General features: G+C 40.4%; 1 protein-coding gene across 2 annotated transcripts; it reads right to left on the minus strand.

Annotated features, from left to right (window-relative positions):
- Positions 1 to 2,294: 2,294 nt before the first annotated feature.
- On the minus strand, positions 2,295 to 43,285 carry vcana (versican a; the record flags this gene model as incomplete). 2 transcript variants are annotated; one of them, XM_079815819.1, is made up of 11 exons in its annotated part: positions 2,295 to 3,901; positions 5,061 to 5,243; positions 6,197 to 6,341; positions 8,201 to 8,283; positions 8,441 to 8,599; positions 11,039 to 11,152; positions 11,373 to 11,486; positions 40,271 to 40,564; positions 41,502 to 41,629; positions 41,994 to 42,168; positions 42,934 to 43,285. In XM_079815819.1, 11 exons carry the CDS (start codon positions 43,283 to 43,285, stop codon positions 3,756 to 3,758), a joined length of 1,893 nt encoding a protein of 630 aa, XP_079671945.1. In that variant the 3' UTR covers positions 2,295 to 3,755. The 2 variants fall into 2 exon arrangements, with proteins under 2 accessions (XP_079671945.1, XP_079671944.1); XM_079815818.1 differs by lacking the exons at positions 40,271 to 40,564; positions 41,502 to 41,629; positions 41,994 to 42,168; positions 42,934 to 43,285 and adding an exon at positions 11,953 to 13,822.
- Positions 43,286 to 72,089: the final 28,804 nt, after the last annotated feature.

Genomic DNA, 72,089 nt, shown 5'->3' on the forward strand with positions numbered 1-72,089 from the left:
AATTAAGATTTTCTGCAAAATGCAATAGCTTACAACATTTATAAATGTTGTAATTAAGAACAAGAAGGCAAACATGACCCCTTCACATTCATCAAGACCATTTAGAAACTGTCTAACAATAAATAATAATAAATATAAGGATGGAGGATTTAAACTATGGAAAACTAAAGGTATTCAGACTATTAAAGACTTGTATATGGTATACTTCTTACATTTCAAGAATTGTGTGATAAACACCAGATTCCCTCAAAACATTTAAAAAAAAAATATTCACAGCTTAAAAGTTTTATGTCTTCCAGGTCTACAGATATTATGTACATTCCCAAACTGTCATTAATTAAGGAAATAATTGAAAAAAGAGGTGAAAAGGGCCAATTGTCAAAATATTATAATTTAATAATGTCTAGTCTAACTATATAGAGTCTGCTGTAGACAAATTAAACGCATGGAGGAAAGCCATTCAAGAATAAATAGAGGAATTTGAATGGACTGAAGCATGTTTAAAAGCGCAAAAACAAATCATAAACACGCGGCTTAAATTATTACAGTATAAATGGTTGACAAGGGTTTATATAACACCTGAAAAACTCAATCATATGTCTAGCAATATTCCTGATATATGTACAAAATGCCAAAATTATAAAGGAACTCTAATTCACTGTCTATGGGAATGTTCTGATATACAGAAGTTCTGGAAGGATGTCATAAACTGTTTGTCAGAACGGTTTAATCTTAAAATACCACATTGTGCCAAACTTTGTGTTCTGGGAATATATCCTACAGGTTTCTCACAAACAAAGAAACACACTAGACTATTGGACTTTGTTACATGCCAGAAGAGCCATTGCTGAACTGGAAGAGCATGGAAGCACCTTCTATAAAACAATGGATAAAAGAACTTTCAGAGTGCATTGGACTGGAAAGGCTGACTTATATCTCCAAGAGTAAAATAAAGGACTTTGTACAATTATGGGAGCCATACATGATTATTATATCATATGTAAAGTAGGGCCATGCCATTATTCTTTTAATGATTTATTTCTTTTTTTACATTTGTTTTTATCTTTTATTATCATTTTGAATTAGATTTTCTTGTAACTTAATGCTGCGTTCCGCGCGAAACGCGCCTTCCGCGCCGCGGGACCTCCAGACGCGCGTAAACGCGCCTTTCCATTGACTTAACATTGAAATCACTCGCGCCAGACGCTCTATTCGCGTTTGGTGTGAACGCAGCATAAAACTTGACACGGAAATGTTGTTTTACTTATTTTCCGCCGCATCTTCCACCGCGTCTTCGGGCCGTGTCTCCGGGCATGGCTCGGCCTTTGGCTCTGCTGACTCGAGCAGGTTCACAGCTGCCCGACAGAAACTTCTATAAAGCCCCCCGCTGTCTCTTCTTTTGTTCCTCTTCATTTTTTTCTTTTTACGTTTTGCCGCACCGAAAGCATCTTGAATGTTAGCCTACTCAAAACACCTGCCTGCTAGCTTTGTTGTCCCGCTCTGACCTGATTATAATAAATACAGTCATGGGCTGGCGTTAATGTGACGTAATGTAACAGTCTATGGTTAAGATAAACATCGTCACTATTTTTAGTTAATTAATAAATATTGAAATAAATTGCAGATAGGACATTTGTACATTTTTATTTTATTTTTTTTGTCCCTCTGTCTGGGCCCCATCCCGCCAATCGGGCCCTAGGCACGTGCCTAGTTTGCCTTTGCGTTAATCCGGCTCTGTCCATATGACTCGTGGTTCAACCTTAATTTTATGAAGTGCTGAGAATACTTTTTGAGCGCAAAAACAAACAACAATAATGACTTTATTCAACAATTTCGTTCTAGCCTGTGTCAGTCTCTTACACAGTTTACGTTGCAAATAGTGCAGCACTTTCGAGTTCTACGGCCCGATGCTGTTCACGTGAGCACCACGACGCGTGCGTGTGATGAAGACGCAGGAGTTGCACTGTATTTACAAAGTAAACTGCATAGGAGACACCGGCTAGAACAAAATTGTTGAATAAAGTCTTTATTTTGTTTTTGCACACAAAAAGTATTCTCGTCGCTTCATAAAATTAAGGTTGAACCACTGGAGTCACATGGACTATTCTCTGATTTCATCAAAAATATATTAATTTGTGTTACAAAGATGAACAAAGGTCTTACGGGTTTGGAATGACATGAGGGTGAGTAATTAATGACAGAATTTTCATTTTTGGGTGAACTGACCCTTTAAGCCCTTCCCTTTTGACAAAACTCGCTCTATATCAGAATGGAAAAAGACCAAGAACACAAGTAGAATATAATAAACTTTGTTTACATAGAAGGCATAAAAACGTTCCTTACAATTTTTGCATTTCACAAACATTCTTGACAATCACATTTGACAATGAACAAGTTATACTATAAATATAAAAAGATATGTGCACTTAAAAAAAAAAAAAAAAAAACTGACAACAAGTAAACACCCAAAAGAAAATCAAAGAAAAAATGCTTGGGAATAAACGAATGGATGACCAGTTCAACAAACTGCTGTTAAAGCTGTTACTATGAATCCTCTTATTTTGGTCCATTGATACACCCCAAATGTCATAACGAAATCCATCTAAATTCTGTGAGTTGCAAATGTCGTCTATTAGTCACATCAATGCCAGCTATTGACACACTGTCCTTTACACTAATATACTGAATTCTGTCAATGTGCAGTTTGGCCAAGTTAAATCCTCAGTGTGTTGTATTTTATTACAACAATGAGAAGACGAGGAGCAGCTCAAGAAATAAATTATAGGCATCTTGTTAAAAAGACATTTGTTCAAGTGTTTTAAGCAACTCACAAAGTACATTCTTTTTAAAGTAGTTTTGTCCAAGAAAAAAAAACAAAAAAACATGAAAGTTGAAATGATGTGAAATACATATACAGTCCGTTTCTTTGGTTTATAGATGTAAAAATAATGGAATTAAATGTATGTGGAACAGGATTTGCATTGTAAACACTTGAAAGAGACATCAAACAGAGGAATATAAATAATCTAAAATCTACATGGCTTTTCAATATTAAATACCTTAAAGTCAAAGTATTAAACATATTGTGTTGACTTTCAGATATCAAAACCATCCACTGCATTGTGCATAGTTTTTTTTTTAGGTTTTTTTTATATTATTGACCTTTTTCTATCACAACAAACACTAACTCAATGTGAGCCATTGCTCACTCTCTCTACTGTATATAAATATATTCTTTCACATTCATTTGTATGATTTCTCATTTGTTCAGTAAGCAGCAGGATGTCTGCATACAACTGTGGTTCTTGTAAACTTGAAGGAAGACTGAAATGAATCATACAGCAATTTTTTGTGTGTTAGAAATGTACAATTATTTTAGCAGGCTAAAATATCATGAACTTTCTGGTTGCGCTATTATAGCTCACTATCTGGATTGTGAGTTATAATTTAAGAAGGCACTGCGTATTCCCAAAAAGAAGTAGAACAGATGGAGGGCAGGTCAGATAATCTTTTTGTGTTTTCAGAGGCCAGCTGAATGTGTCCTTTATATAGTTTTTAAAAACCATCTCTCTTAAAAGAAAAAAAAAAAGCACTGTTTCATTCCAGTGATATTCCACTCTATGTTGACCCTTTTTCTGGTCCTTTTCATTATCGCTTCTTTTAATTTATTTTCTTTCAGCCAGCAGGCAGGTCCGTCACATGTTATCAAAATACATTAAAAGGCCCCTTACATTATGGTTGTGTCATCATAACAACTATTGTTGTGTCCTGCTGTGTTTTACACCATGGCGATGGTGTTGTCGTGGTACATCAACAGAATTTTCTGCTGATCTCTTCCAAGGACGAGAAACTCCTCTGTATGTCTGTCGCCGTCTTGTGTGTATCATTTGAAAGTTGGAGGCTGTAAAGTAAATACCAATACATTTCATTAGTTTTCTTTTTTTTAAAGAAATTACAAAACATATTAAAGAAGAAAATAAAATGTATTCTGCAAGGCTACTTTAAACTGATCAAAATAAACAGCAAAGACTGTGACAAAAGATTTCTATTTCAAATAAATGCTGTTCTTTTGAACTTTCTATTTCATCAAAGAATCCTAATACTATTAAGCAGCACAACTGTATTTAACACTGATGATAATACGCTTTTAAATTGATTTATTTTTCGACCACTAGTTGAATGAGTTCTGAAGGATCATGTGACGCTGAAGCAATGGCTGCTGAAAATTAATCTTTGCATTTTAGAAATAAATTACATTTAAAAATGTATTCAAAGTGAAACTTCACAATATGGTTTCATTAGTTAACATTAGCTAACTCCTTTAGTTAACATGAACTAAGAATAAACAATATTTCCACCATCTATTCATCTTAGTTCATGTTAATTTCAACATTTACTAATACATCATTAAAATCAAAAGTCATATTTGTTAATATTAGTTAATGCTTTGTGAACTAACATGAACAGACAATGAGCAGTTGTATTTTTATTAACTAACATTAACAAAGATTAATAAATACTGTAACAAATGTATTGTTCATTGGTAGGTCATGTTAATTGATACATTAACTAGGCTACAGTTAACAAATGTGACCCTGGACCACAAAACCAGTCATAAGTCGCATGGGTATATTTGTGGCAATAGCCAACAATACATTGTATGGTTCAAAATTATCGATTTTTCTTTTATGCCAAAGATCATTAGGATATTAAGTAAAGATCATGTTCCATGAAGATATTTTGTAAATTTCCTACAGTAAATAAATATTAGTAATATGCTTTGCTAAGGACTAGCCTTATAATATTTATAATTTTATAATATTTAGATTTGCACCCTTGTTGTATCTCGGCCAAATATTGTCCTCCTAACAAACCATACATCAATGGAAAGCTTATTTATTCAGCTTTCAGATTATGTATACATCTCAATTTAAAAAAATGTGACCCTTATGACTGGTTTTGTGGTCCAGGGTTACAAATGAGACCTTATTGTAAAGTGTTATCGAACACTCATTTTTTTAACTATATTTTTGATTAGATAAATGTGGCCGAATACTTACGACTCATGCAGGAAATCCTAGGCAAATCCCATGATCCGTCTCCTCTGCAGCGAATGGTGGGAACATGTCTCTGGATGAAACCATTCGCGCACTGGTACCTGATCAGGGAGTTGATCTCATAGCGTGGGCGCAGCTGGCCAAATGTGCGGGCGTTATGGACAAGAGGAGGCTGACTGCAGGACACTATTGACAGAGTAACCATTAGTGGAGCACCAAATCTTTAAAGGCTTTAATCTTTACAATTTTAGCTGCATTAAACCACAATATTCATGACTGTAAGATGAGAGTAGTTGTTTTAGATTTTTCTGAAAACAACCACAGATATACAGTACCAGTCAAAAGTTTGGAAACATTACTATTTGTAATGTTTTTGACAGAAGTCTCTTTTGCTCATCAAGCCTGCATTTTTTTGATCAAAACAGGAAAAAAGCTATTAAAAAGAGTATAATTATAACAATAATTTTAAATTATTGCTTTCTGTTTTAATACACTTTGAAATATAATTTATTTATGTGAAATCGTTTGTAACAATATACATACACAATAAAGTTTGGGGTCAGTAATTTTTGTTTCTTTCTTTTTTTGAAAGAAATTAATACCTTTATTCAGCAAGGGTGCGTTAAATTGATAAAAGTGATTTATTAAATTGATTTATTTTTAATGAAAGTTCTTTTTAACTTTTTATTCATCAATGAGTTCTAAAAAATAAAACTAAGCAGCAAGACAAGTATCAAATCAGTATATTAGAATTATTTCTGAAGGATCACATGACACAGAAGGCTGGAGTAATGGCTGATGAAAATTCACTTTTTAAAGTGTATTAAAATAAAAAACACTATTTTATATTACAGTTTTTTCCTGTATTTTTGATCAAATAAATGCATGCATTGATGAGCATAAGAGACTTCTTTCAAAAACATTAAAAACAGTAATGTTTACAAACTTTTGACAAGTACTGACACTGTACATTGGGGTATAGCAGTCATCCAAAGCTTCACACATTCCCTAATATACTTCTGGTTATAAATATTGTTTTGATGAAATACCACAGATGGATTTTAGACTGAATATAAACATTCATCTGTACATGCCCTATTAATCAGTAAATGCTCCTCATCTAGATGTTGAAACCTCACCTGTGCCTTTCTTGCAGGTGAAGGTGAGATGGTAGTTGCAGGGAACATCATTCCACTGGCCGTCCTCATGCCAGATCATTACCACACAATCTTCCCCTGAGGAGAAGAAACTGTCCGGCTGGTTCGGTCTCCAGTTTTCATATTGCTGTAGGGGAAGCATACAGATAGAGATGAGAATGGCAATGTGAGGGAGACAACAAATAGAAATACGTTTCATATTGTATTGATTGTATGATGTACACTGTCATGTTTAGACAATAATTTGACTGTTACAGCTGCACCACTTCAAATACAATCTGGCTAGAAAACGCAGCAATATACTGTTACATTAAAGTCACTGAACCGTGTGAAAGCAATCAAAGGCTTTCAAGCAGAGTATGTTCATACTGGAACACAGAAAGTCATTAAAATGACAATGACAGAGACACATCAGTAGGGGGCGCTGAGTACATACATTCACTAAACTTCAATACGGAGCTGCAGAAAGAGATGAAATGCATTTGGAAGGTAAAATGAAACTTCACAAAACACAAGCAAAACTACTTCTCTTCTTGGAAGGATTTGATTCAGTGGCCACAAGAGGTCTACTATACAGAAAAGACAAGTGTCAAAGGAAGGATTAATCAAAGTCATACCAGCATCAGCTGTATGTACACATTTGCCCTTGAACAAATAGCAGAAGCAGACATCTAACTGCTCCTGAATGTTACAGAGACTTTTTAAAATCAGCCAGCAGTCACACTAAGAGTAATTTTCAATCATGGACAAACTTTATTCACTATATTTATCCACGTCCTCTTTCTATATTTTCCCCCTGCACACAACACATGCTGCAGGTATGACGTCATTAGTCATCTTTCTCAGAAGTGGATGAATGCACTGTGGACAATATACATATGTATTTCAATGTATATTGACACTCTTCTATATCTAGGGTATCACATTTTTTAGCTTAAATGAAAACTGCAAAGTGTGTACATACGGTATAAAACAGCGTAATTGTATCTGATCGAGACAGGTTGGAGCTACGATCTTTCAGCAAGTCTGTGAATATTACCTTCTTCAAACACGATTCGCCTAACATGTCCTGTTATTATCCTCTTACAAAAAGGAATGTGCACTTCCTTCTTGGCTTGACGTAATGCAATTTTTGACCATCTGGATAACTCCAATGGCACATACTTAAATGCATGAAGAAACAAACTCTTTAAAGAGTAACTTGTCTGTAAACAGAATAGAATAAGAGCGCTAGCAAACGCCAGCGGATATGTTTAGCACCTCACTGATACCAACTGGATTGAAATGTCACCCACTTACATTTTAGGTCTGGATTATCTCTAGGGCAGCCTGTTCCAGGTGCTGCTCATCCTTCACACCTTCATTACCTGTCCACACCTGTAAGCTTCCTCTCCACTCATTTTATTTTTATCCTCCAGTCCTGAGAGGGCTTCCACAGATGACAACTCCTATCTCCTGCCCTCCAGGGCTTTTTGGCCCTTCCCCACAAAATGCTGCCATTATCTTTGAAGTGAGAGCCCAGTCAGGCCTAAATGACTGTAATTAGCCACTTTCATGTTCAATGGAGGAACACCTCTAGAACCAGGGAACTGGTTGCATATGTCTTCTGGGTAACACTTTATTTTACAGTGTCGTTGTTATATGTTACTTGCAGTTACTACAGTAATAACTATAAATGATGCATAATTACATGCAACTAACCCTAAACCAAAACCCTAATCCTATAGTTACTTAATATTCCTCAGTACTAAAATGTATAATTACAGTGTAACAAAGACACCTTAAAATAAAGTGCAACCATCTTCTGTATTCCTTTTTCCCCCACATCTAAATATTATTGCTTAAAATCCCCATTCTCTTTATATTAATAGCTTTTTAAAGAGAAAAACTGTATTAATAAATATTATAAAATAAATGAATGCATCAACACCATCCTTTCAAAACATTTTTAGAAACTAATAAGTGAGTTTTGAAGAATGTTCTTACCACAACTCTACCGTCTGTCCACCGGAAATCATTCTCAAACATCTTATCATTCAGACCGATCCACTGGTAGTCATGGCCGAGGCCTACAAGAGGAGAGAGAGAAACATAAGTAAATTCACTAGAAAAGTATCCTTCCTCATACACAACCATAGTTAGTTTGCATGGAAATTTAACTGAAGGAGTAAATTAGAGCTGATAATATTATACAGAATGTCCATAACTTGTTTTATGTATACTCACGGTTGATGTACTGCTGCTCATCATGGGACAAAACACTAGCAAGGTGTGCCCCCTGGAGACGACATTCACGTTCTGCTGTGTCCCAGTTACGCCGATGAGGAAAGTATTTGTAGCAGTGGCCCTGGAACTTGTGCCAGCCATAGTTGCATGTTTCAGTGTCTGTGGAAAAGCATGTATGCATTACTGTTGATGTACTACACATAAGCTCGACATGTAGACCCTGAAACTGAGATAATCCTAGTGGGAAAAAAGTGCTTCATATTGTCTACTGTCAATTTATTTTATTAGTCCTTACCTTTGGGCTTACACTGTTCTTATCAGTACAATAAATCAAACCTTTTTTTTTCCAGTGGCATTCTTTTCAAGTGAGAATGATTTCCCACTCACACTGGACCCGAGGGAATATAACTCCCTTTCATCCTCATTTTAAATTACATGCCAGTTCAACAAGATCACTTAGAGCAAGAGTTAGTCCCATGTGTCTATCATATCAGGAAGCCAATTCATTTTTGCATAAGAATGTCTACAGTGCCATGGAGAAGATTGGATGCTTTGCTCTGAGGCCTTGTTTAAGAAAGATATTGTACCAAAGTGAATTCTGTAAAACAAATAGCAACTGTAAATGCTAGATCAGCATTTGATTGCATTAAATTTGCAAATAAAGTGTGTCCTATCAATAACAGTAAGTATGTTTATGTACGCCGTTACAGTCAAGCTGGTTTTTGAGCTACAGTCTCTTTTGGTACAACTTCAGTCAGACTAAAGAGTTCACATGATATTTTGAAAAGACAAATGATTGTTTAGCCCAAATTAAAGCAAACTTTTAAAGTGCATATAAACGCACTTACTGACTGTTTGTGGACCAGCCCTGGGCTGCTCTACATCAGGCTGATAGCTTTGATTGCTTGTATGAAATCACTGTGATTACAGCAGACTTGCCCTGACAGAACCACTAATTGGGGGAATATCTAAACTTTCAGCAAATTAACATACAGGAGAAAAAATGTCAGATCCTGATATGTCACTATTACACATACAACAAAGAATACACCTTTCCAAAGAATAAAATCATTAAAACTCGTATTAATAATTTATTAACCATTATATCATTCATAAATGTGACAATACACAAACCTTCATTGGCTTATGACTTGAACGACGTAATTACTTAAAGGTGCAGTGTGTAATATTTATGAGGATCTATTGACAGAAATGCAATATAATGTACGTACATACTATGTTTTCAGTGGTGTATAAAGACCTTACATAATGAACCATTATGTTTTTATTAGCTTACAATGAGCCATTTCTATCTACATACACTGCGGGTCAAAAGTCACCATTTTGCGCCACCATGTTTCTACAGTAGCCCTAAATGGACAAACCGCTCTACAGAGTGCTAGCTACACTCTGCTGTCTCAGACGATTACATCTTTGACCTGTGTCGGCCACCGTAGCTTCTCGATGTGCCTTGAAAGGGAGGGGTGAGCGGTTGCAGTTCGCAACCTCATCGCTAGATGCCGATGTCAGCAATTTTCTATATTTCTGCTTTCTCTGTAAACAGATGTCTCTGCACTTACACTCTGATGGGCCATTCACAGAGAATTCTTGTTTACAGTTTAAAACGAGAGACACAGGTCAGAGGAACATAAAACGCAAGGTCTAGAGGAAAGTTTACCTTGAGCGGTGTGTTTTTAGAATGCTGTCATGTGCGAGACATTGCAAAAGATGCCAGATGCAAGCACAATGGTCAAACATGTCAGTCTAGCATGTTTACATAGACAACAAAACAATGGAAAAGAAGCACAGAGGAATGCAAAAAAAATAAAAATCTGTGTGAAATGCTCCTGAAACTGAACTACTTGCATTCTGAGTCACTGCTGAATCACTGAGTAGAAACAGCACACAGTTTCTCTGCGAGAGACACTTCTTCATATCTGTAATGATGATGCAATCTCTAGTTTAAGATAAAGAGATTATTCATCGTACTCAAGAGGGTAATGCACTCATGACATCAGTTTAAATTTATGTTTTAATTCTGACAAAAGTCAGATGTGAGATTTTGATATTATTTTAGTTTATAAAGCATTTTAATGTGTCTAAGCACTTGTAATAGTTTGAAGGGGATACAACTCTCAAGAAGGTAATCTCTAAAATGTAAATCAACGTCTACAGTGTAATAAGGGAAAGAGTGATGGTCTAAACAGCTGTACTTAAATGAGTTGTGAGAAATGGTATCATCTTAAATAGTGGAAAGTACATCATTATGTCTGGTCTACTAACATAAAATGGTTTTGGAACACACCCAATTTCTTACATCAAATGAAAATATATCAGCTATCAGAATCCACCAATCTGTGAGTCAGACTCATATGTGTCATCTATAAATGACCTGAAAACAATGATATGAAACAATGATATGAAAATTTAGAGGTACACTTGTTACATCGCCACATACATTTCATTGGCTAGCGACACTCAATATCAGCAAGTTGAAAGATCTAGTATTGTGACTACAGTGATTACCTCTCTCAGGAATCTACAAATTGATATGTAAAGAAATCGGAAAAAGTGATTATATGATAAATATAACCTTACCTTGCTCACACAGTGCTCCTGCATAACTCGGAAGACACACACAGGTGAATGAGTTTAGGCCATCAATACATGTTCCTCCATTCAGACAAGGGTTTGTGTGACATTCATCAATGTCTAATAAATAAATAAAATAATAAGGTTATTAAATAATGTACTGTGCATAAAGATACGTTCAAAAAGTCAAATGATAAGTTAAAGGTGCACTACCAAAGTTTTTTTTGTGTAAAAATTTACAAGGTTGCAAGTAACCTGCAATTTCATGTTTTGGCCACAGGGGGCAACCGAGAGCTCCAAGTTATGTAGTGCACTTTTAATAAAAATGAATACAGCATACCCAATTCACAGTGTTCACCACTGTATCCAGGTGGACAGATGCAGATTCGAGCAACGCCTATTTTAACACAAGAACCGCCATTCAAGCAATCATCATTAGAACAGGAGTGAACATCTGTAGTAAGAGAGGGAGGATATGGGCATGTCATTGTGTACTTGAAAAACAAGTATATTGGTATAGGTATAAAAAGTACGGTAACACTTTACAATAAGGTTCAGTAGTTAACATTAGTTAATTACATTTGTTAGCATGAACTAATAATGAACTGCACTTTTAAAGCATTTATTTATCTTTGTTAATGTTAATTTCAACATTTACTAATGCATTATTAAAATCTTGTTAACATTAGTAAATGCACTGTGAACTAACATGAACAAACCATGAACAGCCGTATTTTTATAAACTAATGTTAACAAAGATAAACTAATGCTGAACAGAGGTGTTGTTCATGGTTAGTTCATGCTAACTAATGCATTAACTAATGTTAACTAATACAACCTTATTGTAAAGTGTTACCAAAAGTACAGTAGTATATATGAATTCTGTTAAATTTGTTTTTAAAACAGTGTTTACATCTTACCTGGAATATCTACTGTTTGCCCGATCATTGTGTATGCAAGGTCTGCTGCACTGCTTTCATTCTGCGAACTTGGAGATCTGCTTTCAACCAAAGTGGTCTCAGAAACCTTTTCATGAGAAGCAAATGGTGTTGCAGTCTCACTCTGAGTTGTAGGCACTGATGATGTCATCTGATCTTCTGTTACTTGAATAGGAATCTCAGTTGCAAGAGTTACAGCTTCCTCAGTCTGACCAGCTGCCTCTTGTTTCCTTGAGGCAGTTTCCTTACTGACAATCTTTACATCAGTCTCAGGTGTTAGAAGTAAAGGTGAGGTTGTTGCAGTGGACAGAATCACTTTCTGAACCTCATGATATGATGAGATATCCGTGATAACTGAATCCTCCTCTGAGCTGCTTTTCAAGCTACTGGAAGTTACAGAACCATCATATTGAGGTTGTGTGGTGGTCCTGAATTCTGTGTAATTTAGTTTGGGTTGGGTTGTATGTTCAACTCTTCCTTCTTCCAAGGATTTTTCTTCATTTGTGGAAGCAGATCTTGGTTCATCTGTGACATCAAAAAGTATTGTTGTGATGAGCTGTTTATTGGATGATATGGTGTTTAACTCCCCAGACATGCTTCTCTCTGAACCACTTGTTCCACTGGTTGGTGAGCTGGTGACTGAAGCATCACTCTCAGTTCTTGAGACACTCTCAATGTCTTGTTTCATGGTTATCTCAAAGCTTTTTTCAGTGTCAAGATGAGAGGTGGTCTCTGTATTTAAATCTTCTGTTTGTGTGTTTCCATCAATACTTGTTGCACTATCCTCCTCAGGTTTTGTGGAGGTCTCAATGCCAATGTCAATTTTTGATTCTGAGATGGTCTCAAAGCTAGTCTCAACTTCAGACTGTGAAGTGGACTCAAAACCAGTCTCAACATCAGGCTGTGAGGTGGTCTCAAGGCTTGTCTCAAAATTAGGATGTGATGTTGTCTCAAAATCTGTCTCAACATCAGGCTGTGAGGTGGTCTCAAAGCTTGTCTCAAAATTACGATGTGATGTTGTCTCAAAATCTGTCTCAACATCAGGCTGTGAGGTGGTCTCAAAGCTTGTCTCAAAATTAGGCTGTGATGTGGTCTCAAAATCTGTCTCAACATCAGGCTGTGAGGTGGTCTCAAAGCTTGTCTCAAAATTAGGCTGTGATGTGGTCTCAAAATCTGTCTCAACATCAGGCTGTGAGGTGGTCTCAAAGCTTGTCTCAAAATTAGGCTGTGATATGGTCTCAAAATCTGTCTCAACATCAGGCTGTGAGGTGGTGAAGCTCTTCTCCCCTTCAGGTTTAGTGATGTCAGCAATGCTTGTCACATCTTCTGAGCTAATGTCTGAGGCAGTCTCATTCTCAATGTCTGTTTTGTTCATGAAATCTGGTATGGACTCAACTTTGTACGTTTCAGTTTTTGTGTCATAATCTATTACATCGTCTTTCCCTTCCTCAGAGGAAAGCGGAGTTTCTGTTTTGTCAATAAGACCTGGTATGGATGTTGATGAAGGAGACCCCACTAATGTTAATATTCCCATAGTCATATTAATTATTGATGCAGATATAACGGGTGTTGGATTTGTTGTTGATGGAAAAGGCATATCTTCACTAGTCCTGATGTCTGTGTTGGGTTTATGTGTCACTGTCATCTCAGATAAAGCTTGCTGATATGGTTCCCCATCAGTTACTATGATTGCTTCAGGCAAGGGGGTTATTGCTAAGTGAAACACATTATCAGTATCCACAGATGAAACTGAATCATCTGCAGATGTTAAAGGGGAGTCTGTTGAATTAGGCAGTAATATAAACATTTCAGTTGTTTGATCACTTGAGCCATCATCTGTTAAAGAAAATAATGAACCTGTGGTTTCCTCTGAAATACCAGATGATATATCTGTGCTAGTTAATTCACTCCCCTGAATTACCTTATCAGAAGCGGGACTACTTAATACAATGTCATCAACACTTGTGATGTCTAATGTTTCCTCTGTTTTGGCTGTTAAATCATCAACATCTGTAACTGCTGTTCCAGTGTATGTACTTGCAGTGGTCTTGGCAGGTTCAGCCATGCTAAAACTTTCTAAATCCATAAGGACTGTAACTGAACCTGTGACAGACATTTGATCTGATTCATTATGGACGGATGTAGTGCTTTTAAAATCTGATACTGGAGAGACTGACAGTTCAGAGTCTGTGATCTCATCTGAATGTTGTGTAGAAACATTCACTTCAGAAATTGATGAGGCAGATGTTGCATCATTTTCAGTAAAGTAAATTGATTCTTCAGGTGAAACAGAATCAAAATATAGAGAACTGCTTGTAACAGCAATGGATGAAGTGAAACGGTGACTGGAGTTCACAGTTGTTTGAACTGGTTCATATTGGTCTGTTAGTTCACTTGAAGCGTCCACCTCTGAAGATATTGTATGAAGGGGTAAAGGTGTTGTCTTTCTTTCTAGGGCTGTTGGTGACATCGTTTCCTTTTTGGTCTTGGAAGCCTGTGTTGATAGGGTCTGAATGTTTAGAACATCCTCAGAATGGTCTTCTTCAGCTGAAACTATTTCTATGACTATGTCTGTGGACATTTGAGATGATTTGGGGGTTAAAGTCGATGTTTTTAGATTATAATCTTTAGTAGACACAGAGTCTCCTGAGAAGTCATCAGTCAGTGTCTCCGTTGTAACTTGTTTGGATTCTGTGGAGGTCTGACGATCTATTGTGTGTTCATTTACATCTGCATCAGTAGCCTCAGGAGTTTCTGTCTGTATTGCTTGTGTTTCCTCATCTACATATGTTGAACTGCTCTGCAGGATGTCTGGGATTGCTGTTGTTTGTTGAACTATTAACTCATCTGTGGAGGTTTCAAATGACACATGTAACTGAGGTAACTCGGTGCCATCCATTCCAGATCCCTCTGGTTCCTCTGTCATAATGCTTGATGCCATCATGACAATTGGGGTTACTCCTCCTGCTTCTTCTGTAACAATTGTAGGGGCAAAAGGTGAAGACTGCTCTAAAACAGACATAGTATCTGCATCAAGGATAATTGCATCCTTAGTGATAATGTCTGGTTTGATGCTATGATCTCTCATACTTTCTGTTACAGTTGAAAACAGTTCATCTTCATCTTCCACTTCCTCTGTGAATATTAAGACTGGGCTTGTTGGAGAGAGTTGGTGATCAGCATTGTCCTTAGATAAGATAGATGGAGTAGGGGTGGACAAAGGACCTTGAGATGGCACTATAGAAGGTAATGCAGTGTGGCTGGTTCCCACATCAGAATGTGTTTCAGGAGCAGTAAAGCTAGTGGCTGTTGATTCTGATACAGAACCATCAGAAGGTCCCTGCTCTGTCTGTGCTGTCTCTGAGACCAGAGTAAAACCATCAGCATTTGTGCTTGAGAACACCCTCTGCATTTGAGGTGTTGTGGTTCTGTATGAAACAACGTTGTCTGTATCGTCTTGTCCATTGCTGACTGAGCTAAAGGGTATCATGCTAATGGTTGTTTCTGTCATTTTTGAGAGCAAAGGAGATGATGTCACAGGAGTTGTGTTATCACCTGATCCATCATCTTCTGCTCCATTCCCATCTGTTGAGTCTTCCCCACTGCCATCCTCTAAAAGTGAAGTTGTAAATGTTACAGTTGACTTGGTGGAGCTCAAGAAAGAGGGAAATGGGGATAAAGTTGACTGATGCATGAAATCTGTGCTGCCCGTGACAGATGCAACACTTGAGAAACCTGTTTTATCCTCAGTTTCATATACTTCAGCCTCTTCAGTTCTTACAGATAGGTCCTCATATGACTTAGTTGTTGGTGTTCTGGAAATCTCATCAGTAGGATCTCCAGGTGTGGAAAAATCCTTGTCATCCTCAGTGGTTGATAAGGAAAACCCATTGAAGTTGATTTCTGGAGTACTTGGTGGTAAGGAACTCTTTTGTGACACTACTGCAACAGGTGTAGCTTCAGTTCTCTTTGGTTGTGACTCAAGAGCTGCTAGGGATATTTCACCACCAGTGCCAGTATCTCCATCCACTTCACTTTCAGATGTGATTTTACTACCTTCAGTATATGATCTCACTGCTGTTTGGGCAGTGTTAGACAGTAATGTTGATTCAGTTGTGAAGGATGTGGAATGGGAGGCACCTGAAAAACTTACTGGCTCTGATGTGCGGTCAGCCTCACTGACTTCCGCCTTATCTGTGGCCACAGTATAATTATCATACATTTCAGCTGTTGGACTCACTCCGTCCTCCTCACCAGAACCCTCTTGTTGAGTGGTTTCCTGGTCATCTTCAACACCACCAGAGCCCTCTTTGTCTACAAAAGTAGATGTAATGGAGCTCAAACTTTGTGTTAAAGTGATGTCCCTGTCAAGCTCTGTAAAGCCAGTGTTGGTTATATGAACTGTAGGAGAACCAGTCTGCATTTTGATGGCTGCTGATGAAACATACATGACAGGGGACTCCCCTGATCCTTCATCATCTGTTGTGTCATCCTCTGAATCTACAGATGAGATTGTTGTGTGCTTGCTAAGGCTTTTGCTAGAAGATGGTGTAAACATTGTTCTTGTCCTGAGAGGAGCTGAAGTTGCTTCATAACTTTCAGTGACTGTTGATGTTTGGCCGTGATTAAAAGAACCAGGCATTGTTTGGATAGCTAAAGGTACCGTGTGGCCAGATTCAACTGTTGCCACTGAAGTGTGGCTTAGTTTTCTTGATCCAATTGCAGTATGACTTGATTCTGTGGTCTGTTCAGTCAACTGTGATTCTGTAATAGTGTGAGAAGGTCTGGAAGACACTGGGGCTGTGTGGGTGGCAACAACAGGCTCTGTGAATCTTCTAATAACAGGCTGTGTTGTTGTGTAACTTGATTCAAATTCAGTTGCTGAGGAGACAATCTCTCTTTGAGATGTCATGACCTCTTGACTTGTGACTGTTTTGATCATAGATGATGGAGCTATGGTGAGAGTAAACAATGAGCTTGATCTAGCTTCTCCACTCACAGTTGTTTTAACATCTATTATTGCAGTTATATTTTCTGATGGCTGCACTCCAGAAGCAGCAATTGACTCAAAACCAACAGCAGTTGTCTTGTCCTCTGATGGTGTAACTTGGGGAGGAATTGATTCTACAACAGCAGAAGATATTTCACCAGAGCCACCATCTTCAACCACTTCATTTTCAGACAGATCTCCACTGCCTTGTTCAGAAGATGAGTCTGTAACCACTGTTTGGACTGTGCTAGAAAACAATTCTGTTGTGGATGAAATGGAATGTGAAGAACTTTCAGACCTCACTGGTTCCGATGTTTGGTCAGTCTCATGAATTTCTGCCTCATCAGTGGCTACAAAATAATGATCATATGATTTAGTTGTCTGTGGAAATGTGGAAAGGGATTCTGTTTCTGGGATCTCTGCATAAGTTGAAGTCCACTCTGAGCTTGCATTTATCATGTCAATTGAAGGTATTGTGGAAAGAGTTAGTGTGGCAGCTTGTTCTTTTTGCATTTTAACAGGAGCTGTAGAGCTGGTGATTTCATCATCTGATTTAATTGTAATATGAAGTGATGAACTTGTTGTGAACACTTTACTGAACATTTGAGAGGTGTAATCTCCTGAACCATCATACTCTGAAGATGGCAAAACGGAAGCTAAACTTGACAGTGACAGGAAATCTTTGGATGTTGTCCTCTTTGGTAGCATTGTACTTGTGAAAATGCCAACATGTCCAGTCTGAGCAGAGGAGAACAGAGTCTCTGAAAGATTGGTGAGGGTGGATTCAGATGGTTTTGCTGACAGGTCTTTGTCCTCCAACACAGTCGCTGTTGCCCTATGTGACGTGATATCTTGACTTGTGACAGTTCGTCCAGTTGAGACCCCAGTACTCGATGTAAATGTAAGTTCTGTGCTAGTTACAGTAGAGTCGGGAGAGGAAACAGGTTCTCTACTATGTTCCTCAGTCTGACCTCTTGTAGCTTCAGCATCTATTGAGTTGGACACTGAGAATGTTTCTGATGTGTCAGGTGGTGTTTTAGTGAATTCTTGGGCTGATTTGGTTGTGCTGTACAATGAAGAACCTGTTGTCGTAAAACCTTTGCTAAACATGTCAGAGGTGTCATCTTCTGAAACTGCAGACTCTGTGGACAACAAAACTGAAGCAAAACTTGTCAGTGACAGTGCATCTTTTACCGTTGTCTTCTCTGAGGCAATTGTGCTTGTGACAGTGATTTCAGATAATATCTTGTCTAAATGTTCAGTCTGAGCAGAGGAGAAAAGAGTCTCTGAAACATCAATGATGGTGGGCTCAGATGGTTTTGCTGAAAGCTCTTTGTCCTCCATATCAGTCACTGTGGTTGTTGCTGTATGTGAATAAACATCTTGACTTGTGACGGTTCGTCCTGTTGATTGCTCAGTGCTCAGTGATGTAAGACTATGTACTGTACTTGATGAAGTAGAGTCAAGAGAGGAAACAGGTTCTCTACTATGTGCCTCGGTTGACGGATCTTGTGTAAATACAGCATCTGATGAGATGGACACTGAGATTGTTTCTGTTCTGTCAGATGGTGTTTTAGTGAGATCTTGATCTAATATTGTTGCAGTATGAAGTGAGGAACTGGTTGTGATATCTTTGCTAAACATATCAGAGGTGTCATCTCCTGATGCTTCAGACTCTGTTGATGGCAAGCTTGAAAGAAAACTTGATGGTGACAGCAAATATTTGGCAGTTGTCATCTCTGAGGTCACCGAGACAGGGCTTTCAGATAATGTCTTGTCTAAATGTTCGGTCTGAGCAGAGGAGGACAGAGTCTCTGAAACATCAATGATGGTGGACTCAAATGGTTTTGCTGACAGGTCTTTGTCCTCAGTCACAGTCAGGTTGGTTGTTGGTGTATGTGATGTAATATCTTCACCTGTGACTGTTCGTACTGTTGAGACCCCAGTGCTTAATGATGTAAATGTATGTAAGGCACTAGTTTCAGTAGAGTCAATAATGGAAACATTTTCTCCACTATCTGCTACAGTTGTCTGTTCTGGTCTAGCTTCAGCATTTGTTGAGTAAGACACTGCCATTTCTGCTTTATCAGATGGTGTTTTGGTAAGTTCTTGCTCCGATTTGGTTGCAGTATAATTTGAAGAACTTGTTGTTGTGATCTCTTTGACAAACATATCAGAGGTCTCATTTCCTGACACTTCAGACTCTGTTGATGGCAAGCTTAAAGAAAAACTTGACTGTGTAAGAGCATCTTTGACAGTTGTCTTTTCTGAGGCTATTGTGACAGTGCTTTCAGATAATATCTTGACTAAATGTTCAGTCTGAGCAGAGGGGAAAAGAGTCTCTGAAACATCAATGATGGTGGGCTCAGATGGTTTTGCTGACAGCTCTTTGTCCTCCATATCAGTCACTGTGGTTGTTGCTGTATGTGAATAAACATCTTGACTTGTGACGGTTCGTCCTGTTGATTGCTCAGTGCTCAGTGATGTAAGACTATGTACTGTACTTGATGAAGTAGAGTCAAGAGAGGAAACAGGTTCTCTACTATGTGCCTCAGTTGACGGATCTTGTGTAAATACAGCATCTGACGAGATGGACACAGAAATTGTTTCTGTTGTAACAGATGGTGTTTTAGTGATTTCTTGATCTAATATTGTTGCAGTATGAAGTGAGGAACTGGTTGTGATATCTTTGCTAAACATATCAGAGGTGTCATCTCCTGATGCGTCAGACTCTGTTGATGGCAATCTTGAAGAAAAACTTGACTGTGTAAGAGCATCTTTGACAGTTGTCTTCTCTGAGGCCATTGTGACAGTGCTTTCAGATAATATCTTGTCTAAATGTTCAGTCTGAGGAGAGGAGAAAAGAGTCTCTGAAACATCAATGATGGTGGGCACAGATGGTTTTGCTGACAGTTCTTTGTCCTCCATATCAGTCACAGTGGTTGTTGCTGTATGTGAAGTAACATCTTGACTTGTGACTGTTCGTCCTGTTGAGTGCTCAGTGCTCAGTGATGTAAGAGTATGTACTGTGCTTGATGAAGTAGAGTCAAGAGAGGAAACAGGTTCTCTACTATGTTCATCAGTTGTCTGATCTTGCGAAAATACAGCATCTGATGAGATGGACACTGATATTGTTTCTGTTCTGTCAGATGGTGTTTTAGTGAGATCTTGATCTAATATTGTTGTAGTATGAAGTGAGGAACTGGTTGTGAAATCTTTGCTAAACATATCAGAGGTGTCATCTCGTGATGCTTCAGACTCTGTTGATGGCAAGCTTGAAAGAAAACTTGATGGTGACAGCAAATATTTGGCAGTTGTCATCTCTGAGGTCACCGAGACAGTGCTTTCAGATAATGTCTTGTCTAAATGTTCAGTCTGAGCAGAGGAGGACAGAGTCTCTGAAACATCAATGATGGTGGACTCAAATGGTTTTGCTGACAGGTCTTTGTCCTCAATCACAGTCACGGTGGTTGTTGGTGTATGTGATGTAATATCTTCACCTGTGACTGTTCGTCCTGTTGAGTCCCCAGTGCTTAATGATGTAAATGTATGTGTGGTACTAGTTTCAGTAGAGTCAATAATGGAAACATGTTCTCCACTATCTGCTACAGTTGTCTGTTCTGGTCTAGCTTCAGCATTTGTTGAGTAAGACACTGCGATTTCTGTTTTATCAGATGGTATTTTAGTAAGTTCTTGGTCCGATTTGGTTGCAGTATAAATTGAAGAACTTGTTGTTGTGATCTGTTTGACAAATATATCAGAGGTCTCATTTCCTGAAACTTCAGACTCTGTTGATGGCAAGCTTAAAGAAAAACTTGACTCTGTAACAGCATCTTTGACAGTTGTCTTTTCTGAGGCTATTGTGACATTGCTTTCAGATAATATCTTGTCTAAATGTTCAGTCTGAGCAGAGGAGAATAGAGTCTCTGAAACATCAATGATGGTGGACTCAGATGGTTTTGCTGACAGTTCTTTGTCCTCCATATCAGTCACTGTGGTAGTTGCTGTATGTGAAGTAACATCTTGACTTGTGACTGTTTGTCCTGTTGAGTGCTCAGTGCTCAGTGATGTAAGACTATGTACTGTGCTTGATAAAGTAGAGGAAACAGGTTCTGTACTATGTGTCTCAGTTGTCGGATCTAGTTTAAATACAGCATCTGATGAGATGGACATTGAGATTGTTTCTGTTGTGTCAGATGGTGTTTTAGTAAGATCCTCATCTGATTTTGTTGTAGTATGAAATGTGGAACTGGTTGTGAAATCTTTGTTAAACATTTCAGAAGTGTCATCTACTGATGCTATAGACTTTGTTGATGACAAGCTTGAAGAAAAACTTGACTGTGTAAGAGCTTCTTTGACAGTTGTCTTCTCTGAGGCCATTGTGACAGTGCTTTCAGATAATATATTGTCTAAATGTTCAGTCTGAGCAGAGGAGAAAAGAGTCGCTGAAACATCAATGATGGTGGGTACAGATGGTTTTGCTGAAAGTTCTTTGTCCTCCATATCAGTCACTGTGGTTATTGCTGTATGTGAAGTAACATCTTGACTTGTGACTGTTCGTCCTGTTGAGTGCTCAGTGCTCGGTGATGTAAGACTATGTACTGTGCTTGGTGAAGTAGGGTCAAGAGAGGAAACAGGTTTTCTACTATGTGCCTCAGTTGACAGATCGTGTGTAAATACAGCATCTGACGAGATGGACACTGAGATTGTTTCTGTTCTGTCAGATGGTGTTTTAGTGAGATCTTGATCTAATATTGTTGCAGTATGAAGTGAGGAACTGGTTGTGATATCTTTGTTAAACATATCAGAGGTGTCATCTCCTGATGCTTCAGACTCTGTTGATGGCAAGCTTGAAGAAAAACTTGACTGTGTAAGAGCTTCTTTGACAGTTGTCTTCTCTGAGGCTATTGTGACAGTGCTTTCAGATAAAATGTTCTCTAAATGTTCAGTCTGAGCAGAGGAGAAAATAGTCTCTGAAACATCAATGATGGTGGGCACAGATGGTTTTGCTGACAGTTCTTTGTCCTCCATATCAGTCACTGTGGTTGTTGCTGTATGTGAAGTAACATCTTGACTTGTGACTGTTCGTCCTGTTGAGTGCTCTGTGCTCGGTGATGTAAGACTATGTACTTTGCTTGGTGAAGTAGGGTCAAGAGAGTAAACAGGTTTTCTACTATGTGCCTCAGCTGTCTGATCTTGTGTAACTACAGCATCTGATGAGATGGACACTGAGATTGTTTCTGTTCTTTCAGATGGTGTTTTAGTGAGATCTTGATCTAATATTGTTGTAGTATGAAGTGAGGAACTGGTGGTGAAATCTTTGCTAAACATATCAGAGGTGTCATCTCCTGATGCTTCAGACTCTGTTGATGGCAAGCTTGAAAAAAAACTTGATGGTGACAGCAAATATTTGGCAGTAGTCATCTCTGAGGTCACTGAGACAGTGCTTTCAGATAATGTCTTGTCTAAATGTTCAGTCTGAGCAGAAGAGAAAAGAGTCTCTGAAACATCAATGATGGTGAGCTCAGATGGTTTTGCTGACAGCTCTTTGTCCTCCATATCAGTCACTGTGGTTGTTGCTGTATGTGAAGTAACATCTTGACTTGTGACTGTTTGTCCTGTTGAGTGCTCAGTGCTCAGTGATGTAAGACTATGTACTGTGCTTGATAAAGTAGAGGAAACAGGTTCTGTACTATGTGCCTCAGTTGTCGGATCTTGTGTAAATACAGCATCTGATGAGATGGACAGTGAGATTGTTTCTGTTCTGTCAGATGGTGTTTTAGTGAGATCTAATATTGTTGTAGTATGAAGTGAGGAACTGGTTGTGAAATCTTTGCTAAACATATCAGAGGTGCCGTCTCCTGATGCTTCAGACTCGTTTGATGGCAAGCTTGAAAGAAAACTTGATGGTGACAGCAAATATTTGGCAGTAGTCATCTCTGAGGTCACTGAGACGGTGCTTTCAGATAATGTCTTGTCTAAATGTTCGGTCTGAGCAGAGGAGGACAGAGTCTCTGAAACATCAATAATGGTGGAATCAAATGGTTTTGCTGACAGTTCTTTGTCGTCCATATCAGTCACTGTGGTTGTTGCTGTGTGTGAAGTAATATCTTCACTTGAGACTGTTCGTACTGTTGAGTCCCCAGTACTTAATGATGTAAATGAATGCCTGGTACTAGTTTCAGTAGAGTCAATAATGGAAACATGTTCTCCACTATCTGCTACAGTTGTCTGTTCTGTTGTAGCTCCAACATTTGTTGAGTAAGACACTGTGATTTCTGCTTCATCAGATGGTGTTTTGGTAAGTTCTTGGTCTGATTTGGTTGCAGTATAAATTGAAGAACTTGTTGTTGTTATTTCTTTGACAAACATATCAGAGGTCTCATTTCCTGAAACTTCAGACTCTGTTGATGGCAAGCTTAAAGAAAAACTTGACTGTGTAAGAGCATCTTTGACAGTTGTCTTTTCTGAGGCTATTGTGACAGTGCTTTCAGATAATATCTTGTCTAAATGTTCAGTCTGAGCAGAGGAGAAAAGAGTCTCTGAAGCATCAATGATGGTGGGCTCAGATGGTTTTGCTGACAGTTCTTTGTCCTCCATATCAGTCACTGTGTTTGTAGCTGTATGTGAAGTAACATCTTGACTTGTGACTGTTCGTCCTGTTGAGTGCTCAGTGCTCGGTGATGTAAGACTATGTACTGTGCTTGGTGAAGTAGGGTCAAGAGAGGAAACAGGTTTTCTACTATGTGCCTCAGCTGTCTGATCTTGTGTAACTACAGCATCTGATGAGATGGACACTGAGATTGTTTCTGTTCTGTCAGATGGTATTTTAGTGAGATCTTGATCTAATATTGATGTAGTATGAAGTGAGGAACTGGCGGTGAAATCTTTGCTAAACATTACAGAGGTGCCGTCTCCTGATGCTTCAGACTCTGTTGATGGCAAGCTTGAAAAAAAACTTGATGGTGATAGCAAATATTTGTCAGTAGTCATCTCTGAGGTCACTGAGACAGTGCTTTCAGATAATGTCTTGTCTAAATGTTCGGTCTGAACAGAGGAGGACAGAGTCTCTGAAACATCAATGATGGTGGAATCAAATGGTTTTGCTGACAGTTCTTTGTCTTCAATCACAGTCAGTTTGGTTGTTGGTGTATGTGATGTAACATCTTCACTTGTGACTGTTCGTACTGTTGAGTCCCCAGTACTCAATGATGTAAATGAATTCACGATACTAGTTTCAGTAGAGTCAATAATGGAAACATGTTCTCCACTATCTGCAACAGTTGTCTGTTCTGGTCTAGCTTCAGCATTTCTAGAGTAAGAGACTGCGCTTTCAGCTTTATCAGATGGTGTTTTGGTAAGTTCTTGGTCCGATTTGGTTGCATTGTAAATTGAAGAACTTGTTGTTGTGATCTCTTTGACAAACATATCAGCGGTGTCATCTCCTGACGCTTCAGACTCTGTTGATGGCAGTCTTGAAGAAAAACTTGACTGTGTAAGAGCATCTTTGACAGTTGTCTTTTCTGAGGCTATTGTGACAGTGCTTTCAGATAATATCTTGTCTAAATGTTCAGTCTGAGCAGAGGAGAAAAGAGTCTCTGAAACATCAATGATGGTGGACTCAGATGGTTTTGCTGACAGCTCTTTGTCCTCCATATCAGTCACTGTGGTTGTTGCTGTATGTGAAGTAACATCTTGACTTGTGACGGTTTGTCCTGTTGAGTGCTCAGTGCTCAGTGATGTAAGACTATGTACTGTGCTTGATGAAGTAGAGTCAAGAGAGGAAACAGGTTCTCTACTATGTGCCTCAGTTGTCGGATCTTGTGTAAATACAGCATCTGATGAGATGGACATTGAGATTGTTTCTGTTGTGTCAGATGGTGTTTTAGTAAGATCCTCATCTGATTTTGTTGTAGTATGAAATTTGGAGCTGGTTGTGAAATCTTTGCTAAACATTTCAGAAGTGTCATCTACTGATGCTATAGACTCTGTTGATGACAAGCTTGAAGAAAAACTTGACTGTGTAAGAGCTTCTTTGACAGTTGTCTTCTCTGAGGCCATTGTGACAGTGCTTTCAGAAAAGATATTGTCTAAATGTTCAGTCTGAGCAGAGGAGAAAAGAGTCTCTGAAACATCAATGATGGTGGGCACAGATGGTTTTGCTGACAGTTCTTTGTCCTCCATATCAGTCACTGTGGTTGTTGCTGTATGTGAAGTAACATCTTGATTTGTGACTGTTCGTCCTGTTGAGTGCTCAGTGCTCAGTGATGTAAGACTATGTACTGTACTTGATGAAGTAGAGTCAAGAGAGGAAACAGGTTCTCTACTATGTTCCTCAGTTGTCTGATCTTGCGTGAATACAGCATCTGATGAGAAGGACACTGAAATTGTTTCTGTTCTGTCAGATGGTGTTTTAGTGAGATCTTGATCTAATATTTTTGTAGTATGAAGTGAGGAACTGGTGGTGAAATCTTTGCTAAACATATCAGAGGTGTCATCTCCTGATGCTTCAGACTCTGTTGATGGCAAGCTTAAAAGAAAACTTGATGGTGAAAGCAAATATTTGGCAGTAGTCATCTCTGAGGTCACTGAGTCGGTGCTTTCAGATAATGTCTTGTCTAAATGTTCGGTCTGAGCATAGGAGGACATAGTCTCTGAAACATCAATAATGGTGGAATCAAATGGTTTTGCTGACAGTTCTTTGTCCTCAATCACAGTCAGGTTGGTTGTTGGTGTATGTGATGTAATATCTTCACTTGAGACTGTTCGTACTGTTGAGTCCCCAGTACTTAATGATGTAAATGAATGCCTGGTACTAGTTTCAGTAGAGTCAATAATGGAAACATGTTCTCCACTATCTGCTACAGTTGTCTGTTCTGTTGTAGCTCCAGCATTTGTTGAGTAAGACACTGTGATTTCTGCTTTATCAGATGGTGTTTTGGTAAGTTCTTGGTCCGATTTGGTTGCAGTATAAATTGAAGAACTTGTTGTTGTTATTTCTTTGACAAACATATCAGAGGTCTCATTTCCTGAAACTTCAGACTCTGTTGATGGCAAGCTTAAAGAAAAACTTGACTGTGTAAGAGCATCTTTGACAGTTGTCTTTTCTGAGGCTATTGTGAAAGTGCTTTCAGATAATATCTTTTCTAAATGTTCAGTCTGAGCAGAGGAGAAAATAGTCTCTGAAACATCAATGATGGTGGGCACAGATGGTTTTGCTGACAGTTCTTTGTCCTCCATATCAGTCACTGTGGTTGTTGCTGTATGTGAAGTAACATCTTGACTTGTGACTGTTTGTCCTGTTGAGCGCTCAGTGCTCAGAGATGTAAGACTATGTACTGTGCTTGATGAAGTAGAGTCAAGAGAGGAAACAGGTTCTCTACTATGTGCCTCAGTTGTCGGATCTTGTGTAAATACAGCATCTGATGAGATGGACATTGAGATTGTTTCTGTTGTGTCAGATGGTGTTTTAGTAAGATCCTCATCTGATTTTGTTGTAGTATGAAATGTGGAACTGGTGGTGAAATCTTTGCTAAACATTTCAGAAGTGTCATCTACTGCTGTTATAGACTCTGTTGATGACAAGCTTGAAGAAAAACTTGACTGTGTAAGAGCTTCTTTGACAGTTGTCTTCTCAGAGGCCATTGTGACAGTGCTTTCAGATAATATCTTGTCTAAATGTTCAGTCTGAGCAGAGGATAATAGAGTCTCTGAAACATCAATGATGGTGGGCACAGATGGTTTTGCTGACAGTTCTTTGTCCTCCATATCAGTCACTGTGGTTGTTGCTATATGTGAAGTAACATCTTGACTTGTGACTGTTTGTCCTGTTGAGTGCTCAGTGCTCAGTGATGTAAGACTATGTACTGTACTTGATGAAGTAGAGTCAAGAGAGGAAACAGGTTCTCTACTATGTTCCTCAGTTGTCTGATCTTGCGTAAATACAGCATCTGATGAGATGGACACTGAGATTGTTTCTGTTCTGTCAGATGGTGTTTTAGTGAGATCTTGATCTAATATTGTTGTAGTATGAAGTGAGGAACTGGTGGTGAAATCTTTGCTAAACATATCAGAGGTGTCATCTCCTGATGCTTCAGACTCTGTTGATGGCAAGCTTGAAAAAAAACTTGATGGTGACAGCAAATATTTGGCAGTAGTCATCTCTGAGGTCACTGAGACGGTGCTTTCAGATAATGTCTTGTCTAAATGTTCGGTCTGAGCAGAGGAGGACAGAGTCTCTGAAACATCAATGATGGTGGAATTAAATGGTTTTGCTGACAGTTCTTTGTCCTCCATATCAGTCACTGTGGTTGTTGCTGTGTGTGAAGTAACATCTTGACTTGTGACTGTTTGTCCTGTTGAGTGCTCAGTGCTCAGTGATGTAAGACTATGTACTGTGCTTGATGAAGTAGAGTCAAGAGAGGAAACAGGTTCTCTACTATGTGTCTCAGTTGTCGGATCTTGTGTAAATACAGCATCTGATGAGATGGACATTGAGATTGTTTCTGTTGTGTCAGATGGTGTTTTAGTAAGATCCTCATCTGATTTTGTTGTAGTATGAAATGTGGAACTGGTTGTGAAATCTTTGCTAAACATTTCAGAAGTGTCATCTACTGATGATATAGACTCTGTTGATGACAAGCTTGAATAAAAACTTGACTGTGTAAGAGCTTCTTTGACAGTTGTCTTCTCAGAGGCCATTGTGACAGTGCTTTCAGATAATATCTTGTCTAAATGTTCAGTCTGAGCAGAGGATAAAAGAGTCTCTGAAACATCAATGATGGTGGTCACAGGTGGTTTTGCTGACAGTTCTTTGTCCTCCATATCAGTCACTGTGGTTGTTGCTGTATGTGAAGTAACATCTTGACTTGTGACTGTTCGTCCTGTTGAGTGCTCAGTGCTCAGTGATGTAAGACTATGTACTGTACTTGATGAAGTAGAGTCAAGAGAGGAAACAGGTTCTCTACTATATTCCTCAGTTGTCTGATCTTGCGTAAATACAGCATCTGATGAGATGGACACTGAGATTGTTTCTGTTCTGTCAGATGGTGTTTTAGTGAGATCTTGATCTAATATTGTTGTAGTATGAAGTGAGGAACTGGTGGTGAAATCTTTGCTAAACATATCAGAGGTGTCATCTCCTGATGCTTCAGACTCTGTTGATGGCAAGCTTAAAAGAAAACTTGATGGTGACAGCAAATATTTGGCAGTAGTCATCTCTGAGGTCACTGAGACGGTGCTTTCAGATAATGTCTTGTCTAAATGTTCATTCTGTGCAGAGGAGGACAGAGTCTTTGAAACATCAATGATGGTGGAATCAAATGGTTTTGCTGACAGTTCTTTTTCCTCAATTACTGTCAGGTTGGTTGTTGGTGTATGTGATATAATATCCTTACTTGAGACTGTTCGTACTGTTGAGTCCCCAGTACTTAATGATGTAAATGAATGCCCGGTACTAGTTTCAGTAGAGTCAATAATGGAAACATGTTCTCCACTATCTGCTACAGTTGTCTGTTCTGTTGTAGCTTCAGCATTTGTTAAGTAAGACACTGTGATTTCTGCTTTATCAGATGGTGTTTTGGTAAGTTCTTGGTCCGATTTGGTTGCAGAATAAATTGAAGAACTTGTTGTTGTTATTTCTTTGACAAATATATCAGAGGTCTCATTTCCTGAAACTTCAGACTCTGTTGATGGCAAGCTTAAAGAAAAACTTGACTGTGTAAGAGCATCTTTGACAGTTGTCTTTTCTGAGGCTATTGTGACAGTGCTTTCAGATAATATCTTGTCTAAATGTTCAGTCTGAGCAGAGGAGAAAAGAGTCTCTGAAGCATCAATGATGGTGGGCTCAGATGGTTTTGCTGACAGCTCTTTGTCCTCCATATCAGTCACTGTGGTTGTTGCTGTATGTGAAGTAACATCTTGACTTGTGACGGTTCGTCCTGTTGAATGGCCAGTGCTCAGTAATGTAAGAATATGTACTGTGCTTGATGAAGTAGAGTCAAGAGAGGAAACAGGTTCTCTACTATGTGCCTCAGTTGACGGATCTTGTGTAAATACAGCATCTGACGAGATGGACACTGAGATTGTTTCTGTTGTGTCAGATGGTGTTTTAGGGAGATCTTGATCTAATATTGTTGCAGTATGAAGTGAGGAACTGGTTGTGATATCTTTGCTAAACATATCAGAGGTGTCATTTCCTGACGCTTCAGACTCTGTTGATGGCAATCTTGAAGAAAAACTTGACTGTGTAAGAGCATCTTTGACAGTTGTCTTTTCTGAGGCTATTGTGACAGTGCTTTCAGATAATATCTTGTCTAAATGTTCAGTCTGAGCAGAGGAGAAAAGAGTCTCTGAAACATCAATGATGGTGGACTCAGATGGTTTTGCTGACAGCTCTATGTCCTCCATATCAGTCACTGTGGTTCTTGCTGTATGTGAAGTAACATCTTGACTTGTGACTGTTCGTCCTGTTAAGTGCTCAGTGCTCAGTGATGTAAGACTATGTACTCTACTTGATGAAGTAGAGTCAAGAGAGGAAACAGGTTCTCTACTATGTTCCTCAGTTGTCTGATCTTGTGTAAATACAGCATCTGATGAGATGGACAGTGAGATTGTTTCTGTTCTGTCAGAAAGTGTTTTAGTGAGATCTTGATCTAATATTGTTGTAGTATGAAGTGAGGAACTGGTTGTGAAATCTTTGCTAAACATATCAGAGGTGCCGTCTCCTGATGCTTCAGACTCTTTTGATGGCAAGCTTGAAAAAAAACTTGATGGTGACAGCAAATATTTGGCAGTAGTCATCTCTGAGGTCACTGAGACGGTGCTTTCAGATAATGTCTTGTCTAGATGTTCGGTCTGAGCAGAGGAGGACAGAGTCTCTGAAACATCAATGATGGTGGAATCAAATGGTTTTGCTGACAGTTCTTTGTCCTCAATCACAGTCAGGTTGGTTTTTGGTGTATGTGATGTAATATCTTCACTTGAGACTGTTCGTACTGTTGAGTTCCCAGTACTTAAGGATGTAAATGAATGCCCGGTACTAGTTTCAGTAGAGTCAGTAATGGAAACATGTTCTCCACTATCTGCTACAGTTGTCAGTTCTTTTGTAGCTTCAGCATTTGTTGAGTAAGACACTGTGATTGCTGCTTTATCAGATGGTGTTTTGGTAAGTTCTTGGTCCGATTTGGTTGCAGTATAAATTGAAGAACTTGTTGTTTTTATTTCTCTGACAAACATATCAGAGGTCTCATTTCCTGAAACTTCAGACTCTGTTGATGGCAAGCTTAAAGAAAAACTTGACTGTGTAAGAGCATCTTTGACAGTTGTCTTTTCTGAGGCTATTGTGACAGTGCTTTCAGATAATATCTTGTCTAAATGTTCAGTCTGAGCAGAGGAGAAAAGAGTCTCTGAAATATCAATGATGGTGGGCTCAGATGGTTTTGCTGACCGCTCTTTGTCCTCCATATCAGTCACTGTGGTTGTTGCTGTATGTGAAGTAACATCTTGACTTGTGACTGTTTGTCCTGTTGAGTGCTCAGTGCTCAGTGATGTAAGACTATGTACTGTGCTTGATGAAGTAGAGTCAAGAGAGGAAACAGGTTCTCTACTATGTGCCTCAGTTGTCGGATCTTGTGTAAATACAGCATCTGATGAGATGGACATTGAGATTGTTTCTGTTGTGTCAGAAGGTGTTTTAGTAAGATCCTCATCTGATTTTGTTGTAGTATGAAATGTGGAACTGGTTGTGAAATCTTTGCTAAACATTTCAGAAGTGTCATCTACTGATGCTATAGACTCTGTTGGTGTCAAGCTTGAAGAAAAACTTGACTGTGTAAGAGCTTCTTTGGCAGTTGTTGTGCTTTTGTGTGTTTTTTCATTGATATATTCTGTTTTTGTTGACGAGAACAGAGTCTCTGAAACATCAATGATGGTGGACTCAGAAGGTTTTGCTGACAGTGCTTTGTCCTCAATCACAGTCACTGTGGTTGTTACTGAATGTGATGTAACATCTTGACCTGTGACTATTTCTGTTGAGACCCCAGTGTTCAATGATGTAAATGTAGGTGCAGTACTAGTTACAGTAAATTCAAGAGAGGAAAAGGGTTCTCTACTTTGTGCCTCAGTTGTCTGGTCTCTTGTAGGCTCAGCATCTGTTGAGCTGGGTGCTGAGATTGCTTTTTTGGTGAGCTCTTGGTCTGATTTGGTCATTGTATATAATGCTGAACTTTTTGTTGTGGTGCTAAGCATATAAGATGTCTCATCTCCTGAAGCTTCAGAATCTGAAGACTGCAAAACTGATGAAAAATGTGATGGTGAAAGCTCATCTTTTACTGTGGTCATCTCTAAATTCTTTGTTGATGATATCGATTGTGAAGCTGCTTCTTTCTGCATTTTAACAGTCTCACTTGATGATTGTCTAAGTGTAAATGGTAAGTCCAGTTTACTTGTTGTACTATGTACTTGAGTTGGCAGCGTCAAAGTGAACACTTCAGATGTTTGAACACCTATGCCTGCTTCATCTGTATTCAAATGGTCCATATGTCCAGAAGTAGACTCTAAGACAGAAACAACTGTTGTGGTTTTAGTCAAATCATCTTTCTGAGTTGTTATTCCCATGACCTGTGTTGTATCAGCTGTATCTTTGGCTTTGTCTTCTGTTATTGAGCTAGTACTGTGCACTGAATGAGATATAGATGACTTAGTAATGTCATCATGATCCAAATGAATTTCTGTTGATCCTGTTGGGTCTACTGCTTTTACAAAAGGTTGTTTTTCATTTGTGGAGGTTGAAATGTTTGTAATGACAGTTCCTTCAGATATGAGCAATTCCTCTTCACTAATTGCTATGGGAGGTGATGGCGGAGTGGATTCTACTATTTTTTCTCCTAGACCAAAATCTATGTCTGGATCAAGGGTTGTGGAAAACAAGGGGGACACCATTGAAGATCCTGACACCAATGATTCATGTGGTGTTCTGCCAGCCTCCACTAATGAACTATCAAAATCAAATGTTGTTTCCATTTGTTCACTTAAGTTGTTTACTCCAAGGGAATTACTTCCAAACGTATCTCCTCTAACTTCTTCTGCCACATCTTTAGGATGAAGTGTCACCTCAAGCTTGCCGTTTATGAAGCTGACTGTTGGGGTCATGGAAATGGCTAGAGAGGACAATAAATCCCCACTTGCCACAACAGTTTCCCGATCAACAGGAAGATCATCATCGGGTATCTGAGGAATGTCTACCAACTGGGGAATGTGAGGATGTTGTACTCCAAAAGGCATCGGACTTGGATTAACTGTTGAAAAAAAAGGGGGGTGGGGTCAAAGAAACATGGCATTAAATGAATTCGCCCTTTTCTGTGCAAAAGTTCATAAGTGTGACAAAATGATTTTAAATGCATAGGCACATTATGATCTCACACAATTTAATACTAGAGGCTGTGTATTTATGCCATAGTAAAAGTATTGGCTCAATAAAGACAAAAAGAAATGGCAAATGTTTTTAGTAAACTGCCTAAGTTATGTACAGGATCCTCACAACCATCAACACAATTAGGCATTTCACTGCATGCACACTAACAGACCTCACAACAACTGATCCTCTCCACAAAACTTCCTTATGACTGTGTCATCAGAGAAAGACAGACATCCGTTTTAGTAAACATGACCGGCTGCCACAAACTAAAGCCCTACATATCTACCAGAACTACCATTTCATCTTCTTGGTCATATCAGTTAAACATCCCACACAGCTACTGATATACATTTCAAGGTTGGAAAAGGACCAGTGTTTCCCACAAGCCAAACTTGTCCAGATTAGTAGCTGATGTTGGGAACACCTGCAGGGACAGAGGTTAATGTCTGCAGACACCTGGTTAAGCCAACAGGAGTCTGGACAGACAGAATACAGAAAAAAAACAAAAACAAAACCTTCTCATTCGTTTGCCTAAAGGCCAACTTCCAGACACAAGGGAATGGTCAAACTCAAAGTTCACAGCATCATTTATGCATCTGTTAAAACAAGCTGGAGTGTGCTCAAAAAGGGGAGCAGTGCATGGGGCTGAAGGCAGGCACAAATGTGCTTTTGTATCTAAATCATTACCTCACTGGCCTAAGCATCCTGGATAATGTCCTGAACTCATTAGTTTATTCTTTGTGCCATAACATTTTGACATAAAATGTGTAATATATCATTATTACACCCTTACTTTCTTTTGGTCTTGCTTATTTCTTACAAGCAAACAAATATGCCAACAGAAAAATGCAATGCTCACATTCTCTTCACTACCACTTACTCAGCCGTCTCTATACAGATGAGACTGTGCTGTAGAGATGACATCAGCCATGTTGTAGTGTCCAGACATCAGTGCACTAACAGAACTGTTTACGCTGGTAAAGGTCCAAAGCCTCATTCTGCCAAGCCTGCAGTAACTGACAGAAATCACTGGAAGAACAGATTTGCCAGGGCATCCCCTAATAAACAGCTCTCTAAACTAAATGGATCCACATCATCTGTACTGAAAACATGCCATATGGAGGCAAACAGTCTGTCATTACCAGATGAGACCTGCCATATCAGATCACTGCACCTGTAGGTAATGGTAACTGCAATCATAAATTCATCCCAGCATGAATATATGTGTGTGTTTATAAATATGTATGTTTTTTGTTTGACCACATATTTGTTTACGATTTACTTTTTTTTTCTCAGAATCACAGTGTCAAAAATCATAGTACTCTTGAATGCAATATAAAGAACACAGGACTAAATCTTTGCTGTGTGGTACTGTGGTATCCATCCAAAATACATCCAGAATTTGATAGTGCTAAGGAAGTTCTCAGAGCTTGACAGAATTAGGGATTTTGGGTACTGCTAAATGCCTCTCTATAAACATTTTCAATGTAGAAAGCACAATTTTCAATTTCAATTGTCAATTTTTAGGACCCTGGACAGCACTGTTAAGCACCATTCACACCAAGGATGATAACTATAACAAAAATTAGAAAGATGTAATAATCATTAATTCTATAACAAGGGAAGTCCATAACCCAGCTATAGAGATAATGACAGTATAGTTGGAATCAGGGTTTTTTTCCAGCTGATGAATGATAAAAGCATTGACAGCCAATCAGAATCTACCTGACTTTAAAATTTGTTTTGCATTTAAAGCACCAGACAGCATAAGTGCAGCATGTGCATATAATACATAGAACGTTATTGTCCGTTGGTGTGGACATCAAAGTTATCTTTATTGTTATTGTTCTTAGTGTAAACAGTCCTTTAGCAGTTTTGTGGCATATTGAAATTGAACCACAATTACTTTATAGTGGTAAATTATTCTGACCATTATTCTTTCTGTGATGCAAAAATGCACTATAATTTTTTGGACAATAAACCGACAATGAACAATGAAAATTATCAGACAATGAACTGATAATAAATGAAAATCGCTGCGGATGAGAACATACTATTATTTTCACGTTTCATGTTCATATTTTTACATAGTTCTGAAAATAATAAAAAAATTAAAATATGATGTAGCAGCCCTACCTTGCATATTCTATTTGATAAAAAATGTCAAGCCACTTTCAGAAAGCATGTGAAAACAAAAGCAAATAAATCATACCTAGGTCATCAGAATCAGTGGTGGTGTGTGTGACCTCTGTCTCCTTGGGTGCCACTGACAGGCCTGAAGCAGCTTCTTTATGTGATGTTTCATGGTCAGTAAGTGAAGATGTGGTAATCTCTGCTCCAGCAGCAACTGTGGCTGAACTAGGTGTAGTCAAACCTGGTGTCTTTGTAAAATGGTCAGTCAATTCAACGGTGTCTCTTTCTGAATAGCTGGTGAATGTTTGAGAGACTATTTGTGTAGATTTTGAGGTTCCTGAAGATGTTTCTCCAGGTTGTGAGCTTTGCATAAAAACAGTGGATGTATCTGTAGAATCAGTGATGGTAACTCCACTGGAGGCCTCTGAAGGTTCAGGTACTGAGCTTGTGGATCTCTGTGTAGACAGAGGTGGGGGGTCCGCCATAACAACACCAACACCAGTCTCATCTTCATACTCAGAGAAAACAGTAGACTTGGCACTCTCAGTTGGCCTCAAAGTGGCCTCTGTTGCCAATAAGAAGGATGACTTTGTGGAAGCATGTGATTCAGCTTCATCTTTACCATTAGTGGTCTCAATAGCTGAGTGAGTCAGAATCTGGGTTGGGAATTTATCATGATCACTTTCAGTGATGAATTCACTAAGTGAGGACGATTCAGTTTTGTATCCAGATTCTACTGTGTTTACTAATGTTACTACAGAGGCCTCGGGTTCTAAATCTCTGTCTGTTGTAATATCAACCAGGATAGATTCCTCCGTTTTCCCGACTGCAAACATTGGTTTTGTGCTTAGTGAAGATGAAAGTAAAATATCAGGTAGAACAGTCCTCACTTCAATGATACTCTTATCCTCTGGTTCCTCCATTGGTTCTTCTGTGGCTGTGGGGGCTGCAGTAGTAAGTTCTTCACGGACCACATCTCCACGAACTTTGGCTTCTTCATCAGCCTTCTCAGTGCCAAAATCACTAATATCAAAATCTGGAACTTTTGTTGTGGGGAAGCTTTCCTCAGATTTCACACTGACTGCTGCTGCATATGGTGTGTTGACAGATTCTTGTCTGTCAGGGAAGTGGCTTGTCTTTGGTGGTGTCATGCTTGTAGAAAACATAGAAGGGAAGGTAGGAGATAGGTCATCATCAGAGGTGGCCTGTAATGCATGAGAGGGACTGGCCTCTGAAGTCTGGCCTCTGGTGGTCTCTGTGGCAAAGAATGCAGTGGTGGGCTCCATAGTTGTACCACTCTGGATTGTGACATCCACCCAGGAGGACTGGTTGAATAAAAGCTTAGAGGGGCCTGTAGGGAGAAAAAAAAATCACAATATTTACCCAATATTTTGATATTTTGTGTTATATTCATTTTACTTAAACATGAGCAGAATCCTGCATTTAATCAAACCACATTAAAATACACAATCAAAATGCATATCAACATACACTGTAAAAAAAAAAATCAGGTCTCCAATTGAAAATTTTCTAGTGACTGATCACATCTAAATTTTTTAGTTGGCCAAATTGAAATTCACAGAAATTCAATTTGGCCAACTGAAAAATTTAGATGTGATCGGTCACTAGAACATTTTCAATTGGAGACCTGAATTGTTTTTACAGTGTACTCTACCTTTCAAACTATTTTATTCATGAAGGATGCATTAAATTGTTTAAAAATGACAGTAAAGGCTTTCACATTGTTTAAAAAATCTATTTCAAAATAAATGCTGAATCACGAAAAAACATGTATCACAGTTTCCACAAAAAAAATTAAGCAGAATAATTTTTTACCACTGATAATAATAAGAAATGAGCATGAGAATGATTTCTGAAGTATCGTGACACTGCAGACTGGAGTAATGATGCTCAAAATTCAGCTTTGCCATCACGGGGATAAATCACATTTTAAAATAGAAAACTGAAATTTCAACAATATTTCACAATACTACCGTTTTACTGTATTCAAATAAATGCAGCCTTGGTGAGCATGAGAGACTTCTTTCAAAAACATGTGTTTTTCAAAATATTACTGACCCCAAACTTTTGAACAGTAGTGTAGGTTATTAGCTTGCAACCAATCTGAGTTTTATTTTATTTTATTTTATCTTTTTTGTTATATAAACATAACACATTTTAAAACTTTTCTTTTTTTGTTAGTGTAAATTGTGAAACGTGTAAATTCAGTGTCTACTTTTTTGCCACTATAATGTATGTAACTTATTGTAAACAGGATTTTCAGATAGATCTGCTATGGGAATCTTTCAGTTTTCACAGCAGCTTGCACTGTCACTACATCTCTTGGGACATTATGCTTGTTGTATGATCACATTATTATGAAACATCCTCCCAGTATTGTAGAAAAAAAGCATGATTTGATTATACCGTTCTCAGAGTCACAGAGAGGCCTATATTCCTAACAATTGTTGAAACACTGATAAAGTTTTTTTTAAATTGTTGCAATCTGAAAGTGATTTTCACCTTCACTCCATAAAAAAGGAAAATATGGGTCATTTTTACAAAGCTTTCTAGGTACAGGCAGCTCTTTAAACATTTAATTGTATGCAATGCTTAATGCAGATTAACTCCGATTAACTTGGCTTTAAACAATTCAGTGGATTTATTTTATCTGAATGGTGTCAGAATGGTTCCAACAACCTCACAAATAGTTTGCAAATTGAATTTCATTCACACAAACAGCTTACATGCTCTTAATGACTGTTTAGCCCTTAATTACCCTGTGTTCACAAAAAAAGCTTCATCTTCAAATACAACAGGCTAGCAGCCAAGGCTCCAGCTGTTCTCTATTATCTCCAGGCTCTTTCTATTCATTCTGATGTCAGCCATGAGGTACTTTTTCCTTTAAGAAAAATGTCTGTCATTCATGTGATGCATTGTCTGATGGTTTGTGGGATGTTGCAAGGTGTGGTGAGGGGCAAAAACATCCTAACATTTGTCATCCTAATCCAGCCTGATTAGCTCATGTGATTTCATGCACATCTGTCACTATATCAAACATTCATAGTCATCACAGGGCAAACGAACATGAGAACCAAACTCATCATGTGAGAGAAAACACTTGAACAGCACTCAATGCCACATGGATCAGAGAGGCTTGACAGACTTGAAACAGACCAAACAAACTCAGAGGTCACAGTGTCGAGATTTAGGTTGAACCCCAGGTCCATTACTTATCACAGCAGTCAGTGGCTGTCATTCTGGGTGAGTGCCCTGCCTGGCAGGGGGTAGGTTGTCTAAATTAGCCTCAGTTGAAAAGATAAACCCCCCAGGTCAGGGGTTAGCGAGACCCACTGATTTTAGAGCTCTTGTAGTAGTGCTCTCCTTTATCTGCATGTCTGTTCAGATAAGTGCTGGTGCAAATGACAGGAAGAACAGAAAGTCTGACAGTGGAAAGAGGCAGAAAAAAGGAGCAGGTAACACCTAAGCACTTTTTCATTTTTGTTGATGGCTGTAGGGGCTGTTTGTCCATCTGAATTACAGAAAAGCTATAAGCTTTGTATTATGCAACAAAATGTTCTAATGGCTCATAAAAATGAATTGCGACTCTAAGAAAGGAATCCCTACCTTCCAGAGACAATTGTATATGCCAGGGGCATTTCTTCCGAGGAGGCAAGGAAGGCAGTGCCTCTTTAAAAAATTGGATGGGAAAATAACCCATATTACAAAAATAAAACCACGCTAAAATTACCAAATGTGACATTAAAAAGTGCACAAATCACTCTAAAGTAACACTGTCCAACAGCGACACCAGCAGGTAAAGTTAAAGTGGGAGTCTGCGTCTCTCGTGCCTCCCCTGTGCCCCATTGATTTGACAAAGTCTCTAAAGCGTGCAGTGGATTTAGTGTGGGGTAATTGAGAATGAATGGGGAAAGTCATGTGGAGGAGGCAATGCCTCCATCGTGCTATGATTGGACATGATTGGTTATGATTGGATATGATTGGTTCACGCGATGAATCCCACCTCTTGTTTTTGTACACATTCACGAATGTGACCCATGACCACAAAACCAGTCATAAGGGTCAATTGAGGGGTCAATTCATAAATAAGCTTTCCGTTGATGTACGGTTTGTAAGGATAAGTCAATATTTGGCCGAGATAAACTATTTGAAAATCTGGAATCTGAGGGTGCAAAAAATTTTAATATTGAGAAAATCGCTTTTAAAGTTGTCCAAATGAAGTCCTTAGCAATGCATATTACAAATAATAATACATTTTTTATATATTTACGGTAGGAAATGTACAAAATATCTTCATGGAACATAATCTTTACTTAATATCCTAATGATTTTTGGCATAAAAGAAAAATCGATCATTTTGACCCATACAATGTATTGTTGGCTATTGCCACAAATATACCTGTGGGACTTATGACTGGTTTTGTGGTCAAGACTGTAAAGTGATATTTAACCAGGAAATGTCACAACATTAAGTGTAACTGGGACATTCATTTACTTTTGATTTATTTATAATAAAACTAAAATAAATGCATAACCCAGACCTGCATTCATTTTTTAGCAAGATTTGAGCCAAGGTAAGAAAATCTGTAACTCTATTGTTGTCATATTTTATAGATAATCTATAATCTTTATAAATAATTTTGGAGATTTTGGTCTTTGCCTTTTCAAGTAGCTATCAGGTGATGTTATGGATGCACTGTTTGTAAAATTCTGGCCAATGATTATTTTCATGTTTTCAAGGTTGACAGCTGATGTCTGATAATAAAATAAAAAATTAAACATAAATTTTTTTTTTAAATGCAACAAGTACGCTACTAAATTAGGCATCAAAACATTATTATGCACAATATGAAAAATGGATATTCATTTTGACATTTACATTTACTAGTGTTAATCAATTATTAGTGTTTTTAGTGCTATTAACTTTAGGTTCGCGTTAGATGACGAGAAAGGTCATCAAAATGTAAAAACATGAAATTTTAATTTGAATATTACAATTCAAATATCCAGTTTTGGCTGCTAAATAAAAAGAAAAACTCTAATATTGGTCATACCATGATATATATCATGCATCCCTAGTTAATATGCCTATTACTGGCATAGATAATAGCTGCTCAGAGCGGTTCGACTAGTTAGCTGTACACTAACTTGACTTTGACGTGTCTCCGTGCTGTTTATCTTTTGAGAATGATGCCCCTGGTTGTATAATATTGTTCTTGTGAGGTCATCTAAGCCAATGAGAACATCAAGTCTTTCTGAAGTCTCAGTACCTACAACACCACAAAGCAAAGTCTGACAAGCATCTGTCATTTTAGCCATGAAGCACTACAGTGGCATAACGGACCTCTGAATGTTTAAACCTTCTTGTTAACCAAGCCCATTTTGGTTTCCTTAGTAACGGGCGGTAACCCAGAATGCAGCAGAGTGAGGTCAGTGAATCACTGGAGAATGAGCTACTCTCATGTAAACTTTTCCATACACGGCGTTTCAACTTAAAAGAACTTCAATTAACAGAAAGTGGCGCACTCTAACTAATATTCTGCTTTGGTTTACTGCCCTTAAGAGGCATTTACAGTAAGTCTGGAACTCAAGTTTACGTGCGTAATGGGGTGAGGGCTTCATAATACGCATGCTGAGAGAAATGACGTCAAAGCAGCTGGTAAAGTGGCTGTTCTCGCAACCATTCAGGTGTTCGTTTATTACACCATAAACACTTCATGAGCTCAGTGAAAAGTCTTTACCTTTGAAACAGTACGCTCCAAGCCTCATACTGGGATCTGGGAAGCCTGTTTGGTTTCGGTAGCGGTACATGGTGCGGACACCCAGCAGACCACCACCACACTGATTTCTGGGTACGGAGACAGGGTGGCGGGCACTGCCATCAGACAGCCATCCATAATCGCATCGGTCTAGGCCCTGTCTCCAGGCAGCATGGAGTTGACCAGGTGATGCCAGCTCTGCATTCATGCTTTCACACTCCGCCTTGGCCTCAGCAAAGGTCATCTTACGCATTGTGGGCGCAAAGTAAACATTACCTGAAGTAAAAACACACAAGAAACGTTTCGTATTATTATATATGAAATAAGCTGGATTTTGAGTTTGTCATAAAAATGCTTACATGTTAAGAAGCAATAATGATAGTTATTAAAGTCTTGCTAACACATAAGTAAACATAAGTGCCAGTAAATTAATCAAAACCCAGATCTTGGAGGAGGAGGAGTACCCTAAATAATATAACAAACGCAAATTAATTAAACAGTTTTCAGAAAAGAAAAAAATATTTCCCATTAGCAAATGCTGTGGTGAATCGGATGAAAATAAAACCGAGGGGGAGTTGTTTTCGCGCAGCCTTGGGTGTTGCTGTCAAAAGCTAGAACTGAGGTTTTCATGACGTCTAAGTAATTTACAGCAGAACTGTAAAGACGTTCCCAAATCTTCTTTCGTGAGGGAATGAGACATATTAAACACCACAACATACAACAGGGTGTTCATTTCATGAATCCATTTTCCATTTGCTGTTTCTGATGTTAGTTGTTTTTTTGTCACAACACTGAGCTGGATATAGCTCTTAGAATTAAGAATACTAAGTCTGTTAACAATATATGAAAAAACAATTGTAACTTTTTTTTGTTATGTTTGGTTTTGAAAGAACTAGAGTCCTCTACAAACAACATTTTATCATCATTATTAGTAACTTAAACTTCTCTTCTGTGGCAGCAAAAATATTGAAAGCTTCCATTTCAATGTGTAACACCACAGATGTTCATTGCCAATATGGTTGATATTCATTTTTGGTCATAAACCGCAGTTTAAAACCTCATTAAATATGTCAACATAGAGCAAATATAACAGATAAACTACAGCTCTTTCACATTACCACAGGACTGTTGGCCTTGTCAACCATTTTTATTTTATTTTATTATTTGAAAAAAAATAAGTTGTAAGAAATAACAAGAATACTAAAACCCTTACCCCAAAGCTTATCCACATAGCAGTACACGTCGAAGGTCTCTGTGGGCCTGCGTTTGCCATATGACCTGACACCAGGTTTTCCAGGCAGATTTCCAAAGCAGCTAGCCCTTGGTCTAGTGATTGGATATCTACAGAGAGAAGCAATTCACACAGAGAGAAAAGTTTCTCACGACTAAAAAATTTTACAAAATTATCAGTTGTTTAGCTTTTGTGATTTCCTTTTTATATCAACATGTTGACATATTGTTTAGAACTTATTACTGAGATTGCCAGTAGAGGATATAGAAGTGCAGGTTGTTTGTGTGTGTGTGTGTGTGTGTGTGTGTGTGTGTGTGTGTGTGTGTGTGTGTGTGTGTGTGTGTGTGTGTGTGTGTGTGTGTGTGTGTGTGTGTGTGTGTGTGTGTGTGTGTGTGTGTGTGTGTGTGTGTGTGTGTGTGTGTGTGTGTGTGTGTGTGTGTGTGTGTGTGTGTGTGTGTGTGTGTTGCTTCTAACCTCACTGTTTGATCTGCAATCCAGCCAGCATCACACTGGTCCAATCCATCCTCATAAGCAGCTCTCAGCTGTTCTGCTGTAGCAATGGTGGCTCCAACGTCGCTGCAAGTCTGCACAGCTTGTGCATAGTTCAGAATGTATCTGCTGAACTTCGACCTGTAGTGAAACACCACGCCTGTTCAAAAGAACAAATAAAACAAACAAAAATGAACATGTCCTAACAATGGACCATTCCATTCATTAACAGTTTCATTAAATAGGGACATATTGTATTACTGTCATTGTTGCCAGTGACCGCCATATATATGAAGACTAATACAAACTGCTTTAGTCCTGAAGAGGTCTGCAAGTTGCTTATAAACAAATTATTAAAGCAAACAGTGTTGGGACATTCATTTGAATGAGGGGACATTCCATCCACCCCCATAATTGTCGCTTTGAAACAAATTCAAATTAAATGAGTAATGGATCTAATTAAAATGGCAGTGTGTCTTTGCTGAGAGCAGGGTGGTGCTGCGATTCTAGAGCCAAAGCAGTTCAGGGCTGACCCATCCCATCCTTTCACATGGCCTGTGCATAAATCATCCCATACAAGATGTCTCCCCGCATCACAGCGTATCCAAGCAGAGGGAAGACATTAAGAGAGGCAAAGTTTATTGGAGTGCACTGCAACTGTAATCTGGGAGGGTCCAAAACAACCTTAAAATCCCTCAACAATTTAGATAATCTGTGCTTGTGGGTTTTCTCCCATTAACAGCTCCACTTAACAGACAGAACTTTTATTTATCTATAATTTACTTGGGTTATGACTGTCATCGATCAATTAGCTGTAAGGAATGTCCCATATTGGCAGCATATGTGCTTCAGATACAACAATGTTGTCTCTAAAAAGACAAGACAAATCTGAAAGCGAGAAGACAAAGGTGATAAAAAATCTTACCATCAACATTTAAACTGACTGTGTCTTGCGTGTCCTCAATTCCAAACATTACTTCACAGCGGTATGTTCCAGCATCACTTGCCCGAAGCTTCACCATAGTTAGAGAAGCATCGCCAATGTCTTCCGGGTGACTCTGCACAGATACGCGACTCCTGTACCCCGAACCAATCTTAATGACGCCATTTTGGGTGACAAGTACAGTCGACTCCACACCCCCCTCAATTTTGGTCCATTTGATGCGCAGGTAATCTGTTCCTGAAGCATTTCTGTTCCTAGGTCCAACAGTGGGGATGATGGAGAAGTAACATGGAAGGGTCACTTTCCCGGACAACAAGCCGCTGACAGGACGCATCACCAATAATGTGCTAGAGACTGAGAGAATGAAAGGCATGAGACGTATACACACAGCTGCATCCATCGCAAAGCACAGGAAATCATGCCTCACTGTGTTTATGGTAATTGAGCTGAGAATTATTTTACTGCCTCTGTGAAGCCTAAGGGTGAGTATACCAGGAACAATTTTTCTGTACAAGGACAGATAACCTTGAACGGGGGACGTTGAAAGGATCATAACTGTCAGAAAATCACTATATGCTCAGACCAACAATGTGAGAAATGCTTTGGACAGGTGGGAATACCCCTGAGGGTAGCACACCACCGTGTGTGAGCATGGCCTCTCAGAGTGATAAAGTCAAGCCATCTGTTTGCACCAGACTACAAGAAGTTCCTAATTAAAAGGTATAGGTGCCTGGAAGTAAACCATTAGTGGCAGCTAGGGGACAACAGCTTGTGGGAATGGGGGGTTAAAGGGATAGTTCACCCAAAAAATGAAAATTCTGTCATCATTTACTCACCCTCAAGTTGTTCCAAACTTGTCTGAGTGTCTTTCTTCTGATGAACACAAAATAAGATATTTTAAAGAACGTTGGTAATCAAACAGTTGACGGCACCCATTGACTTCCATGGTAGGAAAAATACTATGGAAGTCACTGGCTACCATCAACTTTTTAGTTACCAACATTCTTTAAAATATCTTATTTTGTGTTCAATAGAAGAAAGAAACTCATGCCGGTTTAGATAAAACTTAAGGGTTAATAAACAGAATTTTCATTTTTGGGTGAAATATGCCTTTAAGGTCCGCTCCACAACATGGAAGATGCATTTAAATAAATGTTACAATTAAGTTGATTTTTGTCGCAAGAAACAAAATTAAATTAGCCCCTAAAAGCAGCACAGAATAGAAAAGCATGCCTATATTACTTTAGACACATGCAAACATCAGTCTTATATAAATCATAGCCTACCAGATGAATACTTTTGAAATATAACAGAAAAAGAAAAAAAAAACATGAAAAGCTTACCAGGTCCAGTCGTTGTTTGGTATATGCAGATCAACCACAATATGTGCCTTATATTTAGCAACATCTTCCTGTCTAGGAGGTGAAGAGAAGAATCATTGAATCACTGATTTGATAAATCACTCAAATCTAGCTGTAAACTGAGCTGAAGGACTGAGACATTTGCTATCTATTAAGACTCACAGATGCTGAACGGCTTTACTCATCTGACTGAGACGATGTGGTGGTCATAGAGAGTGTTTCCTCTCAGAGGGTGGGTGGCGGAATTGAGTATTCAGTTGCTTTAATCCCCTGCGGGGGGTGAGGCACAAACTTTTGCCACCGCACCACTACAAATGTGGGGCTCGTGAGACTACCCACTGACCGTATGTAAATGAAAAGTGACGTAAAACAGCCATTCTTAGATTAGACATATAAACAAAATAACTAAGTTAAAAGACGATGTATGTGAAAATTAAGATTTGTTTTATTGCACTGACATAGTACTTCGTGCATTTGTTCGTTTTACCTACAGCGTGGGGATAAAAAAAATCCAGTCTGCTGCTTAAAATGGCACAGGTAAGTAATTGCCGCCTAACGTTTAAGGATAAAATAGTAAAGATAAAATAGTAGAAATGACAGAAATTGTGACAAAAAATGGATGGAAAATGTGTCCTATACTACAATGGAAAAACAAATTATCTACAGGCAGTGTATTAAAATAATCCTTACTAGACAAAATCGCAGCTACATTGAAGAAAAAAAAAACGATTCATGCATTACAATTCTGTCATCCAAAAACTCAGAGATCAGAGACCATCACATTCACACACGCGCTCTTGCTTTCGCTGTAACTGCAGCTGGAAGTTCCTCACTCTGTAATAATTAGATTAGTCTAGAGTTAATGTCTAATAGTCAAACAATATCTGTAAATAGAGATTCAGAACTATCTTGGCCCTGGCATAACGGAGCTGGAACCTATTAGTCACGCCCAATGATATATCTACGGTCAGCATCAGAGATGAGAAAGACTGTTGAGTCTTTGACACTAGTATTTCAGTTGCTTCTCTTTGGATAAATCTACTGCTGTATCCTACCCTGAGTGAGGTCATGGGAAATTTGAGTATCCTACTCCCGTGCCACATTCAAATATTGTAGAATATTATTTACTCCATATATATCCACTTGGAATGTTGTAAAAAATAATAATAATAATTTTAAATAAATTGACAAAAAAATAGGATGATAATCATTAGTTTAAAACATTCGTTAACAATCCCATATAGTCATGTATATAAGTTTCTGATTCAAAAATTCAAATGTAACTAACTCATGCATAAATTGACTGCATACATTTAGCAATTACCTGAATCACACAAACTCTGACGTCATAAATTAATACAGAGCAAATTTTAAAAATGAATGAAATACTGTACCTTTCCTGAAAGTTGTGATTCCAAACGAAAATCAATGTTACTTAATCCCAGTTCACAGTGAGTCCACATGAAACCTTCATACGTGTCCTTGTGTCAGTTTAAATTTCCTTCTTGGACCTTATGTTGCTTGTTGGTCCGGACACAAAATGTGAAAGCTAACAGCAAATTCAAATCCATTTTGCACCCTAAATAACTTCGTCATGGATTTAGAGGAGGGGCTCACTGCCCACCCGAGAAAGTGAGTGGACACCACTCAGAAGGAGGTGCGGGGAAAGTGACTACGCGCGTCACAGGTGCCCTAAACTAGACAAGGGCGGGCGCGCACGCGCGCGCACACAACACACACACACACACACACACACACACACACACACACACACACACACACACACACACACACACACACACACACACAATAAAAGAACAGAACAGTTTTAACTAAATACGAACGAAAAGAAAGTGCCACTTTGCCCTATTAGCGAGCCAGTGCAGAACTTCTCTTGATAAGATGTTACTCTGATAATATTGCAACTGATGTAGCCTATAGCAAATAAAATGTTTGCCTCAAATAGCATCATTGTAGGCTTTTTTTTTTTTTTTTTTTAAATAAAAGTAAAAGCCCTTTTGCACCGTCTCTTGTTGTGGCTCTTGGTAAAGATAATGCTAAATTTTATATACCCTGATCATTGTTAACAACATGTATTCTTATTACACTGAGCCCATTATTTGTGCCTTAATTTTTTACATTGATTAATAATATATTGTTAGCTAACTGTTTGTTTTGTATATGTACTTTTCTGAAATACATAACTAGTCTCTGATAACAATCACTTTAAATTGTAATAGACGCATTAATTTTTTGTGAAGCTGATATGCCTATATTGTTAAAAGAGCAAAACAAATACATGTGAATTTAATTGAAAAGAAAGGAAGAAATAAACAAACAAACAAACATGAAACCAATTCCCGTTATGTTTAATAAGCTCAAATAATTGCCTCGTTTTCAAAACGAGACAAATAAAATGATAAAGTCTTAATAAGGCCTGTGCCAATTAAAACATCCAGGTGATTCTTCCTCCAAGTCGTCATTCATTTTCATGTTAACACGCTTTATTATCAGCCTAAAAAATTTATCTCAACGGTTATTTGGATCACATCAACAGAGAGTTGCCCCTCCACATGGGGGAGAGACTGCGCTACTTACAGCATTGCGGGGTGATAAGACAGACCAACTGGATTTAAGGTTATAAAGTGACTCGCTGAACTTTGAGGAAGGTTCACGCTTCACTAAATGACAGTGCTTAATATAAATCACTTTGATGTGGACTTTTTGTTTTGTTTAGATTTGTAATTAAATTGCAAGTACTGAATTTATAAAACTTGTCCTGAGAACACGGCTCAACCTTTAAGTTAAAATCCACCTTCATTTTACTTCACATTGATTTTGTGTTCATTTGTTTACCAAACAGATTATAATAATAAAAAATGTATCAAGATTGTTTTAATAAGGTCTTTGAAACCAACATGGAAAACCACCCTTAGATAAAATACATTTGCATAACCCAATTAGCTACTGATCTAGACCTTGTGACAACTAACCCTTGCCTCTCCTATTTTGTGCAGTGTTACACAAAAAATCACTTTAGTAGTGGACAGAATATAAAAGATTGCATAATCATTTAAATATAGATGGGTATTTCCCAGAATTAGGGCCTATTTCTGTCCACAGGGTGTAATTCTATTAAAAACAAATTAAATTTAATAAATTTTGGCACCACTAATTAGTATAAATAAAAACAAGCCTAGACTTTTTTTATGGCTGCTCTTACTAATGATTTTAACACATTTTATTGGTGTTTTGTGGTACATTATCTGTGTTTTGGTGTTGTCCGCCACCAGAGTTTTCACATGTTATGCCATATCTCAAACATTATTTATCACAAATTAATTAAAAAAAATATGCATATGAATGAAATGTTACCTGAACTAATAAACTACATGCACAGATAAAAGCATATATATGCATTTTGTACTTTATTTTACTTAATTTCTACCTGTCCCATGGTTTGGTCGTCATTACCAACACGCTCTGCATATAGGCACTTTCCTACTTTTTTTCATCAAAAGTTTATTTGTTAGCCATGGTAACCTAATTTCACAGTGGAGCACATGGATTTCAAGCTGCAAGACTGATGCCTTGATGTCCAGAAAAGTAATTAAATCTACTCTTTATTCTTTGTGTTGGGCATGTACACTTATTATGCGTCATTACCATATGTGTTGTATTTCTGTATTTTTAAACATTTTTTGATAATTTTTTATCACTTTAATAGTTAAAATGGTGTACATTACATGTAGAAAGCTAGCTACACTTGCTAAGTCATCATCTTTGCTAGTAAGGCTAGTTTTTTGACAAAAGTGTCATTACCAGCACAGTCATTACCAGCACATTACAGCTTCTGCTGGTAATGACAGGTTGTGGTGGTGATGACGGCAGATACATTAAACATACTGTTCTTTAAAGAATTTATGTTGAATACGTTATCTTAAATGAATTAATATACATTTACCAATCCAAAGTCACTATATTTTAAATTAAGTAATGCATTTGTTTTTAAAATACTAAATTAATTCATTAAAATTGTTGTGTTTAGATGTGACATGGCTCCAAATGCAGCTGCCCAAAGGTCCAAATCTTACAGAAAACACCTATAAAGATGATCCTGAGAAATATGCTGAGTATCTGCAGAGTGAGAGAGAGATATGGTAGAAGAAGAGAAACAGGAAAATTGAAATCTGTTTCCCTATTGAGCACACGAGAACACAGATATGAAAAAAACTATGGAAAGTTAATCAACAAAGGAAGAGAGCTAAGGACAGAGAAAAAAGAGAAATAGAAAATTATCTTTCAATGAGTAGTCCTCCCATAACCCTAACCTGACGAACCTGGCGAGACAGGGTCTTTTATACCCTTGGCTATGCAAATTCTGCTGCCCCTTGTGGCGGGAATATTAGAGGGACCTGATTGGTCCTTCCCGCCCAGCGGTCTCGCCATAGGTTCCTGCAGTTGCAGTGGCACAGCCAATCAGCGCGCAGCTGCTTCCTGCTGAGAGCTGTGCAGTTGCACTGCGTTTTACATGGTATTTTTAGGATAAAAATTTGCATCAATAAATCGAGGATAGGAAATTCCCCCCTATTCTCAAATATACTTAAGTAATTTGTAAAATCACGCAGTGCTACTGCCCAGTCAAAACAGTGTCGAGACATCTCGCACACTATTGGCTGGCCAGTGGGAACTGCATGAACCAATGGCAGAACAGCGTAATCTGAGCGAACCAATGGGCACAAAGCCCGCGGAGCTGAGCGCAAGAGCCCGCGAAAGGGGCATATAAAATACGCTGTAACTGTCAAAAATGTCAGGTTAAATCGACTGAAGCGACGATCATCCGAGTCAGTGCCATAGCACGGCCGTCTACACAGTACTCCTTCCCTTATCTCAGGGAACCGAGGTTACGCTAAGTAACCGAGTACGTTCCCTTTCGAACGGTCAGTTCGTACTGACGAACTGGGAACCTGTAAAATCCCGCCGTGCTATGATAAGCGCAGTGACATGTACTCCCTCAAGTTTGAACACTTATTAGAAAGGGCTAAAGACTAGAGTTATTGACATGTAATTTATAAATATATAATATATATGTACACATTATATATCGTCGCTGCCCGATGAAACTCACGTATGTCCAAAATGGTTACTTTTCAGGAAGTGAAAAAAACACTGTATTTCAAAAGCAGTTGAATGTAGCGTTGTCATACTTGGTACGGCATCTTTACATGTAACCATATTCTTGCCAGTGTAATGATATAATCCACATTTGACCAAAATTGAGTTTAAATGGACATACGTGCATATTTTACAGTAACGGTGGTTCCGATCATTAATTAGAATGGCCAAGTGGCGTTTCATATTGACAGAGGAATACGTGCTGGACATTCTCAGCCTCTGACAAGCGGTGATAGCAGTATGAGTGAGGCATGTTCTACTGACAATCATGACAGTAGCATTACAGGCTATAATTTGATCAGTTTAACTAAGAAAAAAAAAAGGCTGAATCTTATCAATGAGACCGAGTTTATTTACATACTAGCAAGCAAACTAATCTGTGAAGAACTAGATTAGAACTAAACTGTGGAGAGCTTCAATGTCGTACTTTCGGCTATCCAGTGCTGAGCTTCGATGAAACTTCGCGAGACCGGCGAGATGCTTCCACAGGGCGGGAGATACGTGGCGTGATTGACAGCTTTGACACCAAATGGATATACGTGAAAATCAGATGACATGATTTCACAACTTTTCAATGGCCATTTAGATGTGTGAAGCATACTGTATATGGAAATGAACCTGGACATTCAATCCGTCGAAAAATCTCAAAATCGGCAAAATGGACATACGTGGTTTTCATCGGACAGCGACGATATACTGTATATATAAGCCTTATACTACTGGGCTCATAGAGGCCGGTGACTATAAGGAATGTGTAAGCATTGAAGCATATGAAGGCCCCAACTTATGACGGGGACGGGCTTACAAGGGCGTCAAATATTTGTTTAGCTTAGTATTTTTCTATACAACGAGGACTTGTGCCTGCAGTGCAGTGACATCCAGATTGTAGAATCTGGTTAAAGTAGATGGTGAGGACCAACCTGCCAATCTACAAATGTCCCCCATAGAAACTCCACTAAACCCCGCCCAAGAGGAGGCCATGCCTCTGGTGGAATGAGCTTTGACACATATGGGGCATTGGAGGCCCATAGTGTCATATGCTAACGCTATCGCGTCCACTAGCCATCTGGCTAGGTTTTGTTTGGTGACCGGAAGTCCCTTAGTTCGGTCACCAAAACGTACAAAGAGCTGCTCCGACTGTCTAAAGTGGGAGGACCGCTCAATATATGCTCTAAGTGCCCTAACAGGGCAGAGCAGGTGTAACTGTCTCTCATCCTCCGAAGTGGGGAGAGAGTGATTACCTGTGCTTTGAACGGTGTTGAAAGCACTTTAGGTACATAACCATGCCCTGGTTTGAGGATGACTTTAGAATCGCCTGGGCCAATTCTAAACATGATGCGTTCACAGATAACGCTTGAATGTCACCGACACGCTTAACTGATGCCAATGCTAATAGCAGGGCAGTTTTCAGCGAAAACGGCTTAATTCAGCCGTCTGCAAAGGCTCGAAGGGAGGTCTTTTTAGTGCTCTTAGGACCAATGAAAGATCCCAGGATGGCACCGTAGGAGGATGAGGGGGGTTAAGCCTCCTGGCTCCTTTTTAAGAATTGTATGACCATGTCCTGTCTGCCTACTGATTGGCCAGCTATCGGTGCATGGGATGCGGCGATGGCTGCCGTGTAGACTTTGAGTGTGGATGGAGTATGTCCTCCATCCAACATCTCTTGTAGAAAAATCTACAAAATCTGTGATATCTCGCATGACACTGGGTTATTCATAATCAGATTAAACTATGTTTTGATGATGAACAGATTACTAGCTGGTCTTTTTTGTTGTTGTTGGTCTAAAGTCACTTATGCTCTTAAATTACAATAGCTTATGATCAGTGATTTGTCATCACCGCAACAAACTGTCATTACCAGAACTGCAATGTCCACCATCACCATACATATTTTTGCCAATAAATTGTGTATAAATTACAAGAACATCCTACAATTATATATTTCTGACAATGTTGGACAGTCTAAATGATCACTGTATTAAAAAGTTTTGATATATGGCATTCACTTAAAATAAGCTTATATTCCAAGCCAGGGTAGATTGATGAATCAGAAATTTAGATACTTAAATTACTATAATTCATCTTGCAGGTAAAAATCAACAATCCCATTAAGTTCAAGATAAAATAGATTCCATGTGAAACCACAAAATGTTTTAAAAGCACTGATTTATCATTTAAGTTTTATTTTTTTCATATATTCCATGATATGATGTTAATGACACATTTACTTCACATAGCTAAGAAAATGGCAAAAAATCATAAATTCCCTTATCTTATGGTCTCAACCAAACTCATAACGTTACTCCTGACTTAAGGACTGATAATTTGATGTATTCCAATTAGTAAAATTTGGAATTTGAATTTTCAAAATTGCAGCAACCCAATTTGACCCTTAATCTGAGAAATGCCCAGATACTAATCACAGCACTTCATAATTCCTACCTCAAGCAGTTAATCTCTAAACTGGTCGAGAGGTGCATTTCCAGGTCAGTGCTTCTCTGCCTTTCTTTCTTCCAAGATAACAGATCTCATTTTCAGCTGGAATATCTCACACTCCTCACCCATACCCTCACCACATGGTAAGTGCTTTAACCATTACTCACTTCCAATTACACCAAATGACTAGAAATGGTCATCCTGTTGTAGCCTATCTCAGACAGAATCTCTAAACATCTCGTTGACAGGTCAAACTGGATGTCACCTTTGACCTATAATCACCTAACATCTACAGCACATTTCCCAAAAGCACTACTAGTAATAAAATGGTATGGACTTGCATGGCCTTTCTAATACAAAGAAACTGTATAAGAACAGCTATATTAGGCCAGAAAGGTAAGTTCATGGTGTTATTTAATGATCTAAGTTGACGTTTATGTTATACACTGGCAACTCCCAGACACAAAGGACAATTTTTTTTCTTTATGTCATATCACCCAGACATACCATTGATTCTCATGTAGATCTGCCTGGCTGTCAACCAGTGCATCAAGGTATGGAATATTAGCTCAAACCAGATGATAAATCTGGCCACAGCTAGAAATTGTCTTTTCATTCACGGGTAACCCTCACTGACCCATACGAGCTACATTTGTGATTGTGTAGAAGTATAACAAGGCACAACATGCTTGTTACAGCAAGCAATAAGTGTTCTGTCACTTTCCCTGACAACCCTCACCTGTTTGTGTCCAGGCATGCCGCATAATCACATGACTTTTGTTAGGGAAACATGGTCTTTGGAAAAACAATAAATGCAAAAACAATAATGCAACTGATATAATTACAAACAACAACTATGTTGATGCTGTCTTAAACATTCTCCTCCAGGTTCACAGAGTGTGGCAGTTGTTCCAGATTTGACTCTGTATTCTGAACAGGTGTGTCAGTAATAGCTCTATTCACAATTGCCTGAGCACATTAAGGGGAATAGAAAGTTAGGAGATGAAGAAGACTATAGATGGTCCATTTTTACTGTCCTGCCTGTGGAAAGCAGGAACTACATCACAACGAGCACATGTAGCCACAACAGCTGTGAATGACTAAAGCAGGAAGGATTTTGAGTTTAAAATAAAGTAGATAGGCCAGAATGAATGTTATAGTTGTCATTAATTACTCACCCTCATGTCGTTCCAAACCCGTAAGACCTTCGTTCATCTTCGGAACACAAATTAAGATATTTTTGATGAAATCCGAGAGCTTTCTGACCCCGCTTTTTTTTTCTAGTTCAGTAAAATAAAAGCTAAACAAAAACACTATGGCGGATAAGCAGCAGTTTAGAGTGTGTGTGCACCCTTTCCCTCATTTCCTTACGGGTGGGGACACACACACACTGTGTGTAGCATGTTTGGGAGAGGAGCATGCACGGACAGCGCTCGAGGGCGCTGGCTGTGAGCACTGTGAGGCGCTTCCATTGCGGGCGCTCCGATCCCGCCTGACGTTCTTTCGCGAGGACGTTTAGGCTTGGCGTCCCCAGGGCTCTGGTCCCGCTGTTGCCGAGGCACAGCAGCGATCGCAGTCCTGGGGTTCGCAAATGGATCTATCAGCAAGGATAGAGATGGGCCCAGCCTTATCTCAGCCTTCACCTGATAGATCCAGTGCCTTCTTTCTGGGTTTGGAAGCATGCGCTGTGGTTACTTCCACCCCGATTGAGGCACCTCTGATGCAGCTTTCCAGTTCTGAGGATCTGGAGAGGGCTGGTATCAGAGAAATAGAGGATTCGCCACCTCAGTCACAAGCAGCCATATCACCATGTAGCCCAAGACTGGTTTCCCACTGAAGCTAAGCAGGGCTGAGCCTGGTTAGTACCTGGATGGGAGACCAACTGGGAAAACTAGGTTGCTGCTGGTAGAGGTGTTAGTGAGGCCAGCAGGGGGTGCTCACCCTGTGGTCTGTGTGGGCCCTGTGTGGGTCCAGTATAGTGATCGGGACACTATACTGTAACAAGCATTGTCCTTCGGATGAGACGTTAAACCGAGGTCCTGACTCTCTGTGGTCATTAAAAATCCCAAATTTGCCCATTGGCCCCTGTCCATCATGGCCTCCTAATCATCCCCATATATATACGATTGGTATCATCCCTCAGTCTCCTCTCCACCAATCAGCTGGTGTGTGTGGTGGGCGTACTGGCGCAATATGGCTGCCGTCACATCATCCAGGTGGATGCTGCACATTGGTGGTGGTTGAGGAGATTCCCACCTTCTATGTAAAGCGCTTTGAGTGCCTAGAAAAGCGCTATATAAATGTAACAAATTAAGCATATGAAGAGCTGGTTGAGGTTGTGACGCGGGCTGTAGAACGTTTAAATATTGAATGGCCCGCAGATAAGCAGGACGTTCGTTCTAAGAGCAAGTTAGACGAACTCTTCCTGCCAACATGGTCACAACCCCAACGCCAGGGCCTGCCGTTTTTCCCTGATCTTCACACTGAGGTGTCGAGATCATGGAAGAAACCAGTTTCATTCAGAGTGTATAGTTCCCAAACCTCCAACTATTTCACTATAATGAATTACAAAGAGCACGTTTATGGGGAGATGCCTAAGGTGGAAGATAATTTAGCGAGCTATTTATCTCCTGATTCGGCATCTGCCCTAAAGGCCCCAGACTTACCCACTAAGCCAATTCGTACTACATCTGTGCTAGTGGGTAAAGCATACTCAGTGTCTGGTCAGGCTGCAGCATGTTTGCATACCTTGTCGCTGCTGCAAGCTTACCAGGCTGAGTTACTGAGTGATATTGATGAAGGTGGGGGTATTGGGCCCGAAGTTGTCTCTGAGTTATGTTGGGCCACAGATTTGTCTCTTAGGGCCACCAAGGAGACGGCCAAATCAATCGGCCACTCTATGGCAGCCTTGGTGGCTACTGAGAGGCATCTTTGGTTAAATTTGAGCTCTATAAAGGAAAAGGATAAAAACTTTCTCATGGATGCGCCCCTGTCTCCATCGGGCCTATTTGGCAACACAGTAAACTCGGTTGTCGATAGGTTCCAGGAGGCATCCAAACAAGCGGTCGCATTCCAGAAGCTCCTCCCCGCCACTCACATTTTGCTGGGGCTGCTGACCACAGAGAGCAGCCCCAAACTTCGAAAGCCAGAACTTCCTACCATGCCACTCAAAAGCAGAGTGTGGCTTCCCGTGCTCCCCCTCAAAAAGATTGGGTCAGGGGAAGTGCAATCTGCCGCAGCCTTCGAGGGGTAAGACAGATCTGCGGACCGTCATTATTTCCAAGAAGGTTGCGGGGAAAAGGTCCTGACACCCGAGGGGTCAGGACTATGGGGGCATTCCTCCCCGAAGTGAAGCGGTGTACACCTCATTATACGGTGCCTGTCTCCCTTCGGTGCCCTCAGGGGGCCGTTCTGCCAACCCTGCCACCTCTGGTGTTACAGGGTGCAGTGGTTTCCAGTGAGCACTTATCTCAGGGTCCACCCGGAAACGTAGTGGTCCTGGGCTCCAAGGAGGGATCTAGAGCAGTCAGTTTGGTCGTACCCTGCCAGTTCGCTGTTACAGGGCGCCGGACTGCACAACAAAATTCAGAAGCCATTCTCGAGAGGATGGTACCTCTAGAAAAATTAGTGTCAGCATGGAAACTACTGCCAAACGTTTCTCGTTGGGTCCTGCGTACAATAGAAAAAGGGTATCAGATACAGTTCGGGTCTCGCCCACCCAGGTTTATGGGGGTCCTACCCACTATGATGGGCCCCGAGTAGGTTCTGGTAATGGAACAAGAAGTGAAGGCTCTGTTAGAGAAAGGGGCCATATATTATGTACCTCACTCAGACAGGGAAGCCAGGTTTTACAGCCGGTACTTCATAGTTCCAAAGAAGGATGGGGGATTGCGTCCCATTTTAGATCTTTGGGTGCTGAACTCAAGTTCAAAATGTTAACCTTGAGACAAATCTTGCCACAGATCAGGTCCGAGGACTGGTTTGTCACGATAGATCTCAAGGACACATACTTCCACATTTCCATCCTTCCATACCACAGGAGGTTCCTAAGGTTTACTTTCAAGGGAAAAGCATACCAATACAGAGTTCTTCCATTTGGTCTAGCACTATCACCCCGCACGTTCACGAAATGCGTAGATGCAGCCCAGGCGCCAATGCGTCTGCAAGGGATTTGCATAATGAACTACATCGATGATTGGTTGATTCTAGCTCAGTATCATCAGTTAGCGGTTCGGCATTGAGATGTCGTTCTCACACACATGAAGGAGTTAGGGTTATGGCTGAACGCCAAAAAGAGTGTACTTTCTCCACTACAGAGGATCACTTTTGTAGGCGTGGTGTGGGATTCAATATCGATGCAGGCACGCCTGTCACCTGTCAATCGCCTGGAGATGTTGGCTTTCTTTCTTGCCCTCAAGAATTTCCTCACAGACCTCAGGGGCCTCATGTGCTTATCCGCACAGACAACACATCAGTGTTCGCCTACATAAATCACCAGGGGGGTCTGTGTTCACGTCCGCTCTGCAAGTTGGCGTACCAGATCCTGGTGGTCCAAGGGGTAGTTCCTCTCACTCAAAGCGCCCTATATCCCTGGGGCCCAGAATATAGGAGCAGACATCCTGTCGGGGCAGGGGCTGAGGCCTGGGGAATGGAGGTTCCACCCCAAGGTGGTGGAGCAAATATGGAGGGTGTTCGGCCGGGCACAAGTGGATCTGTTTGCGTCTCAAGAGACGTCTCACTGTCCACTCTGGTTCTCCCTCATGCATCCAGCTCCCTGGGGTGGCCGAGGCTGCGTCTGTATGCCTTTCCCCCGATCGCTCTGCTCCCGGAAGTTCTGGAGATAGTTTGCAGGGACCAAGTGCGCCTTATTTTGATAGCCCCGCGGTGGCCGGGCAGAGTATGGTTTCCTAATGTAGTGTCTCTCCTCGACGGGCATCCACTTCAGTTACCGGTCAGGAGGGACATTCTGTCCCAAGCAGGGGGATCAATATTTCACCCCCGTCCAGAACTATGGAACCTGTGGGCTTGGCCTCTGAGGGGGCCCAGCTCATAATGTCAGGTCTCTCAACCGAGGTTGTGGAGACCATTCTTCACTCCAGAGCTCCATCCATGAGGAAGCTTTACGCTCTGAAGTGGACAGTTTTCACTTCTTGGTGTAATGACCATCAGCAGGATCATCAGCAGGTATCGGTTGGTACAGTGCTGGAGTTCCTGCAGGAACAGTTTAATGCAGGTCTATCCCCCATCACTGTTCACTATATTTTTGTTTAAGTTTTTCTTTATTTGTTTATAGGTCTGGATGTTTTTTTTTTCTTTCTTTTTTTATGCTTACGTTTACTATATTTGTTTACTATATCTGTATGTTTGGTTGCTTTTTTTTGTGTGCTTTAGTGTGGCCTCCCTGGCCCCTGGTATGAAATGCATTTTGGCCTGCCCTGTCCTGATACTGTCAAGGTATTTGTTGGCCTAAATGCTCTCATAAATGTATCCTGAATTTCAGGGTGGTGTGCTTAGTACAGAGCCATATTGTGACGTTACCGGCCGGTGCGTATCCCTCTACTCATGAGACTGTGTGTACTATTTTGTTCCTACTTTTCTGACATGAAAAGTATACGCTTTTGGGCCTAATTGTTTTTCTTGTATTCTTTTTTTGTTTATTCTTTTTCTTGATTTTCGTGGAGGGTTGTTCCCTCTTTGTGTATATTATTGTTTACTTATTATTTTATTGTGGTGTATATCTTACGTGTGTGTTCTTTGTTATAGAATTGGGACAACAAGGAGACAGTGTAGCGGCCCTCATCTTGGTGGTGGTACTGTGGAGTGTTTGCTGTGCCACACAGAGGTATCAGGTTGTGTGTGTGTGTGTGTGTGTGTGTGTGTGTGTGTGTGTGTGTGTGTGTGTGTGTGTGTGTGTGTGTGTGTGTGTGTGTGTGTGTGTGTGTGTGTGTGTGTGTGTGAGTGCACGTTTGTTTTTCTCTTTAGGAGAGTAGTGAAGCCCCTTGGGGTGCGTGATCCTGACTGCCGATTCCAATTCTTACAGGAAGAACGTGTCCAATGTTCATTTCACTCCTTCAAAGTGATGATTGTTGTATCTATCGTGTTTGATTGACCTTTTTATCAAATTTTCCAGTTAATAAAGCTGATTTTACTATTTTGTATACTCCACCTATGTCTCATGCCTGACTCCAACCGATACGAACCTGTGAGCCTTGTGTGCTTGTTTGGTTTGGGCGATTCCCTGGTATTAAGGCCCCGGGGTGGTGTAGTCGGTCTTTAAACAAAAATCTGGTGCTTCAGCACCACGATTATCAATTTATTTATTTTGTATCTGTTGCACTCTGCTCGTATGCCACAATCAAAGCAAAAAGGCAGTAACTACGCAGATTGCAGAACTGAGAAAAATGACTTTAAAGTTATCCTGTCATCCAGCCTAAGTAGTTGTAGATTATTGGACATGTGGCTGTTTTGTTACTTTATATTAGATTATTATTTGTACATATTAATCCTCATATTTAATTTGATATTTTACCCCTATTTTGCAGTTACTGTATTCTTGCTTTGTATTACTTACCAAAAACGTGGCACCATACCAAGGAAAAAGGCAGTAACTACAGATTCTCCAAAAACTATTTTGTTACAACTTGGGCTCTGGGTGTGTTAGATACACTGTATTTGAAATAATTGGAACCATTTGTTTTTCTGAACATGGATATACCAAACCAAAACTAATTTGACCATTTTAGGTCAATATTTTCCACCCGGAAGCTGTTCTGGTGCTGAAACGGCTGTTTAAAGTCTCACATTACTAAGCTGTATCAAGGCCCAAATGGGGACAATTTATTTTGAATAGGAATTATTATGTGTGAGTATAAGATTAGAAGACGCCATTCATGTAGGCTAATAAGAGCAAAGAAGATCGAAGAAGAAGATGCCTTTAGTGCCTTTAGAAGTTTCACCTCCGCCCAAAGGTTATCTTTTGGTTATCTTTTGGTGCTGTTTCTGTCTGTCTGTTTGTTAGTAAGATAACTCGAAAAGTACTGTACGGATTTGGATGACATTTTCAGACAACATGAGTATTAGGACAAGGAACAGATGACTACATTTTGGGGGTGATCCGGAACACGGAACATTTGGAATTTGTATTGCCTCAGTGACCTATAATTCGGCTACCATGACACAGGTTAGTGCTCTCAGAGTGCTTTTCTAATTATTGAATATTTTTCCACCGCTGGTTGGATTATAACTTTGTGACATGAACAACAAAATGATGACATGGCATCGGCGATGATGTAAAGTTACAGAGGAAAAAGTTACAGCTAGGAGCAGGGAGGATCAGGGGCAGGTAAGCAAAGCTATTTAAAACATTGCCTTTCAATTAGCATAAAGCTATCTGAATGGACCTCTGAGAGGAAGTCCCGCCCTGGCAGCTGACAGGTGTTTATATTGTGATAGCCTAGCCTCTAAATGTTTAATCTTTCACTGTTACTTACCATTCTCCGGGTATTTTCTTTTCAACGCCAGTTCGACCATCTTCTTTCCCCGGCTTTGTGTCATCTCAAACAAAATTTGTGTGAAGTTAGAAGGGTGAAATCGCAAACGTTAAAAACCATCCTGTGAGGATGCCGCGAAATCAGCTGTGTGTGTTCACCATGGAAACAGTAACTTCACTGCGCAGCGACACGGTTATTTTTTGTTAGGTAAAACATAACAAGAATACAGTAATGGATGTTACTGTACTCATGCTTTGTTTCACTAGGGCTTTTTGCAGTTACTGTACAAACGACTACTATTTTTCTCCAAAACGACACACATTTGAGATAAGATGTTTTGTCACATAACCAAGGATGCCTTGAATGTCATGAAAATGATAATAACTAATTTTTGACCAAAAATGCAGTTACTGCCTTTTTGTTTTGTAGGGCAGTACAGGCCTTCTGTCCTTCACCTTTCCTTAATACGGACCAGGAGAAAAGTAATTTTGGTGTGCCCAGTTAGGGCTTTAGATGCGTATGTCCGAAGGGCTGCCCTGTGGCGTAAAGCGGAACAACTGTTTGTGTGCTTTGGGCCCCCTAACAAGGGGTCCCCGGCATCTAAGCAAAGAATGAGCAAGTGGGTGGTTGATATCTCACTTGTTTATGAGTCGGTCGGACAGCCTTCTCCTATGGCTGTCCGTTCCCACTCTACTACGAGTATGGCGGCCTCTAAGGCCCTTTTGTCATGAGTGGCTCGACAGGATGTTTGTGATGCGGCGGTATGGTCCTCACCGCATACATTTGTTAGATTTTACTCTCTGGACTTGGACTCTGCACCAGGGTTACAGGTGCTTTCATCCTAGTGCTGCTTTCTTTTTTCACACTGGACAGGTACTTCTCGCTATGATGGCATTGGTATTGACGTTCCCATAGCATCATTCGATGCAACGCTCATTCCCTTGAAAGGGAACGCCTAGGTTACGACTGTAACCTTGGTTCCCTGAAGAGGGAACGAGCGTTGCATCGTCCTGCCTTATCTCCTACATGCCTGTCAAAGCAACTACTTCAGACTTACGAAGCTAGCGCGGTTGTGGATTGTTTTGGATTTAAATTGGCAAATACAACCCCAAATCAGAAAAAGTTGGGACAGTATGGAAAACGCAAATTAAAAAAAAGAAGTGATTTCTAAATTTACTTTGACTTGTATTTCATTGCAGACAATATGAACACATAATATTTCATGTTTTGTCTGGTCAACTTCATGTCATTTGTAAATATGCATCCTTTCCTGTCATTCAGACCTGCAATACATTTAAAAAAAAAGTTGGGACAGGAGCAATTTAGGGCTAGTAATGAGGTAAAATGGTTAAATAATGATGTGATTTGAAATAAGTGATGTCAACAGGTGATTGTAATTATGATTTGGTACAAAAGCAGCATCCAAGAAAGGTCTAATCCTTTAGGAGCAAAGATGGGCCGAGGATCGCCAGTTTGCCAACAAATACGTGAGAAAATTATTGAAATGTTTAAAAACAATGTTCCTCAAAGAAAGATAGGAAGAGATTTGGATATTTCACATTCAACAGTGCATAACATAATTAAAAGATTCAAGGAATCTGGAGGAATTTCAGTGCGTAAAGGACAAGGGCGCAAGCCTAAGCTGAACAACCGTGATCTCCGATCCCTCAGGCGGCCCTGCAACAAGAATCATCATTCATCTATAAGCGATATCACCACATGGACTCAGGACTACTTTGGCAAACCTATGTCAAGTACCACAATACGTAGTTACATCCACAAATGCCAGTTAAAACTGTACTGTGCCAAAAGGAAGCCCTATGTTAACAGTGTCCAGAAGCGCCGTCGACTTCTCTGGGCTCGGAGGCATCTGGGATGGACCATCACACAGTGGAAACGTGTACTGTGGTCAGATGAATCAGTATTTCAGGTATTTTTTGGGAGGAATGGACGCCGTGTGCTCCGGACCAAAGAAGAAAAGGATCATCCAGACTGTTACCAGCAACAAGTCCAAAAGCCAGGGTCTGTCATGGTATGGGGTTGTGTCAGTGCCCTTGGCAAAGGTAACTTGCACTTCTGTGAAGGCACCATTAATGCTGAAAAGTACATAGAGATTTTGGAGCATAATATGCTGCCTTCAAGAAGACATCTTTTCCAGGGACGTCCATGCATATTTCAACAAGACAATGAAAAACCGCATTCTGCACACATTACAAAGTCCTGGCTGCGGAGGAAGAGGGTAAGGGTACTTGACTGGCCTGCCTGCAGTCCCGACCTGTCTCCAATAGAGAATGTGTGGTGCATTTTGAAAAGCAAAATGCGACAACAAAGACCCCGTACTGTTGCCCACCTTAAGACTTGTTTGCAGGAAGAATGGGACAAAATTACACCTGAAACACTTCATCACTTGGTGTCTTCAGTCCCTAAACGTCTTTTAAGTGTTGTGAAAAGGAATGGCAACATTACAAAGTGGTAAATGCTTTACTGTCCCAACTTTTTTTTAAATGTGTTGCAGGTCTGAATGACAGGAAAGGATGCATATTTACAAATGACATGAAGTTGACCAGACAAAACATGAAATATTTTGTGTTCATATTGTCTGCAATGAAATACAAGTCAAAGTAAATTTAGAAATCACTTCTTTTTTTCTTTTTTGTTTGCGTTTTCCATACTGTCCCAACTTTTTCTGATTTGGGGTTGTACTTAAGAGTCTATGATTGGATAATTATTACAGTGGTTATTATGTTTCTAGCATGTTATATGTTTGGCAACAGTTCTTTTAAACCTAATTGATGGATTGTGTAGCTTTTCATTTCACAAGATCTTGACCAAAAAGTTGTGATGTTATTTCTATCAAGAGGTGCATCAATTTTTGGTCAAGATCTTGTATTGACAATGTAAGAGTCAAGCACTCTGTAAAGTCTCCTCCAGAACATCCTTAATACTTTCAATGATTTTTTACAGTCTGGATTCAGAGGTGCCAATTCATGTGTGCAAATGATTCACAATGCTCCCTCCCAACCATTCTTTCACAATTTGAGCCCGATAAATCTTAACATTTTCATCCTGGAATATGGCCATGATATGTCTTCCTACATGGTTGTAAGCTACACAATCCATCAATTAGAGTTAAAATAACTGTTGCCAAACATATAACATGCTAGAAACATAATAATCACTGCAATAATGATCCCATCATTGACTCTTGAGCATTTGCCTATTTAAATCCAAACTTTTTGGCCTGTATTTATTCTTAAATGCCAAAATTACAACAATACTTTAATGGTATAGTGCTATTTTAGATCAATACCAAAAACACTCACACCAAAGAAAGCCCACAAAATGTTTTCAAGATTCTACATTTTGCTTGAGAGAGAGAGAGAAAAAAAAGCAGTCAAAGTTTTACATTATTTAAAAAGAAGGGGAAACCATATACATTGAAAACCTGACATTCAAATGCAAGTTACACCGATGAATATCATCGATTAAGTTTTATTATAATTTGCACTGAGAGTAATCAGAGCTATTTTAATATCCTAAACCGTATTAGCTAATAGCCTCAGAAAGGGGATTTATTTCCATTACAGATGCAGGACCCAGTATTTATAACTAGTACCACTGGACTGCTAAGTGCAAATCCATTGCATTTGTCTTCTGTATCTTTGTTTGTAGTCCACAGTGATCATAACAAACCAGCACTACATACCGTGTTTCTTTACAGTAACTTGGTCCTTACATTGACAAGTACTTGTGAATCTGTATTCACTGTCTCTGTCTGGTCACGTCTGTCTTACAGCTCACACTTGAAGGAATGTCCTGCTTGCTTCTGTCAATGTGGCTGTAAAGTAATTAACAGGTAATTAAGAGGTTTTCTTTGTTATGGCCGTGGACTCAGGAGAATAAGGTCTTGAGCTATAGAAATGATTAAACCCATTGGCAAGACATACATCTGTATTACAGTCTAAAATAATATTACATTTACTGTAATAACTATGTAAGGTAAATACTGTTTATCATTTTGTTACTGAAGTCAATTCATTTCAAATTATTTCTAAATCCTCTAGCCACAATTTTGTAAAATAAATGTATAAACAGTAAACTAATTTTACAGAAGAAAATATTTCCATACAAAAGGTTAGCAAAAGTGTCCTCATTTAATTTACAGCAGCTTGTATTGGAGGAATATCATTTTGTGATTTAGGGGATGGTGACCTGAGATAACCCTAGTGACTCCACTGACACCATTCTGCCTGTGACCTCCAGTTTAGGCTTTGACACCCTTCCAGGGAAGCAGATGATCTAGCATTCTACAAAAGCGGGGGTGACAACCAATTAAGGCAGTTCTGAAGGCAAAAGGGGGTCAAACCCAGTACTAGCAAGGTGTACCTAATAAAGTGGCCAGTGAGTGGATATTCATATACTATTATTACTTTAAGATTTTTATATTACTAATTGTATGTGTTCTGTACAAAGAGAAACACGTCCAAAGAGAAACAAATAAGAAACAGCTAAATAAGACTTTTGAGGGATTTCTGAAGCTAATTTTGAGGGAATCTGAAGCAATTTATGAGTCATATTAGGAATCAAGGTGGAACTTAATGTCCTGAAAACACTTTCAATGTCCTGGAAATTAGCTCCATGAGCTCAGTGAAACATCTTCATGTGAAATACTTGATGTAATGCTCAAAGTACATACACATAGCCCTGACAAAATACAACAATCGGATCTTTGTGCAGGTCATGAAAGAAAACGTGTTTACCATGTTCTCACATTTTCAGAATCATTCATGCACATGTATTTCAGTCTACTGACAGCATGGAGTTGTCTCAGATTTTCCCAAAATTACTGCTCACTATAGGAACAAATGACTTTTGAACAGGTTCTCCTAAAGTCCATTCATCAGTTACACTGTGTTTTTATCTTAATTGTCTAAATGGTGCATTTCCCATAGACCTACTCACACAGTGGCTCCAAAACCAGTGAGTAATCGTTTTCCTTAGCCAAATTTAAGCGAATGTAATTCTTCATGGCATAGATTATACAAGGTGCCAGAAACATTCCTCAGAGATTTTGGCCCATATTTACATGAGTTGCTGCAGATTTGTTGGCTGCATGTCCATGATGTGAATCTCCCGTTCCACCACATCCCAAAGGAGCTCTATTGGATTGAGAGCTGGTGACTGTGGAGGCCATTTGAGGATAGTAACTCTCTGTCATGTTCAAGAAACCAGTTTGAGATGATTTGAGCTTTGTGACATGGTGTGTTATCCTGCTGGAAGTAGCCATCAGAAGATGGGTACATGTGGTCATAAACGGAAGGACATGGTCAGCAACAATACTGTGGCATTAATGATGCTCAATTGGTACTAAGGGGCCCAAAGTGTGCTAAGAAAATATCCCCCATTACAGCCTGAACCGTCAATACAAGGCAGGATAGATCCATGCTTACATGTTGTTTACGCAAATTCGGACCCTATCTGAATGTTACAGCAGAAATAGAGACTCAGACCAGGCAACATTTTTCCAATCTTCTATTGTGCAATTTTGGTGAGACCATGTGAATTGTGGCTCATCTGCTTCAAGGTTTGATGTGTTGTGTGTTCAGAGACGCTCTTCTGCAGACCTCGGTTGTAACAAGTATTTTTCTGTTGCCTTTCTATCAGCTTGAACCAGTCTGGCCATTCTATTCTGACCTCTGGCATTAACAAGGCATTTTCGCCCACTGGACTGCCGCATACTGGATATTTTCTTTTTTTCAGACCATTCTCTGTAAACCCTAGAGATGGTTATGCATGAAAATCCCAGTAGATCAGCTGTTTCTGAAATACACCAGCACGTCTGGCACAAACAACCATGTGACATTCAAAGTCACTTAAATTACATTTCTTCCCCATTCTGATGCTCAGTTTGAACTTCAGCAAATCATCCTGACCATGGCCATTTCTCAATATGCATTCTTAAAGGGTTACTTCAGTGATTTAGCATTAGGCTTTGTCTCAGTTGAAACCCTGTAGTATATTTGAATTATGGTACTTTCCCTCTTCATATCCCCCTGAGATGAGAGAATTATGCATTTTATTTCTGGAAAAAATCCTCTGATGACGCAAATATCATCATTTTGCGTCATCGGAGGATTTTTTTGGCCAGAGGCTAAAAACTACAGCCAGTAGAGGGAGCTGTTCCACATGTTATCAACCCGCCCACAGGGGAGAGATCTCACGCACAGAATGTAAATGCGTTCGGCTCGGCCTCAGGCATTCATAACGGACGATGCAGAGCAAAGTGAGTGTTTCAACTTTTCAATGAATTCCTATGAAAGTTTAGCTTCCATATGCGATCTGAAAATGCGCCAGAGTGGACACGTGCTGAGAATGACAGACGCGCTTACCTCAGCTCTGCTCAGCTCTTCGCTCTCGTGATGAATGAAATCTGACTCCTTTAGCTGCGTTTGTCCTGTGACTTTCGTTCGGCTCACTCACACTTTATTGAAAAGATACATTCAGTTTTTAATTGTAGTGTTTATTCTCTAACTGAACGAAATGATTGTATTATTATGAAGATCAAAACGACGCTTGGGGCGGTGTAGGGAGTGGCCTTGTAGGCCAGCGAAGCAAGGGAATTCTGGGAGTTGTTGTCTTTCATCCACATGAGCAAAAAATAGTCTTCTAGACTGAGTCTTTTCTCAGTCTAGAAGGCACCAAATTCAAAAATAATTTCACATTTCTACTGAATAAATGACAACGTTTAAATACACATTCATCTTCCCAGCGCTGAAGTGCCCCATTAAGTGAGGTCTTGCATCCTTGTGTTCTCGTACTACGTCATCATCAAAAAACAAAGTCCAGTTCCAATACTCAAGATTGAATACACAGAGAATTCATAAGTACTCAAATGTTTTCTTGATATTGAGGATGCATCGAGTGCAGACTTGAGAGAATTGAACCGTTAAAAATTCAAACAATTTTGGTTTGCCTATCTCCAAGCATTCTGTGTACAGTGGTGCTTTTAAATTACAAATACTGTCCACAATGCACATCACTGTTTCAGCTCAATACAAAATACACTCAATATGCGTCAGTGACATTAGAGTACTTTTTGATGTTTTGAAATATCCGGGGATTCCCATGCAGTCTTAAAGCAACCACCACAGTGTATAGGAAAGACAATTAAAATTAGACAATGATCATTCAACAGCACCCCTCCCAAAATAAGACATGTTGCCTTGTGGATGTAATTAACACCCTTCGTCCTCATTGCTGATTTATTGAAGACTCAATGGCCCATTTAATGTGCTATTTCCAAGAAGTCATCAGCAACAGCACTAGGAGGGGTCCATCTTCTACCCTACTATGAAAGGTTTGTGTTCATATACTCAGTGGGTTTTCAGAGAGAGGCTGTAGTCTGATTAACATTTGAAAAATCCAAAACATGCTCTAGAGATATTGACTAGTCCACAGACTTTACTCTCAGAGTGGAGTAAATACTGTACATCTGAGTAAAAGTTACCAGAGAAAGTTTTCAAATCAGAAGACAAAAAAATATTGTAACACTGCCAACATTCTACTAAATAAGTATCTTTGCCACTACATGTCAACTTATTCTACTAACCCGAACCCTAACACCTAACCCTAACTTAACAGTCTACTACAGTCTACAGTATACTAAGTGAAGTTTTAGTAACTAATTTCGGGAGTAGCACGTCCAGATAATTAAACCTATCTAAACAATGGAGCACGCCAGATAATGTAACCTAATCAAACCCAAGTGGAGCACCCTCAGATAATTAAACCTAATTAAACACATGTGGAGCATATCAAGCCAATCGATTTAATCAACGATAAGAGGTGTGTGTATATATACAGCATATTTACCTTCTTTCGTTGACCGTTTTTATTTTTAGCATCCCTCCACCACCCCATCTCCTCACTTTGATTTAATAAACTCATTAGACATCAACACAATCCATAATAAAATACAGTCTAGTTCTAGACTATCTTCATCATGGGGGGGATACTCGGGGTTCGGGCCAAATTCCGAGCCCGGAGCCCTCCCCCGGACAGCACGCCAAATACGCATAATCTTTACTCCATTTAATTTGATGTACGTGTGAACTCGTGAATGCTCTAATGAGAGTTAGATGACAGTTAGTTGCACAGTTAATAGAATGTCTGAAGTGGACCATCAAAATAGTGTGTAATCAAAAGTATTTTCATGAAAAAGTACCTTACAATATGCAACAATTGAATCGAACATTGGGAAACATACAGAAACTGTGTACATTTTATTTTCCTCAACAAAACATGAAAAAGATTTTGTGAGTCAGTGGTCTCAACTACCAGCGTGGCTACAAACAAAATTTGAAGTGTTTAGAAACTCAAACATGCTGCCATAAAATCCATCATGATTCAATGGTAAAAAGTTGTGGGAAAATAAGCTAATATCATGTCTTATTCCTCCCTCCCTCCCTCACACACCCACAAGTGACAAATGAACCTTGTTCTGAGATGATTGACTCCATTAAATCAAGCTTAGTTTTCTCTGTTTGTTTGTCGCTCTCACTGATCCATGTAATCCTGTCCTTTAAAATTCGACAGCTTAGAAACATATTTCCATTCCCTCGCCATGTAAACAGAAGACCCCATGCAGCCTCAGACACATACACAAACACGATACCCAAGCCAGATTTTGTAGAGGTTCAGTACGTTTGATCAAAAATGTAAAACGTCCGGTTACGTATGTAACCCTCGTTCCCTGAGGAGGGAACGGAGACGTACGTTAGTGACTAACGAATGGGGGTTTCGCTTAGAAGCCAATCATCTTCATCGTATTCAACAGCGCCCAATGGCAGTGCCAATGCCATGGGCATGCGGAATTTGCATGCGTAACTCCGCCCCACCTCGTGGGTATATAAGGAAGTACGCTGCGAACATCGCATTATGTTACTGCTGCAGGAGCCAAGACTGAACTCCTAGCGTTCCAGGCAGCACAGCTGACGTGGCTAAGGAAACGTACGTCTCCGTTCCCTCCTCAGGGAACGAGGGTTACATACGTAACCGGACGTTCCCTTTCGTTCAGTCACTACGACGTACGTTAGTGACTAACGAATGGGGGAACCTGTAAAACAGCGCCACTCAGCTGTCAACCAGTGCCCTGCGTAAGTGTGAGATCCCGCCACTTAAGGCCCTAGGACTCCCACTTATCACAGGATTACCAAGGTACACTGGGAAGCATATCCCAGTGAGGGAATGCCAAGATGCCTACCGTAGGGAGGACTTAGAGAATACACATATGACCCGCTGAGGGTTGCATATGGAAGATCTCTAGGGTACCAGCCGAAGGTGGATTTTTAACCCTAGGGGTGGCAGGGACTTGCCAAGGGAAAGACACCTGCTCACTGAGGAGGCTTACGGTGGGAATACTCGTGTGGGGGTCGCCAGAGGGGAACCATGCACACGGAGCACCTGGCCGGACATGAGGGTCTGGGCTCGAAAGGGCAGACTGAACTGATGTCGGCGTCGACAGTGCTGGAGGAGCTCAGGGCTCTCGGGGAGCTCACCTGAGGAAAATATCGCACGTATCCAGTCATGGGAGTGGAATGGCGAGCAAGCGAAGACACCTGAGCGTGGTCCATTACCGGCCCCTCGGGGGGGCGAGTACAAAGTCGGACACTGGCTCCACTCGGAGATTGTAGAATCTGGCGAATGTGTTGGGTGTCGCCCAGCCTGCAGCTCTGCAGATGTCTGTTAGCGAGGCGCCATGCGCTAGAGCCCAAGAGGAGGCCACACTCCGGGTGGAGTGTGCCCTCACACCAAGGGGACATGGTCGACCTTGCTGCTGGTAAGCCAAAACAATGGTGTCCACCACCCAGTGAGACAACCTCTGCTTTGAGAGAGCACTTCCCTTCCGCTCTCCACCATAACAGACAAAGAGCTGGTCTGAGGTCCTGAAACACTGCGTCATGTCTACGTAGGCGCGGAGAGCGCGTACTGGACAGAGCAATGCCAAGGCTGGGTCTGCCTCCTCCAAAGGCAGCGCTTGCAGGTTCACCACCTGATCTCGGAACGGAGTGGTAGGAACCTTGGGCACATATCCAGGCCGGGGTCTCAGGATCACGTGAGAGTTAGCCGGCCCGAACTCAAGGCACGCTTCGTCAACCGAAAATGCTTGCAGGTCCCCGACCCTCTTAAGCGAGGCCAATGCGGTCAGCAGAGCCGTCTTCATAGACAAGAACTTAATCTCGGCCGACCGCAAAGGCTCAAAGGGAGGCCTCTGCAGAGCACTTAAGACTACTGAGAGGTCCCAAGAGGGAACGAGAGGAGAGCGAGGAGGATTCAGTCTCCTCGCTCCCCTCAGGAACCTGATGACCAGGTCGTGCTGACTTACCTTTTTGTCTCCCAGGAGATCGTGGTAGGCAGATATTGCGGCCACGTACACTTTCAGGGTGGAGGGAGACAGCCTTCGCTCCACCCCCTCCTGGAGAAACGATAGCACGGACCCGATCGGGCATTTCCAGGGGTCTTCTTGGCGGGAAGAGCACCATGTGACGAAGAGGTTCCACTTCAACGCGTAGAGACGTCGCGTAGACTCAGCTCTAGCGGAAGTGATGGTAGCGACCACCGCAGGTGGAAGGCTACTCAAACCTGCCGTGTCCCGTCCAGAAGCCACACGTGGAGCTTCCAGAACGCTGGACGCGGGTGCCAAAAGGTGCCCCGTCTCTGAGTCAGAAGGTCTGGTCTCAGAGGGATAGGCCAGGGAGGGGCTGTCGCAAGGAGTAAGAGTTCTGGGAACCAGGTCTGGCCGTGCCAAAGCGGGGCGACCAAGACGACCTGCTCCTTGTCCTCCCTGATCTTGCACAGTACCCGTGCAAGAAGGCTCACTGGGGGAAACGCATACTTGCGTAGCCCGGACGGCCAGCTGTGCGCCAGTGCATCCGTGCCGAGGGTGCCCTCGGTCAGGGAATAATACAGGGAGCAATGGGAAGAGTCCTGGGAGGCAAACAGATCTACCTGTGCGTCGCCGAACCGTTCCCATATCAGCTGGATCGTCTGGGGGTGGAGTCTCCACTCTCCGGGGAGAGGCTGAAACCGTGACAGCTCGTCGGCTGCACAGTTCAGGTCTCCAGGGATGTGGACAGCACGAAGGGACCTCAGGCGCTTCTGACTCCACAAAACGAGATGGCGGGCGAGTTGAGACATACGGTGGGAGCGTAGACCGCCCTGGTGGTTGATGTACGCTACTACGGCCGTGTTGTCTGTCCTGACTAGCACATGTTGACCCTTCAGCAACGCTCGGAAGCGGTGCGGGGCGAACCGTACAGCCAGTAACTCGAGGCAATTGACATGCAGAAGGCGCTGGGGTCCTGTCCAGGAGCCCGCGGCTGCTTGTCCATTGCACATGGCACCCCAGCCCGTGGATGATGCATCTGTTGTCACAACAACATGCCTGGAAGCTCGTTCTAAGGACACTCCGGTCCGTAGAAACTTGAGGTTCGACCACGGGGTGAGTGTCTGTAAGCAGGCCCGAGTCACTGGGACCCGGAGCGTGCCAGACCGCCATGCCCATCTCGGGACTCGATCGCGTAGCCAGTGCTGAAGCGGTCTCATATGAAGCAATCCGAGCGGCGTTACCGCGGCTGCAGATGCCATATGCCCCAGGAGCCTCTGAAAATGTTTCAGTGGAACCGCACTCTGGCCCTCGACTTGTCGAAGGGCAGTCAGCAGAGACTGCGCGCGCTCGCTCGAAAGCTGCGCGCACATGGCGACCGAGTCGATATCCATACCGAGAAAAGAGATCCTCTGCGCGGGGCAAAGTTTGCTCTTCTCCCAGTTGACCCGAAGGCCCAGACGGGCTAGGTGATGGAGCACCAGATCTCTGTGTCCGCAAACCTGCTCTCGAGAGGGACCCAGTATGAGCCAGTCGTCGAGGTAGTTCAGGATGCGGACCCCGTGCTGCCGAAGGGGCGCAAGGGCTGCCTCGGCAATCTTCGTAAAGACGCGAGGGGACAGAGATAGCCCGAATGGTAGAACTGCGTACTGATATGCCCGCCCCTCGAAAGCAAACCGTAGGAACGGTCTGTGTCGAGGCAAAATGGAGACATGGAAGTAGGCGTCCTTCAGGTCGATCGCTGCAAACCAATCGTGAGGACGAACGCATTCGAAAAGGCGTTTCGCTGTCAACATCTTGAACGGAAACCGGTGAAGGTAACGGTTCAGGATGCGCAGGTCCAGGATTGGCCGTAGCCCACCGGTCTTTTTGGGTACAATGAAGTACGGGCTGTAAAACCCGCAATTCATCTCGGCTGGAGGGACAGGTTCGATCGCACCCTTCGCCAGTAGGGTGGCAATCTCCGCTCGCATGACGGGGGCGTTGGCCCCGATCATGGTGGAACGGACTCCCTGGAAGCAGGGAGGAACCCGTGCGAACTGAATCGCATAGCCGCGCCTGACGGTCCGCTCGACCCAGCGGGACAGCCCTGGAAGCTGAAGCCAGACATCCAGAAACTGCACCAGCGGGGTCATACGGTGTACAGACGTACCCGGTGTGGGCTTGCAGCGATGCAGCGTCACCGGCCCGGACATGGGAGGCTGTGGGGCGTCCCGGTGCGGGGGCACGGTTGACAGCTGCGTCCTGACAGAGGAGACCAGGGAAGGACCAGCGTTCCACTGGGGTCTGCTC

Source organism: Gobio gobio, assembly GCF_949357685.1.
Source record: "Gobio gobio genome assembly, chromosome: 4".
Lineage (NCBI taxonomy): Eukaryota > Metazoa > Chordata > Actinopteri > Cypriniformes > Gobionidae > Gobio > Gobio gobio.